This window comes from Miniopterus natalensis, chromosome 6 (assembly GCF_054644295.1).
Source record: "Miniopterus natalensis isolate mMinNat1 chromosome 6, mMinNat1.hap1, whole genome shotgun sequence".
NCBI lineage: Eukaryota > Metazoa > Chordata > Mammalia > Chiroptera > Miniopteridae > Miniopterus > Miniopterus natalensis.
In genome coordinates this window covers 87,956,451-88,008,104 of record NC_142086.1, presented here as the reverse complement: position 1 = coordinate 88,008,104, position 51,654 = coordinate 87,956,451, and the positions used below count along the sequence as shown (strand labels likewise).

At 57.3% G+C, this 51,654-nt stretch overlaps 3 protein-coding genes across 3 annotated transcripts; 2 read left to right on the top strand and 1 right to left on the bottom strand.

Annotated features, from left to right (window-relative positions):
- Positions 1-1,123: 1,123 nt before the first annotated feature.
- On the bottom strand, positions 1,124-11,780 carry AIRE (autoimmune regulator). The gene is made up of 14 exons (XM_087817840.1): positions 11,631-11,780; positions 10,918-11,092; positions 10,532-10,687; positions 10,096-10,170; positions 9,409-9,522; positions 8,244-8,389; positions 7,998-8,078; positions 6,949-7,064; positions 6,440-6,524; positions 5,718-5,900; positions 4,950-5,068; positions 4,702-4,834; positions 1,775-1,843; positions 1,124-1,204 (listed from the first exon to the last, which is right to left on the bottom strand). Exons 1-14 carry the CDS (start codon positions 11,778-11,780, stop codon positions 1,124-1,126), a joined length of 1,683 nt encoding a protein of 560 aa, XP_087673966.1.
- Positions 11,781-19,091: 7,311 nt separating this feature from the next.
- Positions 19,092-30,077, top strand: DNMT3L (DNA methyltransferase 3 like). The gene is made up of 12 exons (XM_016213483.2): positions 19,092-19,206; positions 19,618-19,707; positions 19,992-20,036; positions 20,677-20,756; positions 20,833-20,945; positions 21,749-21,920; positions 23,807-23,894; positions 24,995-25,083; positions 26,057-26,132; positions 26,678-26,817; positions 27,926-28,011; positions 29,909-30,077. Exons 1-12 carry the CDS (start codon positions 19,092-19,094, stop codon positions 30,075-30,077), a joined length of 1,263 nt encoding a protein of 420 aa, XP_016068969.2.
- A 5,654-nt stretch (positions 30,078-35,731) lies between these two features.
- ICOSLG (inducible T cell costimulator ligand) lies at positions 35,732-43,347 on the top strand. Its single transcript, XM_087817839.1, has 7 exons — positions 35,732-35,745; positions 37,697-37,737; positions 38,623-38,976; positions 39,678-39,966; positions 41,283-41,458; positions 41,996-42,062; positions 43,278-43,347. Exons 1-7 carry the CDS (start codon positions 35,732-35,734, stop codon positions 43,345-43,347), a joined length of 1,011 nt encoding a protein of 336 aa, XP_087673965.1.
- Positions 43,348-51,654: the final 8,307 nt, after the last annotated feature.

Here is a 51,654-nt window from a genome sequence, read left to right as displayed (position 1 = left end):
CACAAAAGTCACAAAGGGGACTGTGCCCTGGAGGGATGGAGAGGAGGCCGTGGCCAGAAGGCAGGAGCCTCCCTGAGACTGGGGAGCAGCTGCCGTCATCACTTAGGGAAAGGGTTCCTTTGTGGAGCTCGCTCTCTATGGGGGGCTGGGGGGCTGCAGCTGGGCACAGAGGGGCTGCCGCTGACCTCCCGTGGGCCTCTCAGAGTCCTGGGAGAATTAAAGGATGTGCAGCCTCTCAAAACTGTCCTCGGAGCACCAAGTCCATAGTCAGATGACAACAGCTCCAGTTACAGAAGCGTGAGGCGTGCACTTGGGCCAGTTCAGGTACCGAGCTGAGAGCCAGGCCTGCCTCGCTACCCTGAGTGTGTGTCTGAAATAGTCTTTTCTGAGCCACAAGGCAGGTTTCTTGAGTGAATGAATGACTGAATGAAGGAGGCGGCACTGGAGCTGAGCTCTCAGTGTTGAGAAACAGACTGCGAAGCACCAAGGGAAGGAAATCTGAGCAGAGGGAGCAGCCCTGCAAAGGCCCTGGGGTGGGGTGAACTTGGCCCCTGGAGAACAGAGCTGGGCAGGAGCATGGCAGGGGCAGGGGCAGAGGCAGAGGTGGGCGGGACCAGACCAACCTGGGACTTGGACTTTGCTCCTGGGCCCCGGGCAGCATAGGAAGGCCGGGGCAGGGGGAGCGCTGTTCACTTCTCGGTGTGATTCCTGCTCACAGGCATTTCTCTTCCCATTTCAGGGAGTTCCCATCCAGCCAGTTCGGCCTACACTTCAGACACCAGAAACGCAGGGGTTCCCACCCCCAAAATAAGCACACCCCAGCCACTGGAGGACATGTTAACCTCACACAGAAGTGACTTTAATTTAGTGCACATGGTGGCTTTGTGTTTACAAAGATGGGCTGTGTTCACAAGCGGCGTTGACAGTACTTCAAGCTTTTCAGTTCCTCTTGGCTCTAACCTGGACAGCTCCAGGGGTGAGGGAGCTTGTCCCCTCTGTCCCTCTCAGAGCAGAGTCACCATGAGCAGGAGTGGGCACTCACAGGTCCACTGATGCAGGGATGGGGGGCTGATCTCACTCAGCCCCTCTTCCTCGCATGCTGCCAGGCCTGGGCCCTCCTGGATCAAGATGGGAAGGTGGGCGCCTCGGCCAGCGGGCGGGACATGCTCTGGATGGCCCACTGCAGGATGCCGTCGAAGGAGTGCTGCAGGATAGAGCAGAAAGAGGGCACTGGGACCTGGCCAGAACCTCCGGGGACAGGTGGCCCACCCCGCCCACATCTGGCCACCTGGGTAGGGGAGTGGCTGGAGGTGTTCACTTCCTGTCCGAAGAAGATGAGGCCCCTAAAAGCCACATTTTCTTCCCAACAAACCTGGCTGTTCATCTCTGGGCAGAGAGGCCTGGGTTGAAAGCCAGAGCAAGAGACCCACAGAGAACAGAGCTCCTGGGGACCCATCCCACCCAAGGGAAAGTCATGGCCTCCAAGTCAGGCTTTGATGGCCCTGTTGCTGGGGCCCTGAAGCCTCCGGCCCCCCATGTCCAGTCACCAGGGCCTCGGAACCAGATAGAAGGGGGAGCAGCTTGGGGTCCCTTGGTGCGTTTGTGCACTCGTGTGTAGAGGGTCAGTGCCATGCTGGAGCACGTTGCCCTGGGGTGCTTGGAGCACCCAGAGCAACGTTCCCTAGCCCCTCTTGTGGCTCTGGTGCTGGCTGGCTTGGGGGTGGGGGTTCGGGAGAGCCATAAAGGACAAGGTAGAGGCTAAGTGATGCATTACCTCGCTCAGGAGAGACTCCAGGTCATCCCTGTGCAGAATGGGCTCGTGACCAGTAGAATCGTCCCCCGCCTGGAACCCAGGAAAGGGAGGTCACCCAACTTCAACTTGCACACCCGGGCTGGGGACATCCCCATGGCAACAGGACTCCCTATAGAGGCATCAAGGGCTGGGGGTGGGTGACAGGTGCCAGAGCAGTGAGGGTGCTGCCAGTGCATCTTCAGGTGGACCCCAAGAACTGAATTCTAACCCCTAGCTCCTTCAGGGGGCAGTGGGTACAGGCAGGGTGGGCATGAATGAGCTTGGGGCTGCATGCCCAGGGCTCTGTACCTCCAGAAGCTAGCTGCCCCCTGCCCCCAGACCTGCCTGCCCCCACACGCTGTGTGTGGCCCTCTGGGAAATGTGAGGTGACTTAGAGAATCTGGTCACTGATGGAAAACTGAAGCCCAGAGAGAAAAATGCCTGGTCCAATGCCAGCCATTCAAACATCCAACAAGCATGGCCAGGGCCAACCATGCCCCTGGAAAAGGGGCCAAGCAGGGAATGAGGCTCCCAGCCTGGAGGCGAGAAGTTCACACTAAGCAGAACCAAGTGAAATTGCCAGGTTTGTAGCTCAAAACAGCCAAATGCCAGCCCTTCCACCTGGGTGGGTCTGATAAACACAGTCCCCGCCAGGCGCCACCAGCCCTGGGTGCTTGAGGGAGGAGCACAGCCCCAAGGTGTGCAACTTTCAGGAAAGGGTCTGGGGGCGCCAGTCACATGACTGTGCAGGATGGGGGGGCTAGGGACAAAGGGAGCTGCAACTTTTTACTCAGAAATGACATGACATTTTACATCACAAAGAAAAGAATCTTTGCTGTCCAGAGGAAAAAAAAAACACACCCAGGTTTCAAGAAAGGAAGCATATTCCAGAGGGAGGCGCCCCCTGTGGGAGAATCCCCCAAGGCTGCCTGGAGGAGGCAGTGAGCTGGCCTGGGTGCACACTGTACAGATGGGTGGGGACCATGAGAGAGGCTCGCAGCAGGAACAGGGCCAGGCAGTTGTGAGCCCTGCCAGGTGGTCCCACGAGGCCCCCCTGGGCAGGGCCTTGATGCAGCACCTGGGGTGGCGTCTCCCACACAGTGTGTCAAGGAGCTCGAGGCTCAGCTAGGAAGCAGGATGGGCCTGGATATGAGAGGGACTTGTCACCATCCTGGGGCCCCCCACAGGTTCCTCCAGGCCAGGGATGTGGTCAGGGGGGCCTCTATGTTGGGCAGTCAGGGCAAGAGGCACCACTCTCTGGAAGCTCCCGACTGGGGGACACATGGGACCCCCCAGGTTCTGAGGGAGCCCGGGATGACTGCTGCTCAGCTGCTAGGGCCTTGGCTGCATTTCCTTCTGGACAAATGAGGGTGGAGAGTTACTTCTCCCCAGGGACTCCCAGCTGCAGGATGGGGCTGGGAAGGGTCCCAACCCAGGGGTGCTGGAGGAGTGGGGTGTGGACGGTGTGGATGAAAAGGGGCCACATACTAAACCTGAAAAACTCAGGGCAGGCATGCATGGTGGCCTCAAAATCTCAGAGACCTAAAATAACCACAAAGGCTGGTCTGAAATGAAAACTTTTTAACTGAAAGCAGTTGGGTGGGTAGTCAAGCCCTAAGGCAGTATTTTGCCCTAACAGAGGAAAATTAGTTAATTTTCACCTTAACTAAGCCAGTCGGCTGTCTTTTGCATCTGAGACAACATATCTGATTAACACAGGCCTTTGCAAAACAAAGTAATTTCCCTTTTCCCGCCTGCCCTCAGGTGCCAAGAACAGGGATCCTCTCATTGTTATTGGTATCTTGTTAACTGTTAACTATCCGGTACCCACCCACGTAAAAGAAGTCTGTGTCTATCATTTTACTTTTTACCCAATCCCAGAGGTTTCCCCGCTTGGCTTTCTCCCACCCCCCTAATCTATCACAATGGATTCTGTGTAACCCACTTACGTCTCCCCTTTGATTGTAACGCATAAAGCCAGGTGCAAAACTGCCATTCCCCGGAGCATGATCTCAACCCGTTAAGATATTGGCTCCCCGGCAGCTGGCCATAATTTGGCTCAAATAAGCTCACAAAAATTCTTCACAGGTTTGAATGATTTCTTACGTTAACAATGGAAATGGGGTTCTATGGAAAGTCACCTCACTGGGCTGTCTGATCATAAATCCCCAACCAGGCAGCTCGCACCCAGGCCTAGAACTTCTTTAGGTAAAAGGCTTCCCTTTGCCTCAGGCCAGCTGGTCCACTGTCTCTGTGCATCCGGCTAGCACACCCCAGAAACGCCCCGTTCAGGCTCAGGCCCCTCCTAAGCCTGCGCGCCCCCAGGACAGCTAGAACCGCCCAGGGACCCGCTTCCCCAGGTTCCTCCCACCCCAGCGACCCTCCTCACCTCCCCCCTTAATCCCAAATGCGGGGAACTAGCTGCGGGCGTGACCCCGCAGAGCGTTTTGCTCAGTCTGCTGAGGTCCTGCTTCCAGGCTTACCCTCTGTTTCGACTCAGATACATTTCTGTAAAAGTCCTCTACAAGTTTGGGCTTCCTTCGCGGACAGGGGAGGGGTGCCAGGGGTGAGGTTCCGGGGTGCTCATCCCCACCGCGGCGCCTCCTTTCCGCTCGCCCCTCACCCCATGCACCCACCCGCGCCCCCGGGCCAGGGAAAGGGCGCTGGGGGTAGGGGAGCTCAGGGCACAGCCGCGCGTTCAGCCTGTGACCACCGCTCAGGCGGGTTCCCTTTTGGATACATTTAAGTTACCAAACAGGCGCGGACTTAAAAACATCGCACATAAATAAGGAGCACGTGGCGAGGGGCGCGGTGCCAACCCGCGGGGCTGGCGCCAGAGCTTCCTCTCGGGACGCGCTCCCTCCACCTCGCCACCCCGTGGGGACCCCTCCCCGCACTGCGGCACTAACCTTGGCGGGCCCCGGAGCCAGGCGGGCGGGACTCGGGGCGGGCGCCCCCTCCCCCGGGGCCGGGGCCGGGGCGGGGGCCGGGGCGGGGGCCGGGGCGGGGTCCCCGGAGCAGGATCTGCAGCGCAGGACGACCCTGCGAGGAGCGGAGCACAGGCTGCGGGCTGCGCGCGCCCGGCCCGGGGTTGTGGGGTGTGGGGCGGTCCCTCCCGCAGCCGCCGCGTGCCCCCGCCCCCGGCCGTCGCACTCACCCTGGCAGGGCGCCCGCGGGAAAGTGGCAGCGCCAGTGGAAGGCGGCGGCGCAGTGGGCGCAGCGCAGCACGTCCGCGCCGTCCCCGCACACTCCGCACCGCGCGCCCGCAGCCGGGCCCTGCGGACGGACGCGCGCCTCTACCCCGGCCCGGGAGCCCGCCGGGGCTGCGCCGCGGGGGGGGGGGGTGCGCGCGCGCGAGGGGCGGCTTGGGGACCCCAGCCCCGGGGGCATCGGCGCCTCGCGCCTTTGGGCTGCAGCCCGGGGAAGCGAGGTGCCCCGACCTCCCTCCCCTTCGGTGGGCCTGGGCCCCTTCAGGACTGCTCAAAGGGTCCGCGGAATGGGACGCCCCAAAAGAGGCATGAGGAGCTGGGGAACCTGGGGACTCTCCAAAATGCCCTCCCACACCCTTTTATTACCCTGCCTCTTTTAGGGGTGGGGGTTTCAGGAACAGTGAGAGAATGCTTCACCCCTGCAGGAATCCCTCCAGGAACCCTCTCCCCCAGAGCCCCCACCTTGTTCTGGGTGCTCCCCATAGCGCCCAGCCCCTACGCCTCCTTCCGGCTGCTTCCCACCTGCCCTCCCCATGGCCAATCTGGCTGCTCCTGCCAGTGGCCTCCCAGAGCCCTGACCCCCTAGCCCTCAGTAGACTCCCACTTTCTCCCGCCAGTCACTGTCGGAGGGTCACTCTCCTCCTATTTCAGGCTGCCCTGCAGGCCCTGAGCTCCCTGGAGTCAGGCACCCAGACCCCAGGGCCTAGCCCCCTCACCTGCTGCCCCTCGGTGCCCACATACAGTAGGGGGCGTAGGGCTGAGGGGTCCAGTACCGGCAGGGGGGCCCCTGGAGGTGGGTTCAGCAGGTGCTTGTAGGTGACAGCAGTGTCGGTCCCAGCCAGGGGCTCCCTGAGCAGTCCCTTCACCTCCTCTCCTGAGGACCTCAGTCCCAGGATGACCTGGAACCAGAGGGTCAGTGCTCCGAGGGGCTGCAGGAACTTGCCCAGCGCCATCCAGGGAGTTAGTGACTGCTGGGAACTGGGGGCCGGTGTGGTGGGAGGAAAGGCCCAGGTGCAGTCCCAGCTCCATGGTCATCCTCCACCCTTCCCCACCTAAAGATGGGGTGCCCAGGGCCTCAGGACTGTCAGAGTAAACACTCCATCTCTATCCAGGCATGTCATAGCCTTCATTTTTTTGCTGCAACAGACACTAAAACATTTTGGGGTGAACATTATCAGTGGTCAAAGTGCAACCCCTGTGTTGGGCAGACAGAGCCAAGGCCCCGCAGTTTGAGAACTGAGGAATGGGGCCCCTGTAAGGGCAGCTGTCCAGCAGCTGGCACCCCCTCAGGCCCCACAGTAGAAAGTTGAATGGATGTGACCAGGCCAGGGTGGGGGGCACGTGGTTTAATGGCTGGGCAGGCGCGACCCACGGGAGTGACCAGCAGGCAGGACTCCAGGTGGACAGAGGGCCTGGGAGTGGGTGGGCCTGTGCTTACGGGGGTCTCCGCAGGTGGCTCCTCCTCCCGGGGCAGGTCCTGCTGGGCTCTTCCCTGGAGGCAGCTGGAGCACCTCCAGGTCCCACTGCTCATTTTGTCACCAGCCAGAGGCATGCAGAGCAAGGCAGAAGGTTTGGTAGTTTCCCAAACCCCAAAACTCAGGGGAGGCCTCCTTCAAATCACCCTTTCTTTTTACAGATGGGGAAACTGAGGCCCAGGCAGGAAGTGGGCAGAGCCACAATGGAAGGGCCTGCCCAGCCAGTCAGCAGGAGAGCTGAGGATGCCCAACATTTACCCTCACCACAGGGACAGGTGGAATGGGAGCAGCGCAGTCCCCAGCCCCACTGCCCAGTGACCTGAGCCAGGGCTCCCTCAAAAATGGGCCTCGCTCCCCACCCGTGGAACAGAGAGACTTCTGGGTGCCTCCCACTTGGGGCCAGTGGGTGGAGGTGGCTGTGAAGCCAGGCGGGTGGGGGAGGGGGGTGCTGCAGACCAACATGCCAGATCACCTGGGGATCTCCTGGAGCGGTGGGGACAGGCAGGCCAGGTGGAAGGCCCGGGGGCAGCCGTCACAGCAGATGAGCTCCCCGCCGTCCCTGCACACTGCACACTCGTCTTCATTCTTCTGATGCAGACAGAGACCACGTCCCCTGGGGGTAGGCGACGGGCCCAGCCTCCCCAAGAGCCCCCAGACCTCTCCACTACAGGTTCCCTAGGGCACCCAGGTCCCATGGCCCATTCCGAGGCCAGGTGATGCCTGCCTCCTGGCCCCACCCAAGACCCCTTCCATATCTGAGACTCCAGTCCCTGCACCCGCCGGGTCCATCTCTCCTGGGAAGAAAGGACCTTTAGAAAGCCAGGGTGCTCCTGGGCACCTGTGCTCCAGACAGTCCCTAGACTGCATGCCCACCCCCACGCTGCCCCTTCCTCATAGGGCAAGGAGGGGTAGGCCCGGAGGTGTTCCTGACTAGTTCTGTCTCATAAATAAACGAAGCTGGGCCCGGCCGGCATGGCTCAGTGGTTGAGCGTCGACCTAGGATCCAGGAGATCTCGGTTCGATTCCTGGTCAGGGCACATGCCCGGGTTGCAGGCTCGATCCCCAGTCTGGGGTGGCAGGAAGCAGCAAGTCAATGACTCATCACTGATGTTTCTGTCTCTCTCCCTCTCCCTTCCTCTCTCTGAAATCAATAAAGATATACTTAGAGGGGAAAAAAAGAAACGGAGCTGGGAGCCCAAGGATGTGCTTGGCACTTGGGTGCCTGGCCCCCAGCAGGGGCCACCACCCCATCCATGGGCCAATTGTGAGACAAAGGGCAGCTGGCACCTGAACCAAATACCACGGTTTTAAAAACCCAGGAGGACTCACTTTCTTTGACTTATTTGAGTTTTTATAATTGTGTGTTATCAGAAAAGAGAGACCACTGGAAAAGAAAGAGCTCCACCCTGAGGACAGGAGTTTGGCCTTGTCCTGCAGCCACTGGAGCGAGTGCCCTGGACAAGTGGCAAGACCTGGGGTGATGGGGATGAGGGGCACCCCCCACCCCTGTCTGGGAGTTACCTGGTGGAGCTGGGGCTCGCTGAGGAGGGTAGGAGGGGCCAGGCCCCTGCCCTGTGGGCCTGCCCTGGGATCCCCTCCAGCCTGCAGGGAGAAGACAGGGTCACCAACAGGGGAGAAAGCCCAGGCAGGAAGCCCCCAGCTGCAGGCAGAGCTCCTGGCCCAGAAGCGATGTTCCCGCCCTGCTGTGGGTACCTGAGGGCAGGGGGCACCAAGGGCTCTGCCTAGGGGCGGTCGGGCAGCACTTACAGGGACAGCAACCTGGGTCCCCTTTGCTCGGACCAGGGTCTTCAGGCCTCCACCACCACTGCGGGCTTTGTTCTTCCCCCCGCCGGGGTCTTCAAACTTGCTGGGAGTGTAAACCCCCCCAACCTGAATGCACTTCTGGGTGCCACCTGGGAAGAGATGCTGACTGGCAGCGCTGCCTGCCCCGCTGGCCCTGCTCAGCCACACTGCAGGCCCAGGCCAGTGGCCAGCGGGTGGCAGAGGCCCTGAGCTCTGCAACTGGGGGCTCCTTCTCCCCGACCGCCCCAGCCAGGTCCGGGGCCAGGATCCTAGGCACAGGAGGGTTCTCTGCTGGGGGACTGTGCTGTGTGTCCCCCAAATCCATGTCTGCTTGGAATGTAACTACGGGACCATGTTTGGAAATAGGGTCTTTGCAGATGTCAGTAGTTAAAATGGGCTCACACTGGACCTCACGTCCAATGATTGGCGTGCTTGTGAGAAGAGGAGAGTACACAGGGAGGAGGCCCTGTGGCGATGGAGGCAGAGGCCGGAGTGATTAGACTACAAGCCAGGGAACAAGGGTCGCAATGCCACCAGGATCTGGGAGAGGCAGGACAGACTCTGCCCTCAAGCCTCCTCAAGAGTGACTTTGCTGACATCGAGATTTTAGAATTTCTGTTGCTTTAAACCACCCAGTTAGTGGTAATTTGTCCTAACAGACCTAAGAAACTACTGCAGGGCCCTTGGATCCCTCCCTGGTGAGAGACCAGGACCTGGCTGTCCTGAGCGGCACCCCACACAGCAGATGGAGGGAGGAGTAGCGGAGGAAGGGGGTGCTGCAGGCTGTCCTTCGAGAGAGCAGCCCCTCCCCAGAGGGTCTGACAACACAGGCCTGCCTGCAGACATGCGAGGCGAGGACATTCTAAGGATGTGGGCCCGGGACCCAGAAGCAGCCCATCCAAGTGGACGGAGGTGATCCAGGGCGTGGTTCTGGACCGCCGGCCTCTCAGAAGTTCCCTGGCCTGTTTGTCCAGGAATCCCTCCCCCGTGGGGAGCCCTCGGTGCTCCCCACCTCTGCAGAGCCAGCAGAACCACTCGGGGGACGCTGGCTGCCTCGTCCACAGTCCTGTCTGCTCTGGGGCCACCAGAGAGTTAGGGGCACGTGGATCCCAGGGCCAGCACCGTCTACCTGACTCAAACACCTGCTGAATAAGGATTCCCTCCACAGCCCCGCAGGCTCCTGGGACATCCCCAGACGACACAGCCACGGCTCTCTGGACTGAAGCGGACATAGTCTGAATTCCTGGGGAAGGGAGCACTAGATGGGGGTCATCAGTTGGGAAGATGGCCCCTGAGCACCTCCTCCATGCGGGCAGTGGGGAGCAAGAGGCACCTGGGCGACAGGCCTTAGGGGGGCTCCACACACCTACAGCCCTTATGTCAGAGCAGAGACAGGCCCTGTGCGTGTGTGAGCCAACTGAACATGGCAGGCAGGAATGTTCAGGGACCCTGGAACACGGCCCTGGGCTGTGCTGGGAGGGACGCAGAGTACCCAGGGCCTGCCCCCAGGTCCCACCAGGTGACCACAGAGGGTCTGTGAGGTTCTGTGTTCTGGGGCAGGGAGGGGATAGAAAAAGGCCAGGCTGAATCCAGCCGAAGGACCAAGGAGGACTCTGTGGAGGAAGCAGAGTTGAGGTGGCCCTAAAGGACAGGCACAGGAGGGGTGACCCGAGATCTGGATGTGGCTTGGGGGTGAGATGTCAGGCCAGCATGGTTTTAGTTCCCAGGAAGGGTCCTCAGAAGGCAGCCCACCCCCACCCCCCTACTGGAACCCCTTGACCCTGGCCCAGGAGCAGGGGCCTTGGGGCCTGCTCACCATTCCCCAGCGGGAGGCGCTGTGGCTCTGCGGTGCTCTCCTGCTTCTTGGGGTGTTTGGCCTTCACCTGGGAGCCTGTAGGGGGAGCTGAGGCAGCCGGCCCTGCTCTCCACTCTGAAGTCAGTCGGGGAGAAGGGTGGAGGGCAGGGTGCTAGGGGGAGATCTTCCGACTCCCATGGGTTCCCTTGCTTTACAGGGCTCTGGTGGTCACATCAGTGAAAAGGAAATGCCCCCCAACTGCCTACTTCACGGCACTGGGGCAGCCTCCAGTGTGTCCACTAAGCACCCAAAAGGGACCTCTACTGTCCTTGCTAGGCTGGCTCCAGCTCATTAGGTGGGACAGGTGCTCCCAGAGGCAGCTGGGGAGAAAGTGGGGAGGCGGGGGGTTGGCCTCCCAGGGGAATCTATAGCCAGAATTGCTCTTCTAACTGAGTACCTGGGCTGGAGGTGCCCCTCGGGGATAGGGCTGCTGGTTGAGCAGCCCGAGGCTCCTCCAAGGCCTTCCTCTTGGTGGGGGGTCTGGGCGGTGGCACTGTGGTCTTGGGGCCGGCCGGGGGCTTCCTCCCCTTCCGGGGCTGACTGAGGTCCACATCTGCAGGGCGTGGGCAGAAGCAGAGCCAGGCCTCAAGCCCAGAACTGACCTCCCGGCAAGGTGGGGGAGGCCTCAGGCCTCTGCCTCTTAGAACCCGAGGCTGTGCTGGGTGATGTCCGGAGTCTCCCTAACCCCCCCTTCCCACTTACAGTCCCACTGGGGCTCAGCGGAAGAACCAGGAGCCTCAGCCCCCAGCGAGCGAGGCTGACAGGCTGGGACTCTGCCCCCACCTTTGGGGAAGCTGTCCAGGATGGGCTGCAGCCGGGCGTATCTCTCCAGGTTGTAGTCTTTGAAGAGCACCCTCCAGAAGTCCAGGATGGCGCCCGCGTCCCGGGTCAGCAGCCAGGAGAGGAGCGCGTGGAAGGCCTGAGAGCACCCCTCCTTCTCCTTCAGGCGCAGGGTCTCCTGGAGCAAGAGCAGTGCGTGGGGGCCCCTGTGCTTCCCCAGCACCCCCTCCTCCCGCCCACTGTGGGGCTAGAGGGCTGATGCCGGCCCAGAGAAGGCTGCTGGAGACCTGGGCACCATGTCCATTCCTCCGCTCCAGGAAGGCTTGAGGATGGCATGGGGGTGCTGGGGTTGGGAGGGGGGGTGCTTGGAACTCATCTTGGGAGACCATGCCCCTGGCTTGGACATAGGCTTGGGGAGGGCTGAGAGGGGGCTTTGGGGATCTGCGTTGGGGGCACCCCTGGAATTTGTCCTGGCGACCATTCCCTAGGCTGGTGGCTGGGGCCTGGAGAGGGCTAGGGCTTTGGGGGCAGGGACCAACCTCTAGTCCCGGGCGTCCCTCTGGCCCATGGGCGGGGCGTGGGAAGGCCGGGGGCGTTGGGAGTGGAGCGTTGGAAGCTGAAGCGTCTGGAGGGGCGCGGGCGGACCCCTCTGGACTCCTCGCCCCCGCACTCACCCGGCTCCTGGGCGGGGCGCGCGGGGCGGGGTTGGGGCCCACCTGGAACTTGTCCTCGGGGACCACGTCGTGGTCGGCCAGCGCGTGCAGCAGCGGGAAGGCGCTGTCCACGGCCACGGCGATCTCCGTGCGGTGCAGCCTCAGGAGGCGGCGCAGCGCCGCGTCCCCGCCCGCGCGGGCCTCGCCTGCCATCGAGGGCTCGGGGGGCGCGGATCTGGGGGCCCTCTCTCCCCGCCTGGGGTCCCGTGGCCCCGGGGTGCCGCCGGGCTTGTGGGCTGGCTGGGCCGTGTCTGCCTGCTGCGCCTCCAGCCCCGGGGACACCTGGGCGGACACCTGGGCGGACACCTGGGCGGACACCTGGGCGGACACCTGGGCTGAGCGCCGGGCGCTGGGTCCCTGTTATACCGAACTCTCCCGAGAAAAGAGCAGAGGCTGCGCTGCCCGAAGCCAATCGGAGCCGGGGGAGCTTCCAGAGGGGCAGGGCTGGAAACGCCCCTGTAACTGAGGAAGATGTGGCCGGTGCGCAGCCAGCCCCGCTCCGCACCTGCCAGCCATCTGTTGGCTTTACTTTTCCTTTGCAAAGGAAGCTTCTGGATCAGTGCTCCCAGTCCCCAGGCTCCTCAGCCGTGTGGGTCTGGCCTCAGGAAAGCAAAGCCACTCCGTGTCACATCTAATGACTCACAGATTCCCCGGGGGTGCCCGGAAAGCTTGGCTTTAGGGGTGACTAGCGAGCATGGCCTCCACCAGTCCCTCCAGAAGGGCCTCAGCGTTCCTTCCCTTTGAGCAGCATCATCTGCCGACGCACCCTGCACCCATGGGTGCTCTCCCCCTTCAATTGGTTGAGTGCTCATTGAAGGACTGTTGGCCATAAAACAGTGGTTCAAGGGGAATTAAAAACTTCCAAGATCATTCCCCACGTCTCTTTTACAAAGCCACGAACCCCTCGCAGGTGCACCTGTGTCATCCAGCCAAGCCTGACCTATGCCCGCGTCACCCAGCCACTTGCTTGGAGATTAGCAAAGAGACTCTTGTAGAATTCCGGACTTTCCACCACGTGGGGGTTTCCATGACAGCCCCTTACTGCAGCTGACCTGGAGCTGGCTGGGTGTGTGAAGCTGGCCTGCGAGGCCCACAGAGGGGTGAGGGGCCTGGGGCTAGGGGCTGGGTCACTGCCTTGATGGGGCTAAGCCTCAGTTTCTCCATGAGGCACTGAGTGCAGCCACGTGCCTGCTGCATGGTAGGTCATCTCTAGGCCCTGTTCTCATCCAAAAGGGAGAGAGCCTGTTAGCTCCTCTACCAGTGGTTCCTCAGTAAGTTAGCACAGAGCTACCATATGACCCAGCAATTCCACTCCCAAGTGTACACCCAAAAGAAGTGAAAGCATGTAAAAAAAAACAAAACACCAAAAACCCTCAAAACTTTTACATGCATGTTCACAGCAGACTATCACAATAGCTAAAGGGATGCGGTGTGGGGGGGGGCAACCCAAACATCCACCTAGTTTGGGTAGATAAAATGTGGTCCAACCATGCAATAAAATATATTCAGCCATAGAAGAGATGAAATTCTAATACATGCTTCAGCAGGGGTGAACCTTGAAAACATTATGCTAAATGAAGTCAGTCAGACATAAAAGGCCACATATTGTATGATTTGATCTATATGAAATATCCAGAATAGGTAAATTGATAGAGACAAAAAGCAGATTATTGGTTTCCAGGAGCTGAGGGAGGGTGAATAGAGGGGGGCTCCTTAATGAGTATGGGGTTCCCACTGGGATGATGAAAATGTCTTGGAAATAGACAGTAGTGATGGTTACACAACATTGTGATGTACCAATTGCTACCAAATTTTAAACTTTCAAGTGGTTAAAATGGCAAATTTTATGTTATCTGTATATTACCTCAATAAAATTAATTTAAGAAATCATTCGGGCCTATTTTTGTGGATCTATTTCTGGCTTCTTTATTCCGTTCCATTGATCTGTGTGTCCATCCATTCGCAAGTATTATGAAATCTTTGGGATTTTGTACAAAGACAACCATGCGACCTGTCAATAGGAATAGTTTCATGTGTTCTCCTTCAGTCTATATGCCTTTTATTCCCTTTTCTTGCCTTATTGCAGTGGTGAGATACAAGTGGTGAGAGTGGACATCCTTCTCTTGTTCCCGGTCTTATGTGGAAAGCTGTAGGTTTTTTGTAGTTACTCTTTATCAAGTTTAGGAAGTCGCTTTCTATTCCTGTATTTATAAGAGTTTTTATCAAGAATGGATGTTGCATTTTGTCAGATGCTTTTCAGTATCAATTGATATGATCACATGATTTTTCTTCTTTAGCCTCTTAATATGGTCTATTACATGGACTGACTTCTGAGTACTGAACCAGCCTTGCATCCCTGGGATAAACTTCATTTGTTCATACATTGTTGAATTTGATTAGCTAATAATTTGTTAAGAATTTTTGCATCTATATTCACAAAGTATATTGGCCTATAGTTTTTTGTTTTTGACACCATGTGGAGATGTCAAGGAGGCTTTAAGGTCTAGAATCCCAGGGGAGGTCTGGCTGAAGATGTTAACTTGGAGGTCGACAGGTTGTTGATATATCTAGACCATGTTGAAGTGTTACCACCCAACCTCCTTTACAAGTGACACACTTAAGGGGTGGACTCAGTGGGCACCAGAGCCCTGCTGAAGTAAACCTTGCTCTGTGGGGTGGGCCCCTGTACAGCTGATCCTCTCCGGTGCTTGGAGGTCAGTGATCAGTGGTGGGAGCCAGTTCTTGCAGCTGATCAGCCTGGGGGTAATTCCCTCCCATTGACATGCCAACAGCAATCAAGGCTCAACTACAAGAGGGCAGTGTACACAGTCCACATGGGCTCCCAAGGTGTGCCCAGCTTGGGTGATTGGAAAGGCTCTGCCACTGGACCCTACAGAACACCTACTACACTGGGCCACTCTACCAAGCTTGGGAGACCTAGCAGCTCTACCTAATACATAGAAACAAAGGGAGGCTGCCAAAAAAGAGAAGACAAAGGAACATGTCCCAAATAAAATAAAATAAAATAAAAACAGAACAAAACTCCAGGAAAAGAACAAAACAAAATAGAGATAAGCAACCTACTAGATGCAGGATTCAAAACACTGGTTCTACAGGTGCTCAATGAACTTAGAGAAAACTTCAACAGCATTAAAAAAAGACCAGTCAGAAATGAAGGATACAGCCTGGCTTGTGTTGCTCAGTGGTTGAGCATCAACCCATACACCAGAAGGTCACAGTTCTATTCCAGGCTAAGACACATGCTTGGGTTTGAGGCTTAATCCCCAGTAGGGAGCATGCAGGAGGCAGCTAATCAATGATTCTCTCTCATCATTGATGTTCTCTCTCTCCCTCTCCCTTCCTCTCTCTGAAATCTGAAAAAAAAAAAAAAAAAAAAAAAAAAGGCTACACTAACTGAAATGAAGAATAATTTACAGGGAATCAACAGTAGAGTAGATGAAGCTGAGATTCAAATCAGCAATTTGGAACATAAGGAAGCAAAAAACACCCAATGAGAAAAGCAAAAAGAATTTTAAAAAATGAGGATGGTGTAAGGAGCCTCTGGCACAACTTCAAGCATTCCAACATTTGCATCTTGGGGATGCTGAAAGGAGAAGAGAGAGGGCAAGAAATTAAAGATCTATTTGGAAAAAATGACAGAAAATTTCTGTAATCTGATGAAGGAAATAGACTTACAAGTCCAGGAAGCACAGAGGGTCCCAAACAAGATGAACCCAAAGAGGCCCACACCAAGACACATAATTAAAATGCAAAAGGTTTAAGACAAAGAGAGAATCTTAAAAGCAGCAAGAGAAAAGCAATTAGTTACCTACAAGGGAGCTCCCATACGACTGTCAGCTGATTTCTCAACAGAAACTTTGAAGGCCAGAGGGATTGGCACAAAATATTCAAAGTAATGAAAAGCAAGAACCTACAAGCAAGATTATTTTACCCAGCAAAGCTATCGTGTAGAATTGAAGGTCAGATAAAGAGCTTCCGAGACAAGTAAAAGCTTTAGCTTTAGGGGTCCATCACCACCACACCAGTATCACAGGAAATGTAAAGGGTCTTCTTTAAGAAGATGAAGAAAAAGGAGAAAGATAAAAAATATGAACAATAAGATGACAATACATTGATATCTATCAGCAATTGATTCTAAAAAACAAAATAAACAAGCAAAGCAGAAACAGACTCATAGAGAACGTTTTGACGGTTGCCAGATGGGAGGGGATTTGGGGGGATGGGTGGAAAAGGCAAAGGGATTAAGAAGTACAAACTGGTAGTTACTGAACAGCCATGGGGGATGTAAAATACGGCATAAGGAATATAGTCAATAATATTCTAATAGCTATGTACGGTGTCAGGTGAGTATGAGATTTATCAGGGTGATCCCTTAGCAAGTTATGTCATGTCTAACCAGTCAGGTATACACCTGAAACTAATATAATGAGGTATGTCAACTATAATTGAAAAATTAAGAAATGATTTTAAATAATAAATAAAAAAATTAAAACCTTGATCAAGAAAAAAACCCTGCAAGACTCATTCTCTGGAACATGGAGATATTGCTCCCTGGCATATGTCCTCAGTTTGGCCCAAATAAACTCTTACAAAGAAAAAAATTCTCTTCCCTCCACTTAAAAAAAAACCAAATTAACTCTTTAGACTATATATTGACTATATGTTCTAAATAATTTATATATATAAATTATATTGTGTATTAAATATATAGTATATATTTCATATATATTTAAGTAAATATTAAATAGGTATATATTAAATATATATTCCATGCTCATGGATTGAAAGAATTAATATTGTTATAACCGTCCATATTACCCAAAACAATCTACAGGTTCAATGCAATCCCTATCAAATTCCAATGACACTTTTCACAGAAATAGAAAAAAAATCCTAAAATTTGTGTGGAACCACAAAAGACCCCAAATAGCCAAAGCAATCTTAAGAAAGAAGAACAAAGCTGGAGGCATAATACTCCCTCATTTCAAACTACATTACAAAGTTGTAGTAGTTAGAACAGTGTGATATTGGCTTAAAAACACAGATCAGTGGGACAGAATAGAGAGCCCAGAAATGAACACACACATACACGGCCAATTTATGACAAAGGAGCGGGAATATACAACAGGAAAATAAAATTTCTTCAATAAATGGTGGTGGGGAAATTGGACAGCCACATGTAAAAGAATGAATCTTAGAGCCCTGTCTTACACCTCACACAAAAATTAACTCAAAATGGGTTAAACACTTGAACATAAACCTGAAACAAGAAAACTCCCAGATGAAAATATAGGCAGTAAACTCCTTGACGTTGGTCTTAGCAATGATATTGGATTTACACCAAAAGCAAAAGCAAAAATAAACATCTGGGACTACATCAAACTAAAAAGGTTCTGCGCAGCAAAGGAAACCATCAACAAAATGAAAAGGCAACCTACTGAGAGAAGATATTTACAAACATATGTCTCATAAGAAGCTAATATCCAAAGTATATAAAGAATTCATGGCAAAAAAAACCCCCCAAAACCCAAACAATCCAATTAAAAAATAGGCAGAAAATGTAAATAGACATTTTTCCAAAGAAGACAGAGGTGGCCAACAGGCACCTGAGAAGTTGCTCAGCATCACTCATCATCAGGAAAATGCAAATCAAAACCACAATGAGATATCATCTCACACCTGCCAGAATGGCTATTACCAAAAAAAGTCAAGAATTAAGTGTTGGTGAGGATGTGGGGGAAAGGGACCCCTCAGGCACTGTTGCTGGGAATGTAAATTGGTGCAGCCACGATGGGAAATGATATGGAGGTTCCTCAAAAACTTAAAACTAGAAGTGCCGTAAAATCCAGCAATTCCACTTCTGGGTAATTATCTAAAGAAAACAAAAACACTACCTAGAAAATATATCTGCACCCCCATATTCATTGCAGCATTCTTTACAGTAGCCAAGAGAAGGAAACACCTAAGTGTCCACAGATGGATGAATGGATAAAGAAATTACTATATGTGTATACAGTGGAATGTTATTCAGCCGTGAAAAAGGAAATCTTGCCATTTGCAACATGGATGGAACTTGAGGGCACGATGCTAAGTGAAATAAGGCAGACAAAGAAACACAAATACCATGTGGTCTCACTTATATGTGGAATCTTAAAAAAACAAACAAACCCACAAAAACAAAAAACAAAAAACCCTGATCTCGTTAGATACAGAGAACAGATAGGTGGTTGCCAAAGGGGTAGAAATGGGGGAGGGAGGTAAGAGGGGTCAGGTTGTCAAAAGGCACAAGCTTCCAGTTATAAAATAGCTCATGGGGATGTATAAGTCACATGGTGACTATAGTTAATAATACTGTCTATTGTTAAAAAAACAAAAACAATTGAACTGTTTTTTGTTTAAAAGATTTGCAAAGCTATACAGAGTTACCACGAACCTCACAGTTTCCCCTATTAACATCTTGCATTAGTGATATATTTGTTCCAATTAATGAACCAATACTGATACATTATTATTAACTAACTAAATAAACCACAGTTGACTAAGATTTTCTTCATTTTCCCCTAATGTCCTGTTTCTGCCGCAGGATCTTACTGGACATTTAGTTGTGCCGTCTCCTCAGGCTCCTCTTGGCTGTGAGCGTTTGTCACACTTTCTTAGCTTTTGATGCCCTTGGCAGTTTTAAGGGGCACTGCCAGGTGTGCTGCCGGATGTCCCTCTCCAGGAATTTTCCGGTGCTTTTCTCAGGGGTAGAGGTGGGAAACCCACAGAAGAGGAGTGCCCTTCCCACCACATCCTAATCTGGGTACTCTAACCGTCACTGCTGATGTTGACCTTGATCACCAAGGGGAGGTGTTTGCCAGGTGTCCCCCTGGGAGTCACCAGGCCCGGCCCACACCCTAGTGGGGACAGAAGACATTATGCCCCAGGGTCTCCCCCGACTTTGCCCAGCACCGTATCTGTCCCAGGAGTACAGCCCCTGCCCGAGCCCCCGACCCCTCCCTCCACCACCCCTCCCTGAGGGCCCTTGGGCCCATCCCAGGGCAGTAAACGCGCCCCAGCTCCCTCTCACCTCCACCCCCGCCCAGCTCGCAGGCCCAGTGGAGCGCCCCCTCCTCCTGGAGCACCGACCCCACCCACGCCCAGAGCACTGAGCCCGCAAGCTCCGCCCCTGAGTGCCGGCCCCGCCCCCCACGAGCTCTTCACCCCACCCCACCTTTCCTCCCCCCTTCCGGAACTTTCTATCCCCCAACCCCTATGAGTGGCCAGCAGGCGCTCCTCACCCTTCCACCCAACACCCCTCACACAGAAGGTCGCCCACCCACCTCCGCACATCTGGGGGACCCCCTCCCCCCGTGCTCCTCAGCCGTCCACACCCAGTGGCCCCCAGTCCTCCCACCTGAGCGGTTTCCTGCTGGTTTCCGGGAGGCCCCTTCCCCTGGTCTCATGGCCCTCTCCTCCCCCCGGACCCTGAGCCGGGAGCCCCTGGACAGCTCGGACCCTCACCCAGCTGGGCAGCTGGCAGAGGAGCTGTGGTGGCCGCCCTGTGAACAGCTGCCCTGTGACATCCGTCAGGCCCTTCCTTGTTCTCCCGCCTCCTGCCTGGAGGGCCCGGCAGGTCTGGGGACACTGTGGGAGGCGGGAGCATGGGGGTGGCCGAGGGGCCCACAGCTGCTGGTGGACGGAGGCAGGGGCTTCGGTGGACCTCAGCTCCTCCACCCCTAGCCCCCGACCTTGTGGGGGGCCCCTCCTGAGAGGCCCCTGCCAGAGGGCCACGCCACACTCCCTCTCAGGGTTGGCACTCACCGCCAGTCTTCCCGCTAGGGGTGGGTGTCGCTGTGGACGGTGGGTGGGGGCTGAGCTGGGTGGTGGGCTCCGTCCCCCTTGCTGGGCAGAGGCTGAGGGGCCACTTTTCCCCTCTGCTCGTGCACGTCCTGTCTCCCGGGCGCCGGCCACCGAGCAGCTGCCCCAGCCCCGGACACAGAGGCAGAGTGCAGCATGGACGTCATCCTGGTGGGCTCCAGCGAGCTGTCAGCCCCCCCTTCGCCCGAGCTCCACAGAGGTGAGGGCTCACCTGGGCACTGGACCCATCACTTAGGATGCCAACGCCAGGCCTGGGCATCATCTAAGCTTCCAGGTTTCTGGACTATTCACACCTAATTCAGATGTCTCCCCCCGCCCCCAAGCTTAGATATTTAACCTTCCAGGAAAGGTGGAGGGTTAAGGGAGGGGTGTCCTCCGGCCGCTGCGACTTCAGGGGATCAACTTGTGACACTCACTTCTGGTTGTGCTTGAGCTACAGATGGTGGAAGGAAGAAGGGTCCACTTCTTAACTTTCTTTTCCAGATCTGATTGCATATGAAGTCAAGGCCAACCAGCGAGCCATAGAAGGTGAGTGGTCGCAGAGGTGCCCACACCCAGGTAGAGGGGAGTGTCGGCCAGCTCCGGAGCCACCGCTGCAGCTCCACAGAGGTGTCCATCCAGCTGGCGCCCTGATGGCCACCCCCCCCCCCAGGCCCAAGCCCCCGCAGCTTCCCCGAAGGTGCACAGTTCAGGGTGTTGGCACAGTCACAGGGTTGTGCAGCCATTGCCACAATCTAACGTTGGGACATGTTCATTAGCTCCCAAAAAACCCCATTCCCGTGTCATTCCCTATTGCTTGTCCCCCCACCTTCCACGTTAGGTGACCACAAACTTACTTGTTTTCTCTATGGATTTGCCTATTCTGGAGGCCTTGCATTTCCATCTGCATTTAGGATCAGTTTGTCCATTTTTTACACACACCGAAAAGTCAGGTGGGATTTTGAGGGAAACGTGTAGATCAGTTTGGGGAGGCCCATCGTTTTGACAATATTCAGTCTCTGATCTATGAACACGGGACACTGTCCCGTTTATTTAGATCTTTCTTTCAACAGTGTTTTGAGGTTTTCGGTGTACCGGTCTTGCACTCCTTTTGTTAAATTTATTCCCAAGTTTGTCGCTCTCTTTGACGGTGTCGGGACACACGTTGCACTTTGGCTGTCCCCCTTAGACGTGTGCATCTGCTGCGGAAGCTTCCAGGTGCATGCACAGCACCCTCTGTTCGAGGGAGGGATGTGTGCTCCCTGCAAGGTAAGCAGGAGCCGAGGGGCGGCGTGGAGGCCTCGGCCGGAGCAGAGGACACTGCCCTGGTTTGTCCCTCTCCTAGGACAAGTTCCTGGACTTCTTCTTCCTGTATGACGAGGACGGTTACCAGTCCTACTGCTCCATCTGCTGCGCGGGAGAGACGCTGCTCATCTGCGAAAACCCCGACTGCACCCGGTGAGGCGAGGGGGGGAGGGCCAAGGGGCCTAGGAAATTTCCACCCTTCTGAGCCACGCATTCCAGAGCGGGGGGGGGGGGGGGGATTTTCCCCTAAAAGGATGACTTTCTCCAAAGCTTTTAATTTCCATCTTGAGTATTTCATTTGGTGTAGAGCCTTGACGTATGGCAGGTGGGGTGCCAGGAGATTTGTGTTCCCAATTTTTAATTTTATTATTGTTATTGCCAAGGCGTAGCTGCTCCCCCAGTCATTATGTAGGGAAGTCCTGGAAACTGCACCTTTAGGGGCTGCTGGTCACAGCGGGGGACGGGGGGAGACCAGCAGGGGCATGTTCCTTCCTCCTTGCTTGCCAACCTGAGCTCCATTGGTGGTCCCCGCCCCTTCCGACGTCCTCCGGGGCCATCTCTGCATTTACAGCTTCCCCCTCCCCAGCCTGCTCCCCAGTTGGGAGGCCTTAACTGTTTCCACGGGCTCCAGGGTTGGGGGGAGACAGGTGGCTTAGGGAGATCTTTGAAATCTGTCATTGCCCACAAACAGCTGCTATCTTCTGCAGATGCCTTGGTTCCTGTCCCTCTAGGTCCCTAAGAGGGACTGGTCCCCCTCCCTGATCCAGCCTCGCCTTCCCACTGTGCAGATGAACAGGGTCAACTTTGTCTTTCCACAGGAGCCCCACTGTGGCTTCCGTGGCCCACAGCTCACTCCAAAGCCAGGGGCAGGCTCTCGGCCTGCAGACGGCCCGTGGTTTCACTTGATGGCCGAAGCAATGTCATCTCAGTCCCTGTGGTTTTCTGTTTGACTCTAGGTGCTACTGTTTCGAGTGCGTGGATACCCTCGTGGGGCCGGGAACCTCGGGGAAGGTCCAGGCTGTGAGTAACTGGGTGTGCTTCCTGTGCCTGCCCTCACCCCAAAGCGGGCTGCTGCAGCGGCGCAGGAAGTGGCGGGAGCGGCTGAAGGCCTTCTACGACCAGGAGTCGGTAAGGGGACACTCAGAGGACAGCCCGCTGCCCGCTGGCACGGCCCGGTGGGCTCTCTCTTGTCTCTAGCTGCAGGGTGCTCACCTGCTCCGGCACATGGTGAAGTTAGGGGCTTTTAAGCAAATGTGCTTTTCTCTTTGACAGCAGGTGCCACAAGGTGGTCTGCTCCTTAATTGCTGTCAGGTGGTTTTGTTTGCTCGCGCCCCGGAATGAGGCGTTTGTAGCAGGTGGCAGGGGGCTCCGCAGAGCTGCAGCTCTCAGGCCAGCAGCGGGGAGCAGAAGCCTGGGCAGCCAGCAAGTCCAGGGCCTCTTGAGGGTCAAGGCCGGGAACCAGGAGCTAGGCAGGAGCTGGGGGCTCATCACAGTGGGATGAACTCTGTCCCCCAAAATCATGCCCACATCCTGACTCCTGGTACCTGAGAACATGACCTGTTTTAGAAAAAGGTCTTTGCAGATGTGATTGAGTTAAACATCTTGAGATGTGGTCTCCTGGATTAGGGTGGGCCCAGAATGCCATGGCTGGTGTCAGACAAGAGAAAGGAGAGGAGATTGGGGACACAAAGACACATAGGGGGAGGGTGGCCATGTGACAATGCGGGAGGGGTTGGAGCGATGACCTACAAGCCCAGGACCCAAGGACTGCCCGGTTGCAGCAAGAAGCTGGTGAGAAGCCTGGGACAGAGCCTCTCTGGGACCCAGCAGAGGGAACCAGCGCTGCTGACACGTGGACTTAGGATTTCCGGCCTGAATAAATTCGTGGCCACACAGTTTATTTCCATCCGCTGTGGTTGCCCTGGAAACTAGGCTGAGAGCTTGGCGAGGCATCAGTGGACAGCAGGGGCGCAGTGCCAGAACGGATTCTGGAGACTCCCACATGGCGTTGCTGGGTGCACCCACAGGGCGCACAGGCGGGGTGCCGTTCCACTGCCTCCCTGCCACGGGCTGGGAGCCTGTACATTTACGACAACCTTGGCAGGTGTCTTTATGGTGCTTTCCGGAGAGTAGGCGCATGCACCCCTTATAGAACCTTCTTCCGGGCCATCGAGGGGCAGGAACCGTCATCTCAGTGTGGAGTGAGCCATGCTTGCGAGTTGCAGTTTTGCTTTGAAAGAGAATGAAGTTATTCGGAAATGCCGTTCACGCCAGCCCAGCGCCAGGCACAGAGGGAAGCCGCTGTGTTCCCGCTGTGCAGCGGGGTGACATGCTGTGCGTCCCACAGAGTCTGTCAGGGCAGCCAGGCTCGCACCACGTGGCGCCTCCTGGGGGTAGGAGGCTCTGGGGGGGCTTGTTTCCCAAACGGATTATAGTCTCTCCTGGGTGTCTTGGAGGGGAAGGGCAGGCATCGTCCATGGGCCTTCCCACTCTTGGGTCCCCAGCATGGCTTCCTTGTGGCTGAGCATGGGGCACAGGCTCTTGGCACAGTAGGTCTCCGTCCAGTCCTTGGCCTGGGAAGGGCCTCCTGCTGGTAACTTTCAGGGGTGCTCGGTGGCTTGGGGCCACACCCAGAGCCCACACAGGGAGAGGAATGGGGGGAATCCCGCTGCTGCATGTATTCAGAACGCCCAGGTGAGAGCGTCTCCCTGAGAAATACCAAGGGCGTGCCCCCCATGGACTTGTCCTCCTTCCCGCTCAGGAAAGACCCCGCGCCTGCCTTTCCTTTTAGAGATGGCCTGGGCAGGTTCAGAGCAGGGGGCGGCCCAGGGGTGTGCAGGGTCTTCACCGCGGCCAGGGCTGGGCCAGCGCCTCAGCAGGGGTGTCCCAGGTGTCCCTCTGTTCACCGGGGAGATGCTCCTGCTGCCCAGAAAGCAGCCTCTGTGTGACTCACTGGCTCTGTTACCACGACATCCCAGAACATCGTCTATTTTTATTTTATTTTTTATGAATAGGAGAGTCCCCTGGAGATGTATAAGACTGTGCCTGTGTGGAAGAGAGAGCCAGTCCGGGTGCTGTCCCTTTTTGGAGACATCGGGAAAGGTGAGTGTAGTGACGTCCAGAGAACTCACTGGAAGACGCACTTGCCCAAACCTGGGCGGAGGGTGGGGTTTATACTGTTCCCAGTGTCCCACTTGCTGAGCATCTGGGGTGACTCCAGGCATCTGGGGCTGAGGGTCATTTGGGTGGGCAGGGGGAGAGGGTGCAGGAGCCCTGGAGCTCACCTTCAGAAGACATGCCTTGGAAAGAAAGTGCAGAAAGCAAGACAGCGGGTGTAAAGTCCCCTTAATGAGGGCTGTGCGGCCAGGCTCTCTGCCCACGGCCACCAAACACCAAAGCCGACTTCGGATACCACCACACACCGGGCCACCTTGTGGGGCCATCCCACCCCTCCCAGGGTTGCCCGCACCCTCACTCCTCGTGAGCTCTGCTGGTCACCTGCTGCCCTCCAGCCTTGCCCAGGTGTCCTGCCTCCCTGGACCCCAAGCTGACCCCCACCTGCTGGTGCCTTTGGAAATCATGGATTCTTCTGAGCTTTGCAGACATGAGGAGAATCCATGAAAATACCCCTTAGTCTCGTGCAGCATGTTCCTCGTGCCCTGTGCACTGGTCACTGCAGCCTCAGGCACCATGTCATGGACGAGGGGCCTGACATTCGCACAGCTAACAGCTTACAGAAGGGACCAGGAGTCAGGCCGCCCTGCCTTCATCTCCTCATGAGGGCGCATCCCCGAGTCCCATTTGTAAGGTCCTTTCTGGGCTCCTCTTCCTGTCCCCAGGCCACAGACTCTCCAAGGTCATAACGGGGCTCCAGCAGCCCACCCACTGTGTGACAAACCCTGGCTGGGTGACATCAGTGTGGATGCCACTGCCCGATGGATTTCCTAACCCAGAGTGTGAATCACCACCAGGAAGGCTGGCTTCACGACAAATCTCTCGACTTTCTCAGACCAATACTCAGACGAGTTTGCTTGCTTAGCTTATAATCAACACATACCTTCGTTGAGTCATTAGTTCCCCATCTCGGCATTAAAAAGATAAAGCTTGCTCCTCGGCAGCACCCACGTTTTCTGGTCAGCCGCCGGCCTTTGGTTTCCGTTGGGCTCAACATCAACGTGTCCTGTGCTCTTTTTCCCATCCAGAGCTGACCAGTTTGGGCTTTTTGGAAAATGTTTTTGGCTCAGGAAGACTGAGATATCTTCACGATGTTACCAATATAGTGAGGAGGGACGTAAGTACAGCGTGACCGGCCAGGCGCCAAGATGAAGCAGGTGTGCGCGGGGTCCCCGGGGGAGGGGGGCGCCCAGGTGCTGCGCAGCTCTGGCCCCGTCGGGGCTCACCTGAGGGCCTCACAGGAATGGGCACTGGTCCTCACAGTTGCTGGCACTTCGCCCTGCAGCAGGAGAGATGAGAGGGACATTTTTGTGGTCCCCACACTGGCCGCAGCCCAGAGCAGAGCGATCGGCCACACCTCCCATTCATCTTGTTGAAATCAATCCAGGGGCAGGTTCCACCACTAGTGAGGGTGCTGCCCAGAGAGGGGTTTAATCTACACCTCCCCTAAAACAAACAATGGCTGATTGAAAACACCTTCCAAACACTTCCACCAAGAAATGTCCTGGCTCCCCCTAAAGCTATTTCCTGCAGTCCTGAATGGTGGTCATGCAGGAAGTGCTCCCAGATGACTCAGTGGCACCCTGAGCTTGGCCTCAAGCTCCTCACAGCACCTGGAAAAAGGGCCAGAAGCCTCCTCTGGTTGGCTCAGGGCCCGAGGACGCTGGCCTCTCGCTTGCCCCAGTGCTGGGTCACAGCTTCTCCCACCAGGAAAGGGCACAGCCTCACTGTTAGTGTCCATCCAGCCAGGAGCCGCTGGCTGTTTTTTCAGGGAACCCTCTTGTATTTTCCTGCTACACAAAAAACCCACATGAATCCCAGGAGTCAGTGTGCCTACCTTCCTAGGGGTGGATCTGCAGGGTGACACCTGGCACAGGAATGACTTGGGTTCCCAGGGACCTGCGGAGGGCCAGCCTCTCCTTGAACAATGAGAGCCAGCCCTGAGTGCTCCCAGGCCCATGGTGCCTGAGAAAGACATGGGTGGGTCTGATCTGGTGGCTTCACTGCCCACCTGAGTGGTGCCACAGTCAGCACACAGGAGCCTGCTGCTAGGACAGGCCCATCTGCACGTGTCCTCCCATGTCCTGCAGGTGGAAAGCTGGGGCCCATTCGACCTTGTGTATGGCTGCACGCCTCCCCTCGGCCAGGCCTGTGACCGCCCTCCCGGTAAGAGAGCCCCCGTGCCCCAATACCTGGGCCCTCTCATTCCTGCACCCCATGACCCACTAACCCACCACAGGGAGGGCAGGAATTGCAAATTGCCTGCATTTATAAAAACAGCTTTATTGAGGGACCACTGACACCCATAAAATGTCCATATTCATTGAGTACAATGTGGTGTCTTCTGACATCTGTCCCCTGTGGAGCTGTTGACACATCCTAGAGAGTGGACTTTATCTATCACCAAGGCCCCTGTGCCCTCTGACCCTGCTCCTTCCACCTGCCAGCCCTGCCACATTTTAACTGCCTCTGTCCCTTAACACCAGCACACCGGGTTCTGCACCTTGGGTGACAGTGAGCCTTGGGCCCTGAGGCTCAGTTGCTGTTGGGGAGACAGAACTATCCTGGAAAGAGTGAGCGCCGGGGCCCAAGCTGGCCACATGGAGCCTGGTCCTTCCTTGGTCTCTCCCCAACTGGAGCCCCTCAGCCATGCCCTTGCACCCCACGTCCCTGCACCAGGCAGAGCCACATGCACTGGACGGTCCTCGCAGGGTGGTTCCTGTTCCAGTTCCACCGCGTCCTACAGTACTCGAGGCCCCAGCCCGGCAGCCCACAGCCCTTCTTCTGGATGTTCGTGGACAACCTGGTGTTGACCAAGGACGACTGTGCCGTAGCCACACGCTTCCTGGAGGTGCGTGCAGGGCACAGGCTCCAGATGCCAGCCCGGCTGGGCCTCCCCAGGGAGCACTCGGCCTTCATCAGGGAGGTGGTTTAGAGTCTGACCCCTGAGACCCCAGTTTTCAGAGTTTGCAGGGACTGTGAGGGTCACCTTGTGCCACTAGAGCATGGACCCTTCATGGTGGCCTCAGAGGGTGTCCCCTTACATGCTACACTCAGGATATAGCACCGGCCCGCTCTCCATCTGTGCACATGTACACATGCACACACGCCACTGTACACAGTACACGCAAGTGCACACACCACACACGTAATCACACACCCTCACACACACTCTCTCGAGCACTGACAACCGTGTTTTCTCTCTCCCTGTATCTGAATCCTGACCCTTAGAGTAGCCAGGACTCAGTGACAACCCGCCCAGGGCTGACCCAAGTCCCTCCCAACACCCGCTCCTTAGACACAGCCCTGCCCCTGGTCGAGCCTGGTGTCCACTCTCACAGGATGACCCCCCACACACACACATCCAAACTTAAGGCAAACTGTTTCCTTGCCACCTTACCCCATCTGTCCCCATCTCCTCGTCCTGAATTTCCGGGTCACCTCTCCCTTCTGAGGCTCCCCTCCCAGTGGTGGAAGGTCTGTCCTGCCTCCCACTCTCTCCTCCCTCATCCCTCGAGTGCCTTTTAGGGAGACAGTGACCCCAGGACCAGGCAGCCACTTGGGTCCTGAGAAGGGCCGTGAAGCGAAGGTACTGCTCTCGGGTCCCTGAGACAAACACCCCGTGGCTCAAAGACCACAGACTCTTTATCTGAGGGACACCACCCAGTGCCCGAGCGGCAGGAAGTCCTGGGCCATGTGACCCGTGGGAGCAAAAATCAACCAGTTAAAAGTTTTGAAATAATAGCTTGGCTTTTTTTTTTTTCTCATAAGGGATTTATTTTTAAAAAGATGTGATGTGAAACAGTGTGGATTGGGGGACACAGTCAGTCTGGGGAGGCTATTGACTGAACTCTGAGGGCCACACATGGTTCCTAGAGTGGGTGAGGCCTGTGGGCACCGCAGGGAACAGAGGTTACTGTCCAGGTCACCCTGACCCACAGCTGATGTCTCCACCCCAGACAGACCCTGTGACCATCCGGGACATCGGCGGCAGGGCCGTCCGGAACGCCGTGCGTGTGTGGAGCAACATCCCGGCCGTGAGGAGGTATTTCCTACGCTCGACTCCTCCGGGAGCAATGAGGGACCTTGGCCATGTCCAGCAGCTCTCTGCCCAGCTCAGGGGCTATGTCTGGTGGGCCTTCGAGGCAACCCCCAAAATTCTGGGCACGCTCGAGGTCAGGGACATCCCTTCCACTGTGGGGACCTTCTCCTAGCTGTTGCACTGGTGCTTGTGAGGTTCTCACTTCGGGACTCTGCAGGGCTTCCCTGCATCCAAAGAAAAAAGTCCAAACCCCCAGCCACCCGCCACACAGCCACGTGTGCCATGGGCCTGGTGCCCGTCCCCAGCCTCAGGGAGCACAGCCCGCCCCACACAGACCCAAATACTCACCCCCTCACTCACCCACTCACTGACACAACCTCACACTCACATAGACAATGCACACTCTCACGCCCACACCCACACTCACACACTCTCACACCCACTCACTGACACACGCACACAAGCCCACACTCACACCACCCACCCACGATGCACCGGCCGTACAGAACTCCTCTCGCTGGACACCGGGCCTCAGGCCTTCACGCACACCCATCCTCGGACACCGGGCCTCAGGCCTTCACGCACACCCATCCTCAGACACCGGGCCTCAGGCCTTCACGCACACCCATCCTTGGCCGCCGGCCCCCCTCCCGATTGTTTCTGCTCATGATCGTTCTCTGTGCTCAACCCCCCGACCCTCCTCCCCACATGCTCAGCCCCCGGTCCTGTCAACCCTGCTCCCCAGGCAGACTTTCTGCTTCGGGGACACCTGCTCTGACGGTCTCATCAGACACTGTGCCCCTGCCCTCAGCTCACATCCCCGCCAGGTGCAGCCCCATGTGACCCAGGCTGCCGCATCTTCAGGGACAGCTGGGTCCTGTCTCCTCCCCACAGTGGCCTCCACCCGCCCCATCCCAGCGTCTGCCCCTCTCCAGGCCTACACCCTGGATGAGTTTTAGGTGCAGCTAAAGAGAGGCAGCTTCCCGGGGTGTGTTCTCCCTGAAGCCCGGCCAGCCGTTCCCTGGGTGGCTGCTTACATGTGCTACTCGCCCTGCCCTGCCGGTCAGCTTTCCCCTCCCCCACATCGTTCCCAGAAATTGCTGGAAGCAGCATCTTTGAAGGGCGGTTTAGCATCAGGCTCCTGCTGTCTGAATAGTGAGGAGAGAGGCCCAGCCTCACTGAAAGTGACCTCATCCTGCAGAGATGAAGGGCAGCAGCCGCTGGGCCGCCATGGCCACCCCTCTGCCAGCCGAGCGGCCGGGGGTGTGGTACAGGGAATGCCAGGAGGAGCCCTGCCTGTTCCTGGGGCCTCGTTCCGGGCCCTCCAAAGTAAACCAAAGGCGCTCCCTGACTGCAGTGGGGGCCCGGGGGCATGGGGCGGAAGTGCCGGGCGCCGCGTTCATGAAGCTTTCAGGTCCACGGGTTGCATCAAATTGCAAGTTTGCTCTCTGCACCCACCTGCCACAGGACCCCTGGGAACATGCTCAGGTTTCTCTGTCTTGGATATGACATAATTCCTTGGGAATGACATTCAATTCGGTTTGACCTACCTTTAGCCCACGCCCTGTCCTACCCCTCCTTCTCCTGGGGTCTCTCCAGGACGGTTTCCTCTCACTGAAGGGGGGACCCGCCCAGGTGGGCCAGGATCTGTCCTTGGGACCCTCTCCCCTCCACCATCCTGCCTGCACCTCACAGGACCGAGGGAGGCTGGAGGTGCAAGGCCATCTCGTCCCCTGGTGCTCAAGACATGCAGGCTGGACCCGGTGTTTACCTGCGAGACCTCTGAAAAATCTGGAGAGCCTGGCACCAGCCAGCTCCCCCCACTGTCCTCCTCGGTGGGGGGGAGGGCATGGTGCTCCCTTGGTGACGAGCCTCCTCTCTCCTCCTCTCTCCTCCGCAGCCGGCACTCGGCCCTGGTGCCCCAGGAGGAGCTCTCCCTGCTGGCTCAGGACAGGCGGAGAGCGAAGGCCCCCGCCCCGGGCCCCGCCGCCCTGGTCAAGAGCTGTTTTCTCCCCCTGAGAGAGTACTTCAAGTATTTTCAACAGAACTCGCTTCCTCTTCATAAGTGAGTCATTTATACCACACAAAAAAAGAAAAAAAGACTTTTCTTAGAACAAAGATAACTTTCCTGAGATTGTCTCCGTTTTCCTCTTTAAATTATTATTTTACTTGCTTGACTTTGGATTTCCCACAATTGCCTCAGACCTATCTGTCCTGGGGGAGTGGAAGTGCAGCCCTTCCAGTGCCCTTCTGAGGGAGGGGGTGAAGCGCCCCGCGTCTGGCTGGACGGCATCCTGAAGTTCACGTGCCCGGTGTGCTGCTGAAAATGTGTGTGTGCCCTTTGAGAAGTTAAATACACTCACGGTGCGAGACATTGGTCATGTTTGGTGTTTGGTGTACAAGCGCGGCCTGTGTGTCATGCTGTGGGTCTCGGGGGTGTGGGGGAGATGCAAGCCTGACGTGTTGCATCAGCGCCGGCTGCCCTTGGCCACACACACACATGCAGGAAGTGACGCTGTCATGTGACGGCCATTCACTGCGAGGGCTGAAACCATTCACCCTGACGACGGCCACACAGGACGCCCCAAACCTCTGCAAAGTGTAGGATGTTGAGCTTGGTGAGTGAAGGGAGGAGGGGCGGAGGAGACAGATGCACAGAGGCGTGACCCTGTAGACTTCCCGTTCCCGCGGGGCTCCCAGGAGGGCGAACCCTGGAGAGCTTCGACTCGAGCCCGATTCCAGTCACACGGGGTGAATCCCAAAGGGATCTTTCCAGATTAGCCCGAAACCCAGGGCTGAGGTCGTTAAACACTCAGCATGTCCCGGGCATGATGCTGGAGCTCAGGGGCCCTCGGGACCAGCGCCAGAGCTGTTAGTGGGATGTAAGGCGCTTTGTGGAAGAAAGGTTGGGTTAAAATGGGATCTTTTGAAAATTAAAAAATATAAATCTTTAAGTAGATGAGACATTTAATGGTTAATTTTCTCTGTTGGCTGGGTCAGGGTGCCCAGACATTTGTTCAAGCATTATTCTGGATGTTCCTGTGCAGGTGTTTTTTGGGTGAGATTAACATTTAAATTGGTGGACTTGGGGTAAAGCAGACAGACCACCCTCCATAGTGTGGGTGGGTTCTATGGTCAGAATGTGTGTTCCCCCCTCCAAATTCATATGTCAAAGTCCTAATTCCTGCCCGGCCAGCATGGCTCAGCAGTTGAGCATGGACCTAGGATCCAGGAGATCGCAGTTCGATTCCTGGCCGGGCAGGAGGCAAGGCCTTTGGAGCTGACTCCGAACCCTGACCTCCCACTTACAGCCTCCAGAGCCGTGAGGAATACAATTCTGTTGCTTACAAGCCACCCCGTGTGTGGTGCTCTGTTACAGCAGCCTAAGGGGACCAAGACAGTGGGCCTCATCCAAGCCGCTGGCAGCTTGACCGGAACAGAGGCCACCACCTCTGCGCGAGGAGTCCTGCACAACACCTGTGGCTCCAGTTAACAATTCTTCTTGGGGTCTCTGCTGGCCACGCACCCTGCAGATTTGGGATTTATCACGCTTCCCTCCGTAACCACAAGCCACTTCCTTGAAATAAGTTTTCTCTCTATGTATATTAGTCTGTTGCTTTTGTTTCTCCGGAGCCCTGTCAGACATAGTCTTCACTGAGTCAATGTGAACCTTCTCTTACTGCTGGACAGGAGGATATCTTGGGCTCTGACGTCGCAGGTCCTATGTCCAGGGGCTAATTTAGCAAGAGCTGTAATGAAACTGAGGCCACGGCAGCCCCAGAAACACAGTGGGGATGCGGAGATAGGAGCATCCAGACAGACAAGACCTTCCTGGACAGCCAAGCTCTGAATCCAAGCTGCCTGCAAAAACCTGTGCTTGTGGCAGCAACTGACGGGACAGAGCATGGTGACAGCTGTGCCCTGGAGGGCCAACTCCAGGCTGCTTCCTCTCCAGTTGACTGACATCATGGGACCCAGCCTAGTCAGTGTCCACTTGCCATCAGACCACTCCCAAGCAGGCCCAGAGCCACTCAGAAGAGCTTTCTGCATTCAGTTCTCTTCCAAACATCTGGAGATTTCCCCTCTAAGTATTTAAATTCCATCCATAGAGCCCCTTTCTGGGACCCTCTGTGGTTGGCTTGAATAATGACCCCCAAATGATGTCCCTGTCCTAATTCCTGGAACCTGTGAATGTCACTTCACATGGCAAAAAAGAGCTTGGCCCGGCTGGGCGTGGCTCAGCGGTTGACCATCAACCTAGGATCCAGGAGATCGCGGTTTGATTCCCGGCCGGGGCACGTGCCCGGGTTGCAGGCTTGATTCCCAGTTGGAAGCCTGCAGGAGACAGCCCATCAACGATGCCTCTCTCATCATTGATGTTTCTCTCTCTCTCCCCCTCTCCTTTCCTCTCTCTGAAATCAACAAAAAGATATTTAAAAAGAAAAAAAGAGAGCTTGGCTGATGCGATGGAATCAAGATGGGGAGATTGTCCTGGACTATCCATGTGGGCCCTAAGTGTGATCACTGGGGTCCTTGTGGGGGACAGAGCGAGATGACCTCGTGGAGGGGAGGAGGCCATGCCGTGGAGGCAGAGAGGGGGGAGCACTGAGTGCACACTTCAGGCTCCCAGAACTCTGAGAGGATGTATTTCCGTCATTTTGAGCCACCAAGTTTGCGGTCATTACTCACGGCATCCACAGGTACCCTAAGAGAACACATGAGCTTCCTGGGACCAGGGATCAGTCAAGCTCTGAGCATCAACTGATTCCTGAGATGTTACAGGCACCTAGCTGTGGGGACCCCAGGGCAACTGCTGTGGGGCAGCTGAGGGGGAGCCTGCGTCTCCAGCATCAGGGTGCAGCTTCTTGCTTCCACATCTGCGCCCAGAGTTTCAAGTCCCTGGCACGAATACAACTCCTCCTGGGTGCCCAGGTTGGCCCAGGTGTTCCTCCAGGGGGGTTCTCTCTCCACACCCCCTCTGCGGTCTGTTTTTCCGTTTGTCTTGAAACTCTGGTTGTAACCCATGCTCTCACTCCGCTGCTTTATAAGGAACACCTCATAGCTCTCCTCGCTTCGCCAATGGGAAAGCACAGGCGTCACGTAACTGCCTGAGGTCACACACCTCCGGAACCATAGAGCTGGGAGAAGCCAGCATGCACTTCTAAGGCTGAGGTTTCTGGGGTGGTCTTGGCCCCACTCTTGGGGGCGCCCCTCCCTCCATGGCCCCAGTTCCCCTGGATGTCCGCTTCCAGCCCAGCTGTACTCCAGGCCACTTCACTGCTGGCTCAGTGAATAGTGTATTCCCCACCCCCCAGGCCCCACTATTGGGTGAACCTGGCAGCAACAGTACTAGGCTTTCTGGGTCTTGGGGGGGGGGGCTGCCCAGGAAACAAAGCTTGGCCCCTCCCTCACTAGCCTCAGCTCCTCCCGGCTCTGCCTGTCCACCCCTTCAAGCCGACTCTCCTGCCTCCCACCTGCCCGGGGCAGTGCGTGGGCTGCAGTGAAGGACAACTTCCTTTCCTAGCTGCACAAGGGGGGTTCCCTCTCTCCCAAGAGCCGCTCCTCTCCAACGCCCCTGAGACTGCCTGTGGGGTCCACCCCTCCCCACTCGGCATCCCTGAGGTCTGGCAGAGCAGGGATTCCGTGGGAGCGAGAGAATAAAGCCACAGCCTATCAGTGCACCCTGTCCAATCAGAAGGCATCCCCGGATTTGGGAGCGGGCTGGGCCACCAGGTGGGGGAGGTGGGGCACACCCAGTCGGGCCCTGCGGCCTCACCTGTGGGCGATCTTGAGGCTGGACCTCTCCAAACTCTGTCTTCCTCTGACAGCTACTCCAGCCCAGGGGGAGAAGAAACATAGCCACGAAAGTCACATCTCCTCCAGCTCCACTGGGGTTGATAAGGCGCCCCAGGTGCCCTCCCCCCGCCCCCTCCCTCCCGCAGTGTACCCCGCTACTTTTGTTCAAGCTGTGGCATTGGACAGAATTGGCTTTCTGGCTCCAGGAATGGTGGGGGGGCGTTATGAGACTGCCCCCCACCCCCCCACTTGGTTTATGCACACGCTCTGCTCTCCTAGCCAAATCTAATCTTTCCTTCCTGCCCTTGTCTACCGTCCCCTGTCCCCATTCAGATTGTCTCCCTGGACACATGAAAAGCGCCCTGGCCCCACTCTCCGCGGCTGGGAGGGAGGGGGCCCCAGCTTGGCCTCTTTGAATGCTCCACACCAGTCTCCCAGCCTGACCCAGACGGGTGGAGCCCGGGGCTTGAGACCGCAAGTCCCCCGCCCTCCCGGCAGCCCTGGCCCCCAGCTCGGCCAGTCCCCTGACAGCTCATGTCCCACGTCCCAGTCCATCCCTTCTCCCCCTTGTCTCGTTTGCTCTTGTCCCCACAGGAATGCTAACTTCCACGGGGCAGAGATTCCGTCTTCTTAAAAGCTTTTATCCTGGGTCCCACGGGCCACGGGGCCGGCAGCAGTTGCGCACTCAGTCTTTGTTGGGTGAAGGACAGCCTGCGGAAGGCGGCTGGGGTCAGGGGAGCCCCCCCCGCCCCGCCCTGACCTTCCACCGGCCCCACCCCCACCCCCGGGCGAGCCTCTGCCTCTGAATCAGCCGGGGCGTCAGGACACACCCCTCCCGCCCGCTCCACGCGGACTGGGGCCTCCGGGCCTGAGCTGGGTGCCTTGGACCCCAGGCCCTTCCCGGAGGCCTCTTGGGGAGGGCCTCCAATGCCCTCGGTGCCCCACCTCCCTCATCTCACCGGCATCTGCCTGGCCGGTGCGGGCAGAGGGTGGGGAGCCCTGCCCGGGCGGGCAGAGGGCTGGGCGCGGTGGGGGAAGGAGGCAGAAGGCGCGGTCACCGCGCGCCGCTCGGCGGAGCCTCCCAGGCCGGGGAACGGCGTCGGGGCTGCGCGCTCGGCGGAGCGCAGGTGCCGGCGGCGGGCTGCCGAGAGCCTTCAGTATGCAACTATGTTGCGACAGGCGGCCCGGGACCCGCACGGGGTCCGACAGCAGAGCTGGGAGGCAGGGCGGGAAAAGCTGGGGCTGGGCTGGACGGCGGAGCCTGCCTGCCTGCCTCCCCTCTGTCCTTCCGCTCATGCGTTCCTTCCTTCCTTCCTTCCTTCATTCTTTCATTCATTCTTTCGTCCGCTCGCTCCAGAACAGATGTGGGGCTCTCACTTCGCCTAAGAGCTGGAGGTACCGAGGGAGGAGGGAGGGAGGGAAGGAGCCGGGCAGGGACACTTGGGCCGAAGGGGCGGTCTGCGCGACATTGCGGGGCATCACCTAGCCGCCCAAGGCCCCTCCATCCGGGCGAGCCCTCCCACAGCGCCCCTAGCCGCCCTTCTCCCGGGCACCATGCTCTCCCCCACTTCCCGGGCACCGACAGCACCCCGTGCGGTCCTGTGCCCATCGGGGCGCAATTTGCGCGGGTCCAAAGAGGGCTTAACCTTCTGGAGCGAGTGGCGGAGGTTTCGTTAGGAGGAGCCGGCCGCCCGGTGGCAGGACCCGAGCGGGGGCGGGGGCGGGACGGGGGCGGGGCGGGGCGGGACGGGGGCGGGGCGGGGGCCGGCCCAGCCCCAATCAGCCCGCCGGCCGCCGCACTCGCGGTCGTCACTCTGGACAGTGCTGAGTTCCTTCCGCGCCAGGCGTCTTGCGCTCCGAGTTGTTCTGCGCCCTGAAGGCTCCTGCGCCCTGAGGTCGCCCGCACCCCGAGGTCTTCGCTTCCACCATGAGGCTGAGAAGGTGAGGGGCTGTCGGTCGGGCGTGACGGGAGCCGGGGAAGAAGCGGAGGCACCACCGCAGGGCGCTGGGTGCCGGGGAGGGACCCATCCCGTGCGCCCTGGAGGCCGCGGCCGGGGACCCGCTCACTTGGCTGCCCAGCCGCGGGATCCGCGCGAAGCGTGGGCGGCCTCGCGCGGGGCCGGCGGGCGCGGTTACCTGCTGGCCGGTGGCATCCGCCCGGGGAGGACCGGGCGTCGCGACCCGCGGCCGCGCGTGGGAGTGCTGGGGGGCGGGGTCCTTGGGAAGGGAAGGGAAAGGAGAGCGCGCACTTCCTCTCCCCCACTCCTTCCCACTCCCCTCCCCCGCTCCCAGACGATTGCCAGACGTGGAAGAATGGGGGATGTGATATCTCCCGAACCCTCGGGTGCCCGCTCCCTCCCACACACCAGGGATTTCCCCTCCGCCATTAGCGGAGCCAAAAGGAAAGGTGGAGCTGCTGGGGTCCAGCCGTCACTCCTGGCCTCCGGAAGCCTGCGGGTGAACAGCTTTGAGCCTAGCTTTTTGCCAAAACGCCACCTTCAGGGCACGTTGTAGGGTTAACGACCTTGATAAACTGGTGAGGCACCTGGTCCCCAGGTTTTCCACCCACACAGCCCCAAGGCCTTCCCACACCTGGGTCCTGCAGCCCAGTCTCCCCAGTTAGAAATGTAGGTAGTTTTAGACAGTTCTGTTTCCTCAAAAGAAAAAAAAGTACTAGAATGTCAGCCACCAACCACCCTCACCTGGGGATCATGGCCCTGTCTGTGCCTTCTCTCCTCTCTGACCCAAGGAGGGTGGGCTGGGGCAAGAGGCAGGGTGGTGACAGGGTGCAGGCCGGGATGGTGGGCCTGGGGAAGTGATAGCAGGGATCAGAAGACCTCCCAGGGAGGGAGTACAGAGGACCAGGGCACACTGTACCCTGCTGGAGCCCAGAGCATGTGCCCAGGTGCCCCAAAGAGGCCCTGACAGGCGCACTCAGGAGCCCTGGACCCAGAGCACAGCCAAGGCGCCTCAGGAGCACCCGCTGGGTGGCCTCCATGGGAGAGAAATGGGGGCCACAGAGGAGTTTTCATAGCTTTGTATTTTAGAAGGCTGCTCTGGCTCAGGGAAAGATGTTTGGAGGAGTCAGGACTGGAGACAGGTTATCACAGCTGTCCCCACAAACAGGAATGGTGACCTCACCAGGGACAGTGAGAGAGGACAGGCCCACCTGCAGGCTGTGGCCTCTGTGGGGTGTGGGGGAGCCCCCGGTGGCAAGGGACATGTCTTTATGCAGAATCAAATGAGAGCTGTCAGGGATGAGGTGGGGTCTCTGTCCAGAACAAAGGGCACAGGACATCCTGGGAGGCCAGCAGGAGGGGTTGGCTAGGCTAAAGGGTGCCAGGACTCTCAAAAGTCTGGAAGTTTTCCCCCTGGCAGCTCAGCTGCCCAGCAGGTGGGAGGAGCCTCCCAGTTTGGTTTCAGAATGAGTTAGTTCCCCAGAGGGTTGTCCTGCAGCTCACCCACTGCCATTGGGCATCTTAGATCTTCTCTTTCTCCCCCAATTAAATGCAGCTCTTGCTATAAATACTCTGAAAGTGTTTCTTTCTGATTTCAATTTCTTGGAATCTGTCCCTGCATGCCTAGGGAACCAAGGAGTCGAAAGCTGTGGCCTTGGGAGTGTCTTCCACTACCCTTTATCACACTCTCATCAGTGTTTTGGGGGGTTGTTAATACAGGAGCTGGCTGGTTGGGGGGGATGCTGGCCCCCCCCAGACTTGCTGTTCTGGGCAGGGAGGTGGGTGAACCCTGCTGCAGGGGCCTCGCCTGTGGGCTGGCTGTCAGTGGATGTGTCCACTTTCCTGCGATGGGTGTAGTCCCCTCCTGCCCACGAGAAGCAGCCTTCACCTTCTGGGAGGAGTGGGACTCACCTGCCTTTCTGGTTCCTTTCCAGTGCCGGCCTGCTCCTACTGCTGCTCAGCGGCCTGCAAGCTGGTGAGTCCCAGAGCCCTCGTGGTCCGGAGGCCAGTTCCAGGCCCCCCAGTGTGGAGAGTGGGACCAGGAGGTGCAGGTGTCAGCAGGGGCCCTGACACGGCCCTTCATGTTTTTCCAGGGACCCCTGTGAGAAAGCTGGGCTCCAAGGCCGGGTAATGTGTGGGGTCCAAGGCCACAAAGGGGACGCTTGTCCAGACACAGTAGTTCTTGTTTTATCATGGGATAGGTGTAGGTGGAGCACACTTCCTCCCTTGTGTGTCAGTCCCCTGCTTTCCAGATGAGCTGGGAGCTTCCTTATTTCCTTCACCCCAGTCAGGTTCCAGAAGAGCAAGGAACAGGGATGCAGGCTGCAGCGGAGACCGAAGCCCTGCTGAGCCTTTCAGCTCAGAGGGTGCAGGGCAGGGCACCCAGCCACTTTTCCTGCAGGCGTCCAAGTGTCTAAACTGATGGTAAAGCCAGTCTGGACATACCACATGGGCCTTTCTTGGCACAGGACGAGCAGCATTATAAAGCTGTTGTTGAGAAACTGATGTTTTCTTTCAAATGTCTACATTTTTACAAAACCTTTCCCATTTGAATTCATTATAAACTCCCAACAGAATCCCGCTTGGTCCCGGTGCCCACCCCAGCTTCTCCCAGCGCTGGCCTCTTACAGAGTGACAGGAAATCAACATTAGACAGCACATCACAGGAGCAGACCGCAAATTCTGAACTTTCAAACCGTTGCATTCCTACGTGTATCTTATGGATACATCCCTTGTCTCCTGAAATGAGTCAGAATTAGTGTTTGAGACGTGTGTCCCCCCCCCCCCCCCCCCGTGAGTAATTTTGCAGGCTAGGAGTCAGCTTCAGAAAACAAATGTTGTACGTTTTGAATCACCACAGATGCTGAAGAGAAAGAAGTCAGAGCCATAGTGGGCAGCGACGTCAAGCTCAGCTGCATTCACACCGAAGAAAGAAGTTTTGATTTAAATGAACTTCACGTTTATTGGCAAATTAGCGTTCCTGGTAACAACAAGCCAAAAACTGTGACTTTCTACCTAGCCGGGAACAGCTCCGTGGGCCATGCCAATAACCAGTACCAGGACCGGGCCGAGATGTCACTGGACGGCATGAAGCAGGGCGACTTCTCTCTGCATCTGCACAACATCACCCCCCAGGATGAGCAGAAGTTCAACTGCCTGGTGTTCAGGAACCTCGAGCGGGTTCTGGAGGTTATGGTCTCGCTGCACGTGGCAGGTAAGAGCGAGGATGCTGACGGCCGACTTCATCGCAGCCTCCAGCCTGGAGCGAGCATAAACGAGCCCGCTTATCTGGCTCATTCACCTTTTTCTTCCCAGGGAGAAAATCCCAGTCTCAGCAGCCTTCTCCTTACCTGTGCAGGAAGCTGAGTTGGCTGAAACATCATTCAGCTTGTAAGAAAGTTTTGCGTAACCCCAAGCTCCCTGTTTCACAGAGATTCTCCTAATCTTGGTGTCCTTGCCTTGAACTTGCCAGCTCAACTCCAAGTAGATTTTTTAAAATAAAATCAGGAAGGAGTGCTCTCAGGCAGTGTTGAGGTCAGAATTTAGGAGGGAAATTAAAAATCAATCAAGATGCTCAGGGCGCTGTTTAGTTCAGGGATGGACTGTATTCATTTCCGATGACTGCAAGCTCTCCATGTCACTAGATGCAAATGAGACAGCCTCTTTGGAGCAGGGAGTGGGTGCCAGTCACTGCCCCCAGGCTCCAGCTCCCCTACTGGGGCTGGAGAGAGTGACTCTTGGGCAGAACAGGGCCAATGCCCACTGCCCAGACCACAGCCCTGGTCCTGCCTCTCCACCAGGGTCAGGGGCACAACAGGCCACCTCCCCTCTAACCTGGCCCTGGGCACTGGGTACCCCTCCATTTCTGACTTTCAGAACCTGGCATCCCTCACCTCCCGTTTTTCTCCCCTGCAGCAAACTACAGCATGCCCGTGGTCAGCACCCCTAGCAGCACCCCCGAGGACAAGGAGCTCACTTTCACGTGCACGTCCACGGATGGCTATCCCAGGCCAAACGTGTACTGGATCAATAAGACGGACAACAGCCTGCTGGACGAGGCCCTGCAGAATAACACCGTCTCCCTAAACGCGCGGGGTTTGTATGACGTGGTCAGTGTCCTGAGGATCCGGCAGACCCCCAACGTGAACGTTGGCTGCTGCATCGAGAATGTGCTTCTACACCAGAACCTGACTGTCAGCACCCAGCAAAAGCCAGGTAAGGTCCCCCGGGGTCTGCATGCTGGCCCCAACCCAAGGTTGTGGGCCCAGGGTGATGGGAGATCCTCCCAGGCAGAAGACAAAGTCCCTACGAGGTGACCCAGCCGTGGCATCAGAAAGGTGATTGTAAGGGAGGGAAGAGTCAGATCCGTGGTGACGGAGTCACGGGGCAGGGCACTGAGTGCACAGAGCTTCACCTTCGCTCATGGGGCCAGTTGGGTGACCCATTTCATATAAGGGACGGAAGCTCTGAAAGGCTGTGTAACACAAGAGAAGCCCCAGGACTAGGCAGCGACACCTTCAGGATTGAAGGCCACACCCACACAGCCCCCACCGAGCTCCTTGCCTTTGGACGTGTGCCCCCTGAGAAGGCTGGGCCCCCCATATTAGGGGCTCCAGCTGGGCCTGGCTGCTGGTCCGAGGCCTCCCCATGGAAGGGGTGCAGACGAGTGACTCCTTCGTAAAGGCCCCAGGCTCTCTCCGCCTGTGTCCCTGTCACCAGTGTTGAGATGAGGGGTGGAAGGGGGAGATGCACCTGGGCCAAGCCTGCTGCAGGAAAGGAGTGCCGGTCGTGACCTGTGGGCCTCGGGGCACAGTGGGAAGGGCTCCTTACTCCGGGCTTACAGGAATCCACAGTGGGGACCGCAGAGCGCAGGCCGTGGGCCTGCACAGGTCACAGCTGTGCCGCAGGCCCTGACCGACAGTGTGGGTGAAGCATGAACACATGCTGAGTGAAAGCAGCCAGTCCCGAGACGTCACGCGGTGCACGTTCCCCTCCATGTGAAACGCGGGGAATGGGCAGATCCTCAGACAGAGTAGGTCAGAGGTTGTCCGGGCTTCGGGGGGCAGTGAGGAGTAACTGCTGACGGCCGTGGGCTTTCTTTTGGGTGACAAAGCAGTCCTGGGATTAGGTAATGGTGGGGACTGCGCTGCATCGGGAATGCAGCGAGCGCCACTGAATCGTTCGCTTTCCAACGGTTAGTTTCACGTCACGTAAACGTCACCTTCACCTTTTTTTAAAAGTCAGCAATAAAGGTAGAAAAAGATTAAATTAAGTTCGATGTAAAAAGCCAGGGAGAACCTGTGCTTCCCGCCACGGCCCTCTCCAGGACCTTTGGACAGGCTGGGGCTGCCCGGGCAGGTGGGGAGGAGTGACGCCTGGAGAACAAAGCCCTTCTCTCCATCAGCTTTACGTTTCAAAAATTACAACAGGATGTCAGGGGAGTGCTGTGGAATTAATACTCCCTGCAGTGCTTCAAGTACTGCAGAAAAGACCCTTGTCCTGTAAGTCTCAGTCCTTTCCCTCTTTCCTTGTAGAAACGTTCACAGGCAACCACAGAGAAACCCCAGGTGACACCCACACGGGCACATCCACGGCCGTGGCGGCTGGGGTCACGCTACTGCTGATCGTGGCCGTGGCCATGGCCATGGCTGCAGGCTGGTGGTGCAGGAGCCGGTGTCCTCGCTGGGGCTACGCAGGTACCAGGCGGGGCGGGGCGCTCATGTAGAAGGTTGGCGATTATTTGGTGGGAGTCACCGTTGTTGCTTTTCTCAAGGTGTTTAAAAACTCTGCAAAGAGCTGGCTTCATTTTGAGTGCAGTTTCAGTGGTGTTAACATCCTGAGCGGGCACAGCTCCGCCAAAGCTCCCACACGTGGATTGGAAGCCCGAGGTCTGCGGCGCCACGGTCCTGACACTGTCTCCCGGGGGGGGGGGGGGGGGGGACGGACGATGGACTCTGTCCGGATCCAAAGGTCAGGACGGAGTTCATGTCTGTGGAAGCCGAGCTGCCCATCGGCCAGGCCTCAGAGGGTGCCCTGAGTCGGGGCACGAAGCACCTTGCTGTGGCCCTCACGCTTACCTCTTACAAAGCACCTGCTCTGAAAGCAGGTGGCCTGAGGGGCACTGCCCTGGGGAGTCTGTTCCTGGCCCCAGCGCTCGGGCCACCGGGGTCTTTAGACCGACCCCTTCCCACCCTCCGCTGCACACACTGAGCGTTTCTGTTTTGTTCCAACAGGTACCCAGGCTTCGAGGCCAGAGCTGGAGTTCACCGGTGAGTTTGCCAAGGGGCTCGGGGAGAAAGCGTGCAGGTCACATGGGCCCAGGAGGCTTGGCAGCCTCTCCTCGGTGTTTGCCGCTTGGCACAGGCAATACTTGGTGACCAGAATATAGGTGCCCCCATTTTCAGAGACACTGCAACCCCACAGTGAAGGCATTTTCCACCGGCCCCCTTCGGCACATAGTCCTGCCCCCGTGGCCACTTGCTGACGTCGGGTTACGGAATTCCCCTCGTGTACACAGCAGGGACAGTAAGCAGGATGGGGGCCCCCGGCACCTCCACGGAGCTTCCATTCTCCATCCTCACTGCCTCTGACTACACACACACACACCCCCCGTCCCCACAGGCGGCTTGAGCGAGTTCAGACACTGAGTCCTTCCTAATTGAACAGTTTTCTGGTGTTTACTGGGAGAGCTAAACACCCCATAGTCCCGGGAGCAAAGGTTGATGTCACTCCCATCCCAATTTAGGTAAAATATTCACCAGCAGTCTCCAGTCCCCCACCAGCAGGTGCCTCAGGCTGTGAGTAGCTTTTGCAGTCAGGCCACTTGACACCTTAGGCAAATAACGGCACCTATCGGAGCCCCATCTCTCCACCTACGGTGCCCAGAGCACCCACCATGAGTGGGCCCAGGTGCCCAGAGCACCCACCATGAGTGGACCCACCTGTTACCCAGGCGAGCCTGGGTCACGTCAGCTGACTCTGGCTGCCAGAGATGCTCTCCCGGGGCCCACGCAAACCAATTCCAGATAACCCTGGAACACAACTAACTAAAAGCACAGGGCCTGCCCACCTGAGACCACTGAAGCGTGCCGGTCCCGGGCAGCTGTTCTGAACCCCTTAGCTTCACCTTCACCATCCTGAGTCCCAACAAAATCTCTTTGCCTCCAAAATGAAAAAGCAGGCACAGTATTTCACATTCCTCTCCATTCTCTTTCCTTCCAAGACCACGTTTGACGAGAGCTCACTCTCGGGACATGGACAAGGCTTCTGTGAGGTGCCACCTAGAGGGACATCGGGCGGCTGCTGGAGAACTGACTCCGGCAGGCTGGTGGCGAAGGGGAACCATCAGCCTGCACCATTGATGAGGGGCCTCATGGACTCGAGGCCTCTCTGGCCTTGGAGGGGACACGCAGGGGTTTCCCCTGGAAAGGCTGCGCTCGCCCCCACGAGTAGGCGCCCCAGCTTCACTGCCAAACAGCAGAAAGGGACCTCAAGACGGCTCCTTCCCGCCACCAGCCCCCGAGAGTCCTCAGAGCTCTTCTCGGCGTCCCAGATGCATGCCGTGGGCGAGGGGTCCCGAGAGTGACAGGACGAGCGCCTGTGAAGGTAGAAGAGTGAAGGTGGCCACTGTCTTCTGGGATGGCCTCTGCGGGGTGGAGGCCGAAGGAGGGTGTTTGTAGGGGCTCCTGAGATTGCATGGTCAACCCTCAAAGACCCCAGGAGTCGCTTTCCTCTGGGATACTCACTGGGAAGAAAACTCCACCTCGGCTGTTGTGACAAGCCGCTGCCCGCCTGTAAAAGCACTACAGAATTTCACGGGACGTGGCTCTGCGGCAGGAGACACGGCTTGGGGGGGGCGGCGGACACGCATTTCCAGTGGACACGGGCTTGGACATGTGATCAGCAAAGGCCTCCAGAGTGGGGCTGTGACGTGGACAGAGCGGGCTGGGCAGCCCCCTGCCTCCCGTGGCCTCGTGCTCGGGCTCCCCTGAGAACCTGCGCAGTCTGATGGAGACCCCGACTCCCACGCCAGGCTCCTCGGGGCCCCCCAGCCTCCCAGGTGATGGGAGACGGGCAGTGGTCCTGGCCTCCCCGGCAGTTTCCCTGTTGTTCCCTGGAATGAATCTTGCAGTTCAGTGTTTCCAGAAGGTTCTGCAAAGGAGGCTGCCAGGTAACCCAGGTGTGCACACCCTGGGAAATGGTCATTCAGCACGGAGGGGTCCCAGACCCAGACTTCGAAGAGAAGTGAGGGCCGGGCTCACGGTGAAGCAGAGTTCAGCACTTGTCACAAGAAATCCTTCGTCTGTCTTTGCAGCAAAAAGCCCTTGTGGGGCTTTTAAATGAGCGTGATGAGGAACCTGCTAGACTTTTAACATAGAAGACGAGTGTCATTCCTGAGAGCGACAGAAGGTCACTCACTGACATTTGGAGCACAGAAGCACTGGGGTGTGGTGCCCAGGCCTCCAGGCCTGAGGGGCCCTGGAGGAGCTGGGGGGCCGGCCTCGCCCAGGCAGGTGGGGGCAGCCATGAAGGGCAGCTGAATCCGGCCGCTTTCCTGCCGGAGGCTGGTGTCCTCCTTGGAGGAGGCGGCAGTGGGCCGGGATCACCTGCTTCTGCCCCCTTACTCCTGGACCCAGGAAGGCCCCTCGGCCCTTTCCCAGCACTGTGCTGACCTAGACCTGGGGCTCCGGGACCGCCAAGGCCCTGCTCTTCAGGCTCGGAGCCCGGATTGGTCATCTCGCCGCTGGTCCCCGACACCCCTCAGCCACAGCCTGGGGAGGGTGGACTGACCTCTGGGACATAGCACTCCATGTCCTCCGGGCTCACACTGGTTCCCCCCTCCCCCCCCCCATGCTGTAGATCCGCCGAATGACCGTGTTTGACATCCGTTCCCACAAAAAACAATTTAAGAGAATACAAGATAAGCTATGTCAATGGCTTTGGTCAGCTCAGCTTGTCCTTTCTGCAGGTCTGGGGCCCCTGCCTCATCCCGTCGGTTTTTACCCTGGGGGAGTCCTGTTCCCAGGGGATGCTGGGCAAGGTCTGGAGACATTATAGTTGTCTCACTGGGGGTTGCTACTGGCCTCCAGTGTGTAGAAGGCAGGGGTGCCGCTCAAAGTCTGAAAACATACAGCCCATCGCAGAGAAGCGTCCCCTTCTCCCCCGAAGGTTGCTGCAGGGGTGAGTCCCTACCCTCCCAGGCCACTTTCACAGGGTGGGCAGGGCAAGTGGAGCCCTCCTCCCACCCCCATCCACACTGGGTCTCGGAGGAGACGTTTGGTTGACAGGGTTAGGCCCGGGAGCCATCCAGGTCAGGGCTGTCGGCCTCCCCACCCAGCACGGCCCCTGGGGCCTGACACTGCACAAGATCTCGTTGCACTCGGAGCCAGCCGGGTGGGCACAAGGACCCTGGGCACCTGGCGGTGCTGTGGGGCCCGGAACTGTTGGAATCCTGGCCTCTGGGTGCCAGGGTGCCACTGTCCACTCCCACCCCCTACTGCCCCGCACATAGTAAGCGAGCAGAAAACACCCCCTGAGGTGGAGCCGAGACTAGTGACTGGATGACCCATCATAGGGACAGGACAGGTACTTGCCTGATGCCTGAGCCTGTCACTGTTCCCTGTGCTCGGGATCCCCTCCTGTCAGGCGGGGTGGCTGGGACCAGATTCTGCCTCCTGGCCCCCGCTGTTCACACACTCCCTATGACCTCCGCCATCACAGCCGGTCCCTTTTGCCCCCCTGGGGCGAGCGCCTGTTGCTTTAGAGCATCCCCCTGGAAGACAAGGCTGCCCAGCTCTGTCCACCCGCCGGGGCCTTGGGGCCCCGTCGCTGGTGGGTGACGCTGCGGCGGCTCCGGGCTCTGGCCCCACAGCCGTGCGTCTCAGCTTATTTCCCTCAAGGCCCCGCTTTCCAGATGCCTCCACTGAGAAGGGAGCCTTCTTATCTGACCTGAGACAGTTCTGTCCTTGGGGACTGACCCCCCAACCAAGCCCAAATGAGACCCACGGTCAGGGGGGACCTGCTGCGCACTGAGGAAGGGACTGTCCTGGATTTTTTCCATCATGAAGAATTAGGGCACAAGTCAGAATTAGTGGATTCTGCACCTCAGGGGTTCTGGTGCCGGATGCCCTTGAGGTCGATGCTGGCTGGTGTCCTGGCCTGGAAGTGGCTTCCCTCGTCCTCTGGGAGACCTGGGCCTGCCCACGGGCCAGTGAGCCCTGTGTGAGCGCTCACTTCCAGAGCGTTCTGGTCTTTGGGACCACTGTCCGATCACGCACCTTCCTCCCGGGCGACCAGGGTGTCCTTGCCGAGAGCGTGGGCTGACAGCCACAGGGAAAACTGCAGTAAAACCCAGCCCGACAGAGGAAAAAGCAACAGACTTTTATAGTTAAAATTACCTCCCAAATGAACTTCCTGTCTGCCTTTGGGGCCTAAAAGAGGAAGTGACACTTTTGGAGCCCAAGAAGCCAAGTGAGAAAAGACCCTCTTCAGCACCCAGGTTTCCCAAAGCTGGTCCTGGCATTCTTTCCCCAGCAAAGATAGGAGGGCATCCGGTGGCCACAGCTGGGGCCAGGGCCTGAGACGGGGGTGCCACCCAGGCCCCTCCACCTCCAGCCAGAGGGGTCTCTGCGAGGGGCCTGCCGCGTGTTGGAAAGTGACGTTAGGTGGGCATCACCACTACCCTCCTCCTCCTGGACCAGGAGCTTACTCTGGGGGGCAAAGGGGGTGTTGGGGGCTCTCCCATCTCTGAAGGGGGCAGAATTTTGAGGTACTGAAGTGCGCTTCAGGAGCTGGGCAGGACCCCATCGGACCCAAGTCTCTGGCTGTCCCCTGTGACAGCCCCACCCTGGGGCAGGGGACTGATGGGGGAAGGACCTGGGAGGCAGAGCCTCTCATTGGAATGAGGGGACTGTGCCCGTATGCCAGCTGGGATCAACTCCACGTGTGTGGCTCAGGTGACACATGGAATTCACACTCCCAGAGATACGTGACTGTTCCACCCTAAGGCACCCGCTCCTCTCGACTGGGCTCCTGGGGCGTCTGATCTGAAGGTGAAGCCACTGAGGTCGGGGCAGCAGCCTCAGGTCCCTCCTGGGCCCCCACTGTGGTCCTGCAGAGGAAGTGTGCCTGGACCGTCCACCGAACATGGCCCCAGGGATGGTCTGTCCAGGGCCACCAGCAGGTCAGGCTGTGCAGCTCCGCCGGCAGGTGAGATTTACTGTGTGGCGCAGGTGGGTGCGGGAGGCGCAGGTGGATGCGGGAGGCGCAGGTGGGTGCGGGAGGCGCAGGTGGGTGCGGGAGGCGCAGGTGGGTGCGGGAGGCGCAGGTGGGTGCGGGAGGCGCAGGTGGGGGCGGGAGGCGCATACAGGGATGAAGCAGCCGTGGAAACCATGGCGAACCAAAAAGTATGATTAGGTAAATACATAAGCTAGTTTTTAAACTGTTTATATCAAATTCCAAAAAGCCCGGAGTATTTTTTTTCTGGCAAAACCCCAGAACCACCAGACTCACTGCTCTAAACTTGCAGGCCCGCCTCCTTTCCCACTCGATACGAGAGAGGCTGGGCTTCCTCCCTCAGACAGGCCTGCTGCGATGGCGCCCTGAACCAGGGCCTCTGTCGTGGGGCCACTCCCAGCCCTGCCCTGCCCTGCCCTAGGGGTTTCAGCCAGTGGGGATGCAGCAGAGGAGGACAGCGTCTCCCCAGCTCCCTCCGAGAGGCCAGGCTGTGCCAGGTGAAGGTCCTGATCACCGTGGAGGCCGCTCTGCAGATGCTCACCCACGGGGCTGAACCTGTCACGCTCTGGCACTTGTGGGCACAGACACCCCCACAGTGAAAACAAGCCTCCTGCTTCAGCCCGAGTGTCTTCCTAAAGCCGCAACATGAATGGCCAGCATTTGCATAACACGAACAGAAGTCGCTGCCCAGTGGATTTTCACAATAGCATTGCCATGCAGGTAGGACAGGCACCATTGCCCCTTCCTGAGGGCCAGGCAGCCGTGAGAATCAGCCCACCCAGCCACCGCTGATAGCAGCATTTCCTGATTCCATATATGGTTTCTTTCTGCTGTGCCAAAGCTGTCCCTGCTGTACCTCCTGGGCGCCCCCCTACCCCCCGCAGGGTAAATTGCTGGTACACACCCCAGGGTCACAGTAGGATTGCCTGGAGCTTTCAGCAAAGTTCCATCCCAGGCCCAAGCTGTCCAAAGGCTGGAGTGGGCCCCAGGTGTTAGATTTTTAAAGCCCCCCAGGCTGAGACCATCACCGCGAATGCTCCAGGGAGCTGCACCAGGCCTGGCTCTGGAGACAGGAGGGCGGCTCATTGCGGCAGCAGAGCCAGGGCCCAGCCCTGATTTACTGAAAAACGACAAAGCTCAGGGGTTTGTGACCCAAGGCCATACCTGAGTTGGTCCAACACCAGGCTGGACCCAGCCCAGACAAACAAGGCACCCAGGGCGCAAAGTCTAAGGCAACGCTCACCCCCAGGGGCCGAGCCTGCGCTTGAACCTGCCAGGTCACCCTCCGTCAGCCAGCTCTCTGGGCACCACACTCTCTTCATCTCAGGTCTCACCCTGCTGACCAAGGCCGTGGGAAACAGTGATTCAATATTCAGCAACTTTGCATAATACCCTCTAGGTTCGTCCATGTTGTTGCAAATGGCAAGATTTCATTCTTTTTTATGGCCGAGTAATATTCCATCGTGTATATTCACCACAGCTTTATCCACTCATCTATCATCTAGGTGGGGCATCTGGGTTGCTTCCAGGTCCTGGCTATTGTAAATAATGCTGCAGTGAACGTGGGGGACCATCTATCTTCTCAAATGTGTTTTCCTTTTCTTTGATATGCACCCAGAAGTGGGGTTGCTGGTTCATACGGCAGTTCCAGCTTTATTTTTTTTGAGGAGCCTCCATCCTGTTTCCCACAGTAGCTGCACCAGTTTACACGAGGGCTCCCTCCTCTCCACGTCCCCACTGGTGCTACCGTTTGTTGACTTTTTGATGACAGTCATTCTGAAGGTGTGAGGTGATATCTCATTGTGGTTTTGATTTGCATCTCCCTGGCGATTACTGACGTTGAGCACCTTTTCATGGGTCTGTTGGCCACCTGTATGTGCTCTTTGGGAAAATGTATTGTGTTATGTGAAATAAGTCAGACAGAGAAAGACAAATACTGTATGATCTTTCTTATATGTGGACTCTAAAAAACGAAATAAAGGAACAAACAAAATAAAACAGAAGCAAACTCGGAGAGACAGAGAACAATTGATGGTTGTCAGACCCGAGGGGTTGAGGGGGATGGGTGAAAATTCGGAAGGGATCAAGAAGGCACATTGCCAGTTATAAAACAGTCTCAGGGATGCAAAGTACAGCACAGGGGATACAGCCAGTAACATTGCAAAAGCTCTGGATGGTGCCAGGTGGGGGCTAGACTTATCAAGTGGTCACTTTGTAAGGCAAATAAATGTCTAATCACTGTGCTGTACACCTGAAGCTAATATAATGTTGTATGTCTACCATAATTAAAAGTCAGTTGTTTAGAAATTTGGGGATTTTGCAGGCGGCCGTGAAAGGGCTGGTACCTTGCACAGGCTGTGGGGGGTCAGGAGGATCCACCCAACAGGAATTGGCCGCGGTACCAGCCATACACCACCCTGGTCTCTGACACCCAACCTTTAGCCCAGGACCCTCCCCAAATTATTTACCCGATTGCCGTTCTATCCCAAAACTCCTCAGACCAAGTTGGCCAGAGGCATTTTCCCTAAATAGCAACCCTTTCCATGGAGCAGTCCTTTACCTGTACAATCCAGGAAGGAATTGTCAGTGTCTTTTTTTTAATGACTGTTGAATGACTCTTTTCAACAGGACACCACCTGGGTGCAGACCCCTGGGTCAGCCTGGGGTGGGGTTGGGGGGCTTTCTCCCAGCTCTCCCCAGGGAAATCCCGGAGAGCTCATATTAGTTCAAGAAACAGTCCTCAGCTCCTGGACACATCGCTTTTGTGGCTTGATTTACAGCAGCTCCTTTAAAGGGAATTTCCATCAGTTTGTTAAAAAAAAATTTTTTTAACGGCTTCTATTTTTAACACTCTCAGCTGAGGCCCCCAGTTTGTCTTTGTGAGGTCCAAGATCCAAGAGATGTCCTTTCTCACGAAACGGTTATGTCACAGCACTCGGGGCGCTTCTCGGGCGATGGCTTTGCGCCATCACTCGTATTCATTCCTTCCCCCGGCGTGCCTTCATCCCACACTCTTCCAGCAGTCATCTCCCACTCATTCATTCGCTCATTCCTGCAGCCAGGAGGGCAGGAGTGCCGGTGCCAGTGCCAGTGCCAGTGCCGAGAGCTGGGACCGGGCCAGGAACTGCTCTAGGCGCAGGGATGTTAGTGAGCTTCGCAGAAGCCAGGGAGACGAGACGCCGTTAGAGGTCAGGGTTCCAAAGAGAATAAAAGGGGATGGGGAGACCTTTTTTCTTTCTGTAGAGGTTCCTGAGGGGGCGACATGTGTCCAAAACTCTTCCCCTGTTTCATTCATTCATTCACTCATTCATTCATTCTGGGCACCAGGACATTCATGCCTCCCCCTGAAGAGCAGTGACCTGCTGAAGATGTGACACGAGTTCAGTCATCACTGTATTCGAAGAGTGGACTCGGGCCTATGACCCAGCTGGCGGAGAAACCAGAGCATTTTTCCCATGGTGGCTGGGAAGCGGGAGGGGCCCCCTCTGGGGCTGGCCTTGCCCAGCGGGGAGCAGGACCCGAGGCCCCCTGACACATTCCCCAGGATGGAGGACGGCTGGGCATGTCTTGAGTCGGGGGGGGGGGGGGTTCTTTGAGAAGTTAGAACATTGTGAGTCAATAAGAATGCTCCCCGCTTTCCCTCTCCTTGTTCCCACTCCCAGCCCTGTGCCCAAATCCTTGGCCTACTATCCAAGGAGGTTCTTCCTGCCCCAAGGGTCCTGGGCTGGGCGCATCAAGGGTGCCTGACGGTGCCCTGTGGGGTCTGCACAGGCTCCAGGTCCCTTGCTCTCCTGGCCCTGGGGTGAGCCTAGGGCTGGCATGTGTGCCAAGAAGGGTGCTGCCGGGTGAGCAGGGTGGGAGGTGCCCACCCTCTCCTGGTGCCCCCACCGCAGCTATTGGAAAGGTCCAAAATCTCAGGTTCTTAGCATGGGAAGGGCCTGCCTGCCAGGAGGGCGGGGTTCAGTGCTGCCGGTCATGGTTCTGGTCGGGTGGTGGCTTACAGGGCTCTGAGGCAACAATCTGATTTCCCTGGTGGGAGGAGGGAGGAGGGAGGCCTGAGCCTCTTTCTCAGGCTAGAGAGGAGTTTGAGGAACTTTTTCCAAAATCTACTACTAGATGACTCCTGACATCATCTGGACTGACCACTGCTCCTGAGCTCAGCCACAGGAGGGCTGGTCCTGACCCCATGGGGTTCTGCTCTGTGGGCCTGGCCCCCCTCCACGGGGTTCTGCTCTGTGGGCCTGGCCCCCCTCCATGGGGCCCTGCTCTGTGGTCCTGGGCGCCCTCCATGGGCTCTGCTCTGTGGGCCTGGCCCCCTCCACCAGGCTCTGCTCTGTGGGCCTGGCCCCCCTCCACCGGGCTCTGCTCTGTGGGCCTGGCCCCCCTCCACCGGGCTCTGCTCTGTGGGCCTGGCCCCCCTCCACCAGGCTCTGCTCTGTGGGCCTGGCCCCCCTCCACGGGCCCTGCTCTGTGGTCCTGGCTCCCCTCCATGGGGCCCTGCTCTGTGATCCTGGCCCCCCTCCACGGGCTCTGGTCTGTGGGCCTGGCCCCCCTCCACGGGCTCTGCTCTATGGGCCTGGCCCCCCTCCACGGGCCCTGCTCTGTGGTCCTGGCTCCCCTCCATGGGGCCCTGCTCTATGGGCCTGGCCCCCCTCCA

Coding starts and splice junctions, on each gene's coding strand:
- AIRE (XM_087817840.1), bottom strand. CDS start 11,780: ATGGCAGGCGAGGCCCGCGCGGGCGGGGACGCGGCGCTGCGCCGCCTC. Junction 11,093..11,630: donor TCCCCGAGGACAAGTTCCAG/GTGGGCCCCAAC, acceptor CTCTTGCTCCAG/GAGACCCTGCGCCTGAAGGA. Junction 7,065..7,997: donor GCGAGCCCCAGCTCCACCAG/GTAACTCCCAGA, acceptor TGTCTGCATCAG/AAGAATGAAGACGAGTGTGC.
- DNMT3L (XM_016213483.2), top strand. CDS start 19,092: ATGGCCCTCTCCTCCCCCCGGACCCTGAGCCGGGAGCCCCTGGACAGC. Junction 21,921..23,806: donor CCTTCTACGACCAGGAGTCG/GTAAGGGGACAC, acceptor TTTTATGAATAG/GAGAGTCCCCTGGAGATGTA. Junction 26,133..26,677: donor GGCCTGTGACCGCCCTCCCG/GTAAGAGAGCCC, acceptor CGGTCCTCGCAG/GGTGGTTCCTGTTCCAGTTC.
- ICOSLG (XM_087817839.1), top strand. Junction 37,738..38,622: donor GCTCAGCGGCCTGCAAGCTG/GTGAGTCCCAGA, acceptor GAATCACCACAG/ATGCTGAAGAGAAAGAAGTC. Junction 39,967..41,282: donor AACCTGACTGTCAGCACCCA/GCAAAAGCCAGG, acceptor TCAGTCCTTTCC/CTCTTTCCTTGTAGAAACGT.